Below are 72,089 nucleotides of genomic sequence, written 5' to 3' on the forward strand. Positions count from 1 at the left end.
ACCCAGCCACCCATCAAGCTGAGGGGGAACTCAAAGGGGGAGGCCAATGGCCTTCCAATGAGATGACAGATGCCGCAAGAGACTCCGTCTCAGGAGTGAGGCAATGAGGCACCTGCGCCATGTCCTTGCGGAATTGGAACCCTGTGGAGGAGGAGGACACCCGCTCCCGGTGGCCGTAAAGGTTATCACAGCCCTCATCATTTATGCCACCGGTTTATTCCAGGTCTCGAGCAGGAACCTGTGTAGCATTTCACAATTCACAACCCACAGGTGCATCCGGGAGGTCACAGATGCATTTGTATGATGGGCATCAGACTTTATCACCATCAACCTGGCCAGGCCCACCAAGATGCCCGAGCTGCAGGATTCCCGGCCTTTGTGAGGATGCCTCAGCTCCAGGGGGCAAGCGATGGCCAGCATGTCACCCTGCAAGCACCTGGTCATCAGGGAATGCCCTTCATTAATGGTGCAGGGGACTGCTGAACATGTGCTTCTGATGACTGGACCGCTCTGATGGTGCAATGCAGTACACCCCCTTAGAGAGTCTCCTGCTTTGTGGAGGTCTCCACTACCTGACACAGCACCGGGACAACATGCTGGAGGAGGAGGAGGGATATGCATCCTTGTCTGAGGTGGAGGAGGAGGAGGCAGACCTGAAGGGGGTGGAGGGCGAGTGCTGGGTGGAGCCAGAGGAGGGGCCGGAGGATGGAGGACAGGCAGATGGAGGACAGGGGGGCATGGAGCCGGAGAGCCCTGGCTGACCTACTGGCCTAACAGGCGTTTGCCCAGTGCCCTTGAGATGCACCAGTGTGAGGAGGGGGTGATTCAGAAGAACTGGAGACTGCTGTTTAATCATCCATGCTCTGCCATTATGTCTAGGTGTGTCCCCAGATGCACATTACAGATGGGGGAAACCTGTTGCTTCACATGCCCTGTGGCCTTTGATACCCTTGGCAGATGTCCTCTGGAGGGCCTGGAGCTGAGGGCCCCGGCCGACTTATCTGTTCACTGGTATTGCCGTGCCACGCTGTTCTGTCTGCTAATCTTGATACGTGCTGGTATTGGAATGGGGGTTTCAGGTGAGGTAGAGACCGCCATTGTCTACCTGATGGCAGGCACCAGGTTAGCCTCCAGCACTCCTTCCCCCCAGATGGTGCCTGTAAGGCCCTGGGAGTCTCCATGGGCTGGAGGGGCAGTTGGAGTGAGCACTAGAGTTCTCTGCGTTATCAGGCTCTGCTAGTCCTGGCACCTCCTTAGTGTCTGCACCATTGTGTTGATGACCTCAGCGACGTTCCTCAGTTACTGTGACATGCTCTGGAGTGCCTCGGCTATGTCCAGCTGCGTTATGCTCTGCAGTGCCTTGGCAATGACTACCTGTGCCGGAGACACATCTCTCAGTGTCTGGGACATGATGTTCAGGCCCTCAGCCATGGTTGTCACTCTCTGAGCCAGGCCTTGACGCTGATGTCATTCTGCAGGCTTTCCACCACCTTAGCAGTATTGGCTTCGGTGCCACACATTGCCAGCACCTTCTCCGGCACCGTCTCCTGTGCCGGTAGCCTCTGGGACTCCTCCAATCGGCTATGCACTCGCTGGAGTGTTGCTGACATAACCTTCCTGAATCTCACAGCCGTGTCCTTGCCCAGAGGCTCGCCATCTGGCTGGGACTCAGCTGAGTCTTGGGATCCAGCAGACCTCTGGCTGCTGACTCGCTGACATGCTCCTGTTTCCATCTGTTGTGCAGCAGCAACTTTGTTGTGCTCACGAGATTGTGCCCCAGAGCCCGTCCACTAGTGCTGCCCACTGAAGTGTGTGTGTCTGCGCTGGTGGAGGGTGAGGATGACAGCTGTGAGGCATCACAGCTGTCATCCTCGATGATGGTCTCCACAGAGCTGTCCTCTGAGGTGTTCTCTTGGGTGGCGTCAGGGCGGAGGGGAGGAGGGGCGGTGGGCCTCATCAGATGGAGATCCTGCAGGAGAAGAGGTAAGTGGTCAGTGGAAGGGAAGGATCAATTTATCTGACACGTTAGGCAACTCATCTGGGTGAAAGGATAGTGAGTGGATCCTCACATCTGTGGAGCAGGCCAAACTCGCTGTCGGTGACTGCTCTCTCTCCTCAGCCAACCCTGCGATCTCCAGGACCTATTCGTCACAGGGGGCGAGGACTCTGATATTTGGAACTCCGACGTCCGTCTGGTCCCTTTCACGCCAATTATGGGCTAACCTATTCTGTGGCGACTGAGAGGGGGCATTGTGAGCAGTGCGCTTGGCGTGTCGGCAGGAGGGGGGGGGCTATGGCAGGTGGAATGTGTGGGCACTGCACCTTGTCATGGAGGGGTTGTACTGGTGGGTGCCAGGGTGTGCTGGGGCACAAGCACAGTGATCGGACGTAGGGAGGTTGCGAGGTGCTAGCTGCTGATCTTTTGGGGAGGTTGCGGGAAGGTCAAGGTCAGGAAGCTGGCAGGCAGAACGGATGCCACGGGGCTGGTGTTAACTCACCCTTGCGGCCCAGAGGAGATTGGTCTCCTTTCTGCACTGTACTGCGGTCCTCCTGGTCACGCTACCCGAACTAACGGCCACTGCCACTGCCTCCCAGGCAGCATTGCCGGCCCTGCTGCTGGTGTCCCATCTCGCTTCCACAACATGGTTTTTGGGCGAGTTTGCACATTAAAATCTACATTTATACAGGACCTTTCATGATGTCTCAAATCACTTTACAGCCAATTAAATATTTGCGCATTGTAATCACTGCTCTGATGTAGACAATGTTATCAAATGGCAGAACAAGCTCATGGGGCTGAATGGCCTACTGCTGCTCTTAATACATATGTTCGTATTTCATTCTGGATGAAGGAGACCAGCTGGGCTGGTGCCATCCATAAGTATCTTAGACCATAAGACATAGGAGCAGAATTAGGCCACTCGGCCCATCGAGTCTGCTCCGCCATTCATTCATGGCTGATATTTTCTCATCCCCATTCTACTGCCTTCTCCCCATAACCCCTGATCCCCTTATTAATCATGAACCTATCTATCTCTGTCTTAAACACACTCAGTGAATTGGCCTCCACAACCTTCTGCGGCAAAGTGTTCCACAGATTCACCACCCTCTGGCTGAAGAGATTCCTCCTCATCTCTGTTTTAAAGGATCGTCCCTTTAGTCTGAGATGGTGTCCTCTGGTTCTAGTTTTCCTACAAGTGGAAACATCCGCTCCACGTCCACTCTATCCAGGCTTCGCAGTACCTTGTACATTTCAATAAGATCTCCTCTCATCCTTCTAAACTCCAACGAGTACAGACCCAGAGTCCTCAAACGTTCCTCATATCACAAGTTCTTCATTCCAGGGATCGTTCTTGTGGACCTCCTCTGGACCTTTCCAAAGACAGCATATCCTTCCTTAGATACGGGGCCCACAACTGCTCACAATACTCCAAATGGGGTCTGACCAGAGCCTTATACAGCCTCAGAAGCACATCCCTGGTCTTGAATTCTAGCCCTCTTGACATGAATGCTAACATTGCATTTACCTTCCTAACTGCCGACTGAACCTGAACATTAACCTGAAGAGAATCGTGAATAAGGACTCCCAAGTCCCTTTGTGCTTCTGATTTCCGAAGCATTTCCCCATTTAGAAAATAGTCTATGCCTAGATTCCTCCTTCCAAAGTGCATAACCTCACACTTTTCCACATTGTATTTCATTTGCCACTTCATTGCCCACTCTCCTAGCTTGTTCAAGTGCTTCTGCAGCCCCCTTGCTTCTTCAATACTACCTGTCCCTGTACAGATCTTTGTGTCATCTGCAAACTTAGCAACAGTGCCTTCAATACCTTCTTCCAGATCATTAATGTATATTGTGAAAAGTTGTGGTCCCAGCACAGACCCCTGAGGAATACTGAGTGAACAGTCGGTGGAATCGTGGCTGGTGTTCTGTTTATTTTGTTGCTAATGAAGGTTTACTGTAATCGGGCTTTGTGGGGTAAAATTGCAAAGACAAGGGTGCATAATGTGCTCATAGTGCATCAATAACCTGTTTTGCACAGCATATGATTCTCAAGTGTCTTTTCCCTTGACTTAAATCTTGTCCTTTTATAATAATCTTTACTAATGTCACAAGTAGACTTACATTAACACTACAATGAAGTTACTGTTGAAAGCTCCTAGTCGCCATATTCCGGCGCCTGTTCGGGTACATTGAGGGAGAATTCAGAATGTCCAATTCACCTAACAGCACGTCTTTCAGGACTTGTGGGAGGAAACCGGAGCACTCGGAGGAAACCCACGCAGACACGGGGAGAACGTGCAGACTCTACACAGATAGTGACTTAAGCCGGGAATCGAACCTGTGTCCCTGGCGCTGTGAAGCAACAGTGCTAACCACTGTGCTATTATCCCACTCTGTTGGATTGGATTGGATTGGATTTGTTTATTGTCACGTGTACCGAGGTACAGTGAAAAGTATTTTTCTGCGAGCAGCTCAACAGATCATTAAGTACATGAGAAGAAAAGGGAATAAAAGAAAATACATAATAGGGCAACACAACATATACAATGTAACTACAAAAGCACTGGCATCGGATGAAGCATACAGGGTGTAGTGTTAATGAAATCAGTCCACAAGAGGGTCATTTAGGAGTCTGGTGACAGTGGGGAAGAAGCTGCTTTTGAGTCTGTTCGTGCGTGTTCTCAGACTTCTGTATCTCCTGCCCGATGGAAGAAGTTGGAAGAGTGAGTAAGCCGGGTGGGAGGGATCTTTGATTATACTGCCCGCTTTCCCCAGGCAGCGGGAGGTGTAGATGGAGTCAATGGATGGGAGGCAGGTTCGTGTGATGGACTGGGCGGTGTTCACGACTCTCTGAAGTTTCTTGCGGTCCTGGGCCGAGCAGTTGCCATACCAGGCTGTGATGCAGCCTGATAGGATGCTTTCTATGGTGCACCTGTAAAAGTTGGTAAGAGTCAATGTGGACATGCCGAATTTCCTTCATTTCCTGAGGAAGTATAGGTGCTGTTGTGTTTTCTTGGAGGTAGCGTCGACGTGGGTGGACCAGGACAGATTTTTGGAGATGTGCACCCCTAGGAATTTGAAACTGCTAACCATCTCCACCTCGGCCCCGTTGATGCTGACAGGGGTGTGTACAGTACTTTGCTTCCTGAAGTCAATTACCAGCTCTTTAGTTTTGCTGGCATTGAGGGAGAGATTGTTGTCGCTACACCACTCCACTAGGTTCTCTATCTCTCTCCTGTATTCGGACTCATCGTTATTCGAGATCCGGCCCACTATGGTCGTATCGTCAGCAAACTTGTAGATGGAGTTGGAACCAAGTTTTGCCATGCAGTCGTGTGTGTACAGGGAGTAGAGTAGGGGGCTAGGTACGCAGCCTTGCGGGGCGCCGGTGCTGAGGATTATTGTGGAGGAGGTGTTGTTGTTCATTCTTACTGATTGTGGTCTGTTGGTCAGAAAATCGAGGATCCAGTCGCAGAGTGGGGAGCCAAGTCCTAGGTTTTGGAGCTTTGATATGAGCTTGGCTGGGATTATGGTGTTGAAGGCAGAGCTGTAGTCAATAAACAGGAGTCTAATGTAGGAGTCCTTGTTTTCGAGATGCTCTATGGATGAGTGTCTCCATCTATCAGAAATGGTGTCTGATGTGTACCGTTTGCAGCGGTATGCGAATTGCAGTGGATCAAGGCGTTCTGGGAGTATGGAGGTGATGCGCTTCATGATCAACCTCTCGAAGCACTTCATTACGACTGAAGTCAGGGCCACTGGTCGATAGTCATTTGGTGCTTGTTATGAGTTTTTTGAGATATTGATATGTCGTGCTAAAGTTGCATTACAGTGGATATTGCTAATATATTGTCGTGAGAAGCAGCAATCAGCAGAGTGTTCAGACTTGCTGACCACGACACAGGGCAGTTGTGAAACATTCAGTCTTTGCTCTTTGGCCTTTTAAAAGTTCTGCACAGACAAATCTGAGGAGCTAGAAGCAGGAGGAGCACCAGGGTCCATGATTTCTCTCCCTGGCCCTGGTTGCAGGAGGATGGGTTAGCTGCCAACAGCAACAACAATTAAATACATATGAGAAGAAATGTTGATATATTTTAATTTGACAACAGGCAGAGTGGCAGGGAGTGTTTGGGAACCTGACAGGAATGTTGCCATTCTGAGGAAGGATGACAGATTTATCTCCCGAGGAGACACAGCCACCTACCTAAGATGGCACCTCATAATCCTACTCATCATGCAGAACCGATGAAAGACTACTGTGAGGCCCAGGAAGCTGCTCTGAACGGTGCTATCCAGAACCACCATGGTAGCAGCCTGAGCTTCCATTGTCGGAATCAGACTTTTGATGGAAGCTGGTTGTGTTACAATCTAAGTTGTGGTGTTAACCATAAGATGCTGCATTATGGTGAGTTTCTCAGATGTGCTGACGGAGATAACCACTCCTTTCACATTGGAAAAGACGGGCACCAAGGTCTGGACAACTCTCTGTGCCAAGTATGTATTGGACTCTTCCAGGCTTTCCAGTGAACTCATTTGATTATGTGCACCTTGCAGTCTTCATCTATAGCCTGGCCCATCAAAGATTTGCGATGCTTGGAATGTCAGGGTCTCTCAAGACGTCGCAAACTGGATCTCGCCCTCACTGGGTGAGGTCCAGATAAATGGGCCATTAGGCTCATTTAAATATGTCAGCTCCTGATTCCCCCAACGCTCGTGCTTGGGAGACCTCATCATGGCGCCAATTAGCGCTGGTCCACACAAACATGGACCAGGCACAACGACATCTGGGTAGTTTCCCAGGACATTGGAGACCCCTGCGTGGTCAGGGACAACCCAGGGTGGCACCTGGTCCTCCCTCTGGCCTCCAGGCACCTTGGCATTTCCAGGTTGGCACTGTCACTCTGGCACTGCCAATGTGCCTGGGTAACACTTCTTTGCTGGCAAGGGCACTGCCAAGATGGCATTTCCAAGGTTCCTGGGTGCCAGGGTGGCACTGCCAAGGGCCAGGGCCTGAAGGGAACCATGCCTATTAAGGGAGGATGGGGGGGGGGGTATAAAGGGTTGGGGGCTATATGGTGGGTATGAAGGGGCTACATAAAGATTGGGGGGGTGAAGGGTGTGAATGCTGAATGGGGGGGCCAAAAGGGGGAAGTGAGCAGGACTGAAAAAGGGGCCATCAGCAGGATGTCCTCACGAGGGGGATGGGGTATGCGCATATGTGCGGGGGTGACATTGCCCGTGGGTGGAGGTGTGGGGGGAACCTCAAGCTCACTTAGAGATCGGGGCACCCTTTCAAAATGGCAGCCCGATTTCTGAGGAGCCGGTCTCACCAGTGAGTTTGGCTCCCCCAGTGATGAAAATATTTCGAAGTGTGGACTAGTGCAAGGAGAAACTCCCCAAAAGTGAGTAAGTACCGGCATGGATCTCAGCGAGAAAGCCGGAGAGAAACAAGCCACCAAACACGCCCAAAATGACACTTAGAAATGTTAAATTGCGCCCTAGATAATAATAATCTTTATTGTCACAAGTAGGCTTACATTGCAATTAAGTTACTGTGAAAAGCCCCTAGTTGCCATGTTCCGGCGCCTGTTCGGGAAGGAGAATTCAGAATGTCCAAATTACCTAACAGCACATCTTTCGGGACTTGTGGGAGGAAACCGGAGCACTGAAGCCTGGAATCGAACTTGGACCATGGAGCTGTGAAGCAACAGTGCTGCCCACTGTGCTACCATGCTGCCCTCGTGCTACCGTGCTTCCCACTGTATCAGACAACACAAAGGAAGAGCAGAAGTCATGTAGAAATGAAAGGGATTTGGGGCGGCACGGTGGCACAGTGGTTAACACTGCTGCCTACGGCGCCGAGGACCCGGGTTCGATCCCGGCCTCAGGTCACTGTCAGTGTGGCGTCTGCACATTCTCCCCATGTCTGCGTGGGTCTTACCCCTACAACCCAAGGATGTGCAAGGGTAGGTGGATTGGCCACACTAAACGTCCCCTTAATTGGGAAAAAAATAATTGGGTACTCTAAATTTATGTTTAACAATTCAGAAAAGTGTGAATAAAAATCAGGGTGGAGTAGCAAACCAGGAAAAATGAGAATCCAGCAGAAGAAAAGAAGACAAAGATATGTGTATGTTTGAGAAAAAGAGAAAAAGACTGGAGGTCAGAAAAACGAGTGGGAGAAAAGTGCTGGAGAATAAACAGAAGAAAAGGGCTGGTTGAGAAGCAGGTGAATGTATGTGCTTAGAATGCCATCCGCTGTAATGATTTGCATATAAAACAAGACCACTGCTTTCCACCCACATGTTGTGACCTAAATTCCTTGACATATGGGAGTACATATAGTACTTTCTGTTATGAAGAAACGATGGTGCAATTTCAACAGAAGATTGTGTTTACAGCCTCTAGGCTTTTCATATTATCTGTTCACTCAGGTTGGTGGTGGGGGTACGTGATGAATGTTCCTTATAATTATACACCATACAATATCATCAGTGAAGTACTTCTAAATATAAAGAAGGAAGGGACCTGTCCCAGCTTACCAAGCTATTCTCATTAGCATGACAAACAGCAGAAATGATTGCGAGCCTAGGAATGTTAAATAGGATTGTGCAGCAGGTGAGGGAAGGAAGGAATGATTGACATGATAAGAAAAACACTGGAAAGAATTTCAAGCAGGAAGAAAGTATTATGCTCCCAAAAGGAATGAATAATTTTAAAAGCACTCACATATCACAAAATCCTAATTATGTTATGAATTGACAGACAAAATGAGAAATGTTATCACCACAGACTAGAATTTGGCATTGTTTGCAATTATTCCTATCTATCCAGCATTTAAATGTCATGATTTGAATTCCTGTACAAAAAAAATCCAAACCTTGTTTGCAAATGTTTAATTTATGTGTACAATCCTACAATCTACAATGTTACAATAAAAAATGGGTCTGAAATTCTTGCTCTGTCAATGAAAACTGAAAAGACAGTCAATGGAAGTAAATTGAAAAACTTAATTGAAAAACTAGGATGACACTCTGGGGGGGAATTTTAATCCATCCACCAAGGCTGTGAGAGATATGTGGGGAGCATTAACTCAACAAACAGGGGAAACCCAAACTCATCCATTCACGATCACACCTATTTCCATTTTAACTGCAGCAAGTTAGGGGTGTTCAAATAGCCCACTGGGGAGGCAGGCCAATGTTTAATCTGAGCTGTCCAGGTATCCTGGGGTTTGGAGACCTGCAACTACAGGGCGGTGGAATAAACTAGATCCTGCAGGCTTTTAGAGCACTGTTTGTGGCCAGGAGGAACAGAAATGCTTCCCCTCGATCCTTCAAGCAAATATTGTGTCTCAATCCGCTAATTGCAGCTTCCAAACTCCTCACAACCACCAACAGTTCCATAATTTTTGTCAACCCACACCACATCCCCACCCTCTGCCTCCTCACCACCCTAATTGCCGGTCTAACTTCATCATCATTCCAGTCTGCAAACTTTTCCAGTTTCCAGGGACTGTCCCCCAACAGTCCCTAGCTGCAGACTTCTGCTGCTGGCATTTCTGTCCAACAAACCAACCAGCCAGCCAAGCTAACCAGCTGCCAAATGGAAAAGAGGTGAAAAACTTGCCATTATGTCTGGCAGGGATGCCATGTTCCTGGCATTTTGCAACTTCCCCCATGCCTGCCATCATTCATCTCACCAATCCCTCCACCACCTCACCACAAATACCAGGGGAGTTGGCTTGTTGTCCTGGCCAAAATCTATTCCTCTACCAGCATCAATCACACAGATTATCCGGTCATTATCACATTTGTGGAATCTTGCTGTGTGCAACTTGGCTGCCACATTCAATGCCATTACAGTGATGTCTGCAGTTCCGAAAAGTACACAATTGGTTGTAAAACACCGTGAATCATCCTGAGGTCATGAAATGTGCTATATTAATGCAAGTTCTTTCTTCCTTTATCTTTACTAGGATGAGGATACTTGTCATTTTGGAGAAATTGAAAGAGGATCACTGTTCAGTAAGGCTTTCTTGCATTTTGCTGGTGCCAACTCTTTGCCACCTGCTACTGTGCCATTTACTGTGCAATGCCAATTTATGGCATATTTCTTGGGACAGGTCAAAAATGTGTTTTCATTTAGGAATTCTCCTGTATCTATGACTTTTGGAAGATTCCCAAGCTGACTCGTCTGTACTAAAAGTGTATGGTATTTATGCACGCCCCAGTCCTGAAGATAAAGACAGAGTTACACATATGGGGATTTTCACAGTAACTTCATTGCAGTGTTAATGTAAGTGTACTTGTGACACTAATAAAGATTATTATATGTGCATTCACCAGACCAAGTTACTCAGATGCATTTGTTTTGCAAAATAAGCTTTATTGGGTTTTATGCACACACCTCCACCACCTCCACCATGGACAGTGCACTGCCAGTGGCTGTTACGCTCACAACCACCTGAAAATGTTACATTATGGATCACTCAAATTCTCTAATGGGGACGTCAGTATCATTTGTCAATCAGCTGTGCACAAATCAAGTGAGGAATTAATTGTTCATGAGAGTGAGTAAATTAATCTTTTTTGGATGAACAGCCTCATAACAGGGCACTGACGTTTTATGAAGTGTCAGGATTCCCAAGCTCCAAGGAATGAGAATGTTCCACATGATGCTCTGTGCTCCCTTGCTCAATATCATGAGTTACATCAACAGAAAGATACTGTCATGATATTCAAACACACACATCATGATGGACACACCAACAGGCAAATCAGAGCACACAACACCACAACCAATCACAGACAAGAACACCAACCACATAAAAAGCACGAGCACGACACCTGGTGGTCAGTAGGTCTGGGGACAAAGAAACAAGAAAGAGCTGTTAAAACATCACAAGCAGGGAACCCCCACGTGCAGAGTGCAAAGACAAAACTGTACATAGTAAGTTTAAATAAAATAGCGTTGTACCATATACAACCGTGTTGGCTCATCTGTGTGTCAGAACACCCAACACCACATGGTACAGGAGTGGATCGATACCTGCCTACTAACCTGCCATTCTGGACATGGACCACACCGACGGACCGCAGCCGATGCAAGTCGCGGGGAACCTAGGTACCAATTGGAAGCTCAACAGGCAGCGATTTGACCTGTACATCCGTGCCACCGAAAAACAGAGTGCCTCGGATGACACGAAGATTGCAATGCTCCTCTTCCACGCAGGTCAGCACGCCACCAACGTCTTCAACTCACTGGTGTTCGAAGAAGGCGAAAACCAATCCAAATATGACACGGTCATCCTCAAGCTGGACCAGCACTTTCAAGTTGAAGTAAATGAAAGTTTTGAAAGATACCTCTTTCAGCAACGCCTGCAAGGTAAGGAGGAGCTTTTTCAACCCTTCTTGACGCACCTCCGGATTCTAGCGCAGTCCTGCGGTTACGGCACCATCACAGAGTCCATGATCAGGGACCAGATTGTTTTTGGCGTTGCCTCTAGTGGCCTACGCCAGCAGCTTCTTAAAATAAAAAGCCTCACCTTAGCGTCTGCTGTGGAAGCCTGTGTCCTCCACGAAAATGCTACCTGCCGTTTTGCCCAATTTCAGGCGTCCGAGTTGGCACGGAGGGGGTCCCCAGCCGTCGAATCGGCAAGCCAGGCCGCCCACGACGTCGAACGCATCCAGGCTGTCGATTACTTCCCGACCCACGGCCCGGACGACAGCGGCCGCTTCCCGCGCTTTTCGCGGTCTCCCGCGCAGGTGCGCGCCAAAAATAACGGCCACAACGAGAGACGCACTGCGCAGGCGCGCCCACCGCAAGATCGCACTGCGCATGCGCAGTGGCGCAACGAACGCCGTGACGTCATGACGTGCGGCAATTGTGGAGCTCTACATTTAAAAGGGCAATGTCCTGCAAAAAACCGACAGTGCCTCAGATGTGGCAAGATGGGCCACTACGCAGCCCACTGTCGTTCGGCTCAACCCATGGATCCGGCGCATCCTCGACAATCTCGCAGACAAGTCAGGACCGTCCAGCCCACGCATCAAGACTTCCAGTTAAGTGATGCAGATGACCAGGATGCCTTCCGCGTTTCCGTCATCGATGTCAACAAGGTCAATGCCATCAATCCAGCCGATGAGTGGTGTGCCACCCTGACGGTCAACCGATCGCGCGTCGCCTTCCGTCTGGACACCGGCGCATCCGCCAACCTGATTGCATATTCTGCAGTCCAGGCCATGAAGGTCAAACCACCCATCACGCCATCCCGGCTCAAGTTGGTTGACTATAACGGGAACGTCATCCCGTCCATAGGATCTTGCCAGCTACAGGTGACCCACAAGATGTACACGGCCACACTCCCCTTCGAAGTTGTCGGCTCATCAAAGGACTCGTTACTGGGCGCACAGGCGTGTAAGGTCCTTCACCTGGTACAGCGCATTATGTCTCTCTCTCCAGATGAGATATCCGACTTCCCGGATGCTGAGTTCCACGCAAATCTCCATTCCCTCCTTGCTCACAACCAGGAGGTTTTTGAAGGCATGGGGACATTGCCATACACGTACAAGATTCGACTCAGACCGGACGCCATCCCTGTCGTTCACGCACCTCGCAGGGTTCCTGCGCCACTCAAAGACCGCCTCAAGGCACAACTGCAGATTCTTCAGGACCAAGGGGTCCTATCCAGGGTCACGGAGCCCACGCCATGGGTCAGCTCCATGGTCTGTGTAAAGAAGCCCTCTGGCGAGCTCCGTATATGTATAGATCCTAAAGATCTGAATAACAACATCATGCGGGAACACTATCCCATCCCGAAACGAGAGGACCTCACCAGCGAGATGGCGCGAGCCAAAATATTCACCAAATTGGATGCGTCCAAAGGATTCTGGCAGATCCAACTGGACCCGGCCAGCCGAAGACTATGCACATTCAACACCCCTTTTGGCAGATTCTGCTACAACCGGATGCCATTCGGCATCATTTCAGCATCTGAAGTTTTCCACCGCATTATGGAGCAGATGATGGAAGGCATCGAAGGGGTACGTGTATATGTGGACGATATCATCATTTGGTCCACCACTCCGCAGGAACACATGCATCGTCTACGACGTGTCTTCACCCGCATACGACAAAATGGCCTGCGTCTCAACCGTGCGAAGTGTGCCTTCGGCCAGACGGAGCTGAAATTCCTCGGGGACCACATCTCAAGGTCAGGGGTCCGTCCCGATGCAGACAAGGTTAGCGCCATCACAGCCATGCCACAGCCGGCTGACAAGAAGGCTGTCTTAAGATTCCTGGGCATGGTCAACTTCCTTGGGAAGTTCATTCCCAACCTGGCTTCTCATACAACAAATATGCGCCATCTCGTAAAAAAATCGACAGAATTCAACTGGCACCAATCGCATCAGCGGGAATGGGAGGAGCTCAAGCACAAACTGGTCACGGCACCAGTGCTGGCCTTCTTTGACACGACTCGCCCTACAAAGATCTCAACAGACGCCAGCCAATCTGGTATTGGAGCGGTACTCCTGCAAAAAGACAGCACGTCGTCATGGGCCCCGGTTGCATATGCCTCACGAGCCATGACCCCTACCGAACAGCGCTACGCGCAAATCGAAAAAGAATGCCTGGGCTTGTTAACTGGACTGGACAAGTTCCACGACTATGTGTATGGCCTGCCACGATTTACGGTCGAAACTGACCACCGCCCCCTGGTCAACATCATTAACAAAGACCTGAACGACATGACTCCTCGCCTCCAGCGCATCTTACTTAAACTCAGGAGGTACGATTTCGAACTGATCTACACTCCGGGGAAGGAGCTCATCGTGGCGGACACTCTTTCCCGAGCAGTGAGCACACCACCAGATGCGGAGGGGTTCGTGCGTCAAATTGAGGCACACGTAACTCTGACAGCAGCAAATCTGCCAGCTGATGATCCTAGTCTGGCCCACATACGCGCAGAGACGGCGACTGACCCCCTTCTGCAGCGAGTGATGCGCCACATGACGGAAGGGTGGCTCAAAGGGCAGTGCCCCCAGTTTTATAATGTGCGAGATGATCTTACCAACATAGACGAAGTCCTTATGAAATCACACAGGATCGTTATTCCGCACAGCGTGCGCCAGATGATTCTTCATCAACTACACGAAGGCCACTTGGGCGTCGAAAAATGCAGACGAAGGGCCCGGGAGGCGGTATATTGGCCGGGTATTAATGAAGACATAGCCAACATGGTGCTCAACTGCACAACCTGTCAGAGGTTTCAGCCGGCGCAACCTCCGGAAACACTTCTACCACACGAGATGGTAACGTCCCCCTGGGCGAAGGTGGGTGTTGACCTATTTCACGCGCTCGGCAGAGATTACATCGTTATTATAGACTACTTCTCAAACTACCCGGAAGTCATGCCTCTCCATGATCTGACGTCGTCCGCAGTCATTGGGGCCTGCAAGGAAACATTTGCTCGCTATGGCATTCCAAGGACTGTCATGTCAGACAATGGACCCTGTTTCGCCAGCCGTGAATGGTCGTCCTTTGCCGCAGCATATGGTTTCACTCATGTGACATCCAGCCCTCTGCATCCACAATCGAACGGGAAGGCTGAAAAGGGTGTCCACATCGCCAAGCGGCTCCTGTGCAAGGCGGCTGCTGCCGGATCGGACTTTAACCTTGCCTTGCTGGCCTATCGATCGGCCCCGCTATCCACGGGTCTCTCGCCAGCGCAGCTACTAATGGGTCGCTCCCTCAGGACGACGGTACCTTCCATCCTGGCACCAACAACAGACCATGAGGCGGTTCTTCGGAACATGCAACTGCAGCGTGATCGCCAGAAAAGTCGGTACGACACACGAGCGACGGACCTGCCCCCCCTGTCCTCCGGAGACAAAGTACGCGTCCATCAACCGTATGGTGGCTGGTCAGCACCGGCCGAAGTCCTCCGACAAGTGGCTCCCCGCTCGTTCCTGGTTCGCATGCCGGATGGTTCCGTGCGTCGCCGCAATCGGCGCGCCCTTCGCCGACTTCCACGCTCACAGCCACACAGTACGCACACGCCAGATCCTCAACAGGCTTCCGAGGATGACTTTGTGGAGCTGCCGCACATCACGCCCTTTCCATCGCCACCCATGACCATGCCTGCACAGCAGCCGGTGGTTCTTGATCCACCCTTGAGGCGATCAACCCGAACTCGTCGCAAGCCCATTAGACTGGACTTATAATACCGTTCATATGTTTAACAAGTTGCACAATTTTACATGATAACCTGTTGTTGTTTATCGTTCCAGATGTCGTCTGACTGGACAACTGTTCAAGTTTTTTTTTTTTTTTTCCTTCTTCTCTCGCTCGCATTTATGTTATGTTATGGTACAACTTGGTTCATGTGACGCACCCGACATCGCCCCATGTACATAGTTCCGTCATATGCACATGCTGCACACGACACACACACACTCTTAGATGCACTCACGACACGATCATATTTATTACCACGTAGGCACATATCTTTGTAAAAAGGGGGGATGTCATGATATTCAAACACACACATCATGATGGACGCACCAACAGGCAAATCAGAGCACACAACACCACAACCAATCACAGACAAGAACACCAACCACATAAAAAGCACGAGCACGACACCTGGTGGTCAGTAGGTCTGGGGACAAAGAAACAAGAAAGAGCTGTTAAAACATCACAAGCAGGGAACCCCCACGTGCAGAGTGCAAAGACAAAACTGTACATAGTAAGTTTAAATAAAATAGCGTTGTACCATATACAACCGTGTTGGCTCATCTGTGTGTCAGAACACCCAACACCACAGATACTACTCCTATAGCATTAGGGTGAGAATCCTGGCCCCTGTGACCGTGGCCCAGTTTACGAGGAGAAGGCTAACAAAATATTCAAAATAGACTCCTAGTGGGTTCTCCTCCAGCATACGTGAACCTATCTGTGACCCTAAGAAAACCCCAGGCAATGCAGCAATGGGGTCTATTGTTTGTGACTGCAGCCTTTTTCCTTGATGCCGAAGTACAATGTATTTTTTCATCCTAGCCTCATGTGTTTCCTGGAAGTTACATCAATCGTGAGTGTGTGAGGTCATTTGTTGCTGTGTTATAGGAGGATCCTGTGTCTCCGGTTGTCATCATTTCACAGAAGCAAGAGGGCTTGCTGCATTTGCTGCAGGGGTACCTAGATTTCATTGAGTCTTTTGCCGCATGTTTTATTCTCCCTTACCTAGGAAACTTGGCAAGAGGCATCATTTGTTTCATTTCCTGTGTTTTCTTTTACCCTCTGATTATTATTAAAGGACACATTGTGAAAAGCCATGAATGTGATTTATATGCCACAAGCAGATTGCGCTGATAATTCACAAGTGCTGAAGCCACATGAGGGGAATGATTAGCATAAGTGGATATAAAGTGGATATAAATCATGCTCCATGGATCTTTAAAGTGTGTTCCTTTTGTCTGACTGAGCAAAAAAAAGTTAAAGAATTATATAAAACTGAGTATATGAAGAAGTAATAAAGAGCTTTACTGCTCCACAATATTATTTCATGGTTTGGTTCCAGAGACGATGCTAATTAGTCTGCTGCTGAGAAATGGTGCTTTGGAAGGATTAAGAACAAACGATGCCACTGGCCAAGTTTCCTGGGTAAGGGAGAGTCACCCCTGCAGCAAGCCCTCTTGCTTCAGTGACATGATGACAACCATGTGGTGAACGTATTATGGCAACCATTCACCACTGTATTGCATTGCACTATGTTGTTGCCCTTGTGGGCTCCACCTATGGACCATTGTACTGTATTACACCGCTTGTATCATGTTGGTGCTCTTGTGGGCTCCGCCCCTGACTCCGCCCCCTTGAGAAGAGGTATAAAGAGCAGCTGCCCTGTAGGTGGCTCTCAATGCAAAGCAGTCGCAGGCAGGCACTGTTCCAGTTGATTCAAGCCACTGTTCACTTCAACTCTCTGTCTCGTGTGAATTGATGGTCGCATCAAACCAGAGACACAGGAACCTCCTATCGTTACACAGCAACAAATGACCTCCCACACTCATGATTGAGCATTCGTAATTCTTGGGCTGATCCTGTCGATTGTTGAGCATTTCTTTTCCGCCATTAGTGGTACATAGCTTTGGTTTGTAGTGTAAACCACTACGCTTCCCTCAGTTTTGACAGTCACTTCCCCACTCCCACTCTTCCTGCAAGTCCAGACTCTTGCTGGGTTCGGGCTCCATTGACATTCCTCCAGCACCTCACTCATGTGACATTTGTTCATGTTGATCTCACACAAGTGTCACATTGTTTGGCTGTTGAGGACTTTGTAGCTAAATCTAGTCAAACAGGAGTGGAGAAGCACCACCTAAAGCAGCGGACTGGCTGGCCGACCTTACGGGAAATCTCCAAATGGAGAAAATCAAATTCACCATCCGGAGCTCGGAAGAGGGCTTCCACAAGACGTGGAGGCCATTCACCAATCTGATCCAAGGCCTGTTTGTAGCCAGCAGCCAATAAGCCAGAGGAGGGGACACACACAGAGGGACCGAACAGAAAGAGAGAGAGGGGCGGTGGTGGGTAGGGGTGAGGGAACAAGGAGACACAGAACCCAAGCACACCCCACATGGGGGATGCCACCCCCTCCAGATTGAATGCTTGTAAATAGAAACAACCAAATAAGAACAAATTAGCACAAGGTAACACAAGTATCAGTATGCTACCCCAATAGGTTCAGGACTGATGAATCAACAAAGAAAACACACCAGAGAGCAAGAAAGGGGATGGGGACTTGGAAGAAATAGGGGGAGTTGGGGTTATGAGGCCAAGTCAGAAGCTGGGCACCTGTAAAATGTAAATTGTAACGGATGTATATAGTTCTTGCGTATGTTTACTTTCATCCTTGTGTGCATGAAAAGAAGAAACACGAATATAAACATTTTAAAAAACAAAAACAGGTGTGGAAATACTTTCGATTAATTTCCCCTTTTCAAAGCCAGAGTGGTCAGGTCAATGGCAGTTCCAGAACTAATACCACAGCTGAGATTGGCTCAGTCAACAAAAATCTGAAATTAGCTTGGGACCTTCCTGTCTATGCAGTTTAATTTTGGACTCAGTGACATTTGTACCCTTTCGGCAATACACCATTTTGTGGGAAGCTATCAGTAATCAACCTTGGTTTCTTCATTGTGCTGTAATATACTCTGTTGGCAAATAAAATTGACAATTATTTATTGTATGGAATAAGATCGCTATTGTTTACTTGGGTCATATTTTGAATTTAATTATTCTGTACTCTATTTTTGTTTATTGATATTTTCTCGACAGGGGTCCATTAACTCTGAAGTACTTCGTCTTTTGAGCAAGTGCTCTTTCTAACTGCAGTTTTTTTAAAGAGGCTGTCTCTTTGTGCTGAAGGACTTCCTGGAAAGACCGACTGCGGGGGAAGCATTCAAACAGAGCAGTCCCAGAAATGCCTTGCAAATCCGAGGGTGTACACAGCATGAATGCCTTTCCTATAGATGAGTGAGAGAAGGTGTCGCCGTGGCCTACACATGAACACGGATCTTGTGGCACACATATACCACATTCTCTAGGACTTGGCACCATGGGGACTGGGTAGACATCCACTGCCTGTAGCTCTGAAAAGTAACCGGCGCCCTGAACCTCTGTGCCAGTAGCTCTTTCCAATGTTCGACCAGGGGGACCTGTTGGGGATTTCTCAGACTTCCACACATCAGTGTATCCACGAGGTGACAGACACCGTTTTTGTCCAGGTCCACAATTATTGCACTTTGTGAGAGATCATGAAAGCCAGAACGCCAAAGCATGGGCTTCGTAGCAAGCTTCTGGTTCCCACAGGTGCAGGCTGTCATCGATGGTGTGTTGGCTGCTCTGGATCTGTGGAACACATACAGGCCACCAACACTTAAAATAGTGCAACACTATTTTATTAAGCTAGAAACTGTTGAACATACTTTCACTGTGGGTTAACCCGATGTTAGATTAAACTAAAGACCTATGCCTGTCCAAACCAGTCTATGCACTCAGCACGTGGTGAGGATCTGTGCTGTGAGCTGTAAGCTCTGTCCTTGTAGGAGGCTGCATCCTGAATGAGCGGGAACTCTGATGCCCTCTGTCTATATAGTGCGTGTGCTCGAACTGGTGATTGGCTGCGGTATTGTGTGTGTTGATTGGTCTTGCTGTGTGTCCATCAGTGTGTGTCTGCACCATGATATACTGGTGTATATTATGACAATCAACTGCATGCATGTGGCTATATGAACTCCTTGGCAGCAGGCAATGCAATACATCAACAGATAAGGCGTCCATTCACTGAATGTGAACTGGTGCGGAACCATAACAAACAAGTCCTGGAGGCTTGTGTGAGGTATCCCAGAAGTATCCATGATTCCTACATCTTAGGTAGATCGCAGATCCCGGACATTTTTGAGGGACAACGCACTCTCCGCAGTTAGCTCCTCAAAGGGTACAAAGGATATGGCTCATGACATCCACCCGGAGTCCGTAAACCATGGGCTGGGTTCTCGATCGCCCAACGTTGGTTTTGGATTTCCTGATCTGGCGGAGATTGGAGCATCGGCTGAAAAAAGGGGTTGACTCAAGGCGCCAAATACATTCCAATGGTCCAGTCCCTCGCCAGTAGCGGCAGCGAGCTATGCGTCTCTTGTAATGGGGGGGGACTGATGGTGGCCTCTGATTGGGGGGTCTCTGATGGGGGTCTCTGATAGGCGGCTGGAATCTCCACCCCACGACGCGTTTGGCAACAGGGGCGGAGAACCCGTTTTCGCGCATGAAATCGGGACTGGCGCTGGTTTCGCTACTCCCTGCCCCCCAAAAATCGGCGTACTCGGGGAGTATGCCGCTCCGAGTATCCACCGCCTCAGGCCATTGCATGAGGCCCGTCCCGCTATTTTCCGTCCCCGACTGGCTGAATTCCCGACGGCGTGGTTCTAACTAGATCCTGCCGTTCGGGGACCTCGCGTGACAGCTGCGGACTCAGTCCGGGGCCGCCACATTCAGGGGCGGGCCGATCGGAGGGCGGAGGGGGAGGGCTTCATTTGGGACTGGCGGCTATGTGTGCAGGCGGTCCTGGGCGGTCGAGTGGCTAATGTGGGGCACTATTTTTGTGGTCCAGGTCTGCGGGCTGAGTCCGCCATGGAGCACAGCGCGGCTCCTGGAGGCCGCTGCCATGCACATGCCCGACCACTGACCTGGAAGTGCGGGGGGCCGTATCGGCAGCTAGAGCTGCGAGCTCTACGACGGCTGCCTGCTGGGCCCCTGCAAGACGTTGAATCTGTGGCCTTTTGACACCAGGTTTCCTGGCATAAAAGACCACAGTTTTCACGACGTCGTGGGGACATAGTCCCAACAATGGAGAATCCAGCCCAGGGTGTCTGATGGGGGTGTATGATGGGGGTCTCTGTTGGGGTGACTGATGGAAGGATCTGATGAGGGAGTCTGATGGGCGTCTCCGATGTGGGGGTCTGATGGGAAGGCTGGGGTGGTAGATGTGGGGCAGGGGTCGAGTCACCTTCATGTGTGGAGTGCGGGGGGGACCCATTATTCCCACGGTGGGGGGGAGGATATCCCTACTTGTCAGCAGAGGGGGGCAGGATTTGCGTTGTGGGGTGGTGGAGGGGGGCACGCCACTGGACCTATTTATCGAGACGCCCACTGAGAATGGCGCCCCGATACCAGGATTACGACAAATCCGGTGTGCCCTCCTTCATGTACAAATTAGTATGATAAAGGAGAGACACTCATATCCAGGGGCCGTTCCTAGCGTCAGCAGAGATCTGAGGAGCGAGCCGCTGCTGGTGGGAACATTTCGTTTCCAGAACGGAGAATCCAATCCCATATCTCAGAGAAGGTACAATGGTCACAATTCTCCGGTTATGCTCTCGCTTGAACAAAACAAGGTCAGTTGAACAGCGGGAGATGCCAAAAACGAGAACTGCATCAGGTGCCAAACAGTTTGCGATGCAACCGGCCTGTCCCCCATGGGTGAAATTGGGAACTCGCCGTAGCGTGGTGAGAAACCAATTATCACCACATAGGCCTTATTTCCATACAATTAACAAGAGCCACCCCATGTCCAACGCCTTCCCGTGATTCAGTGGCCTCCCCAGCAAATGGTCACCCTGGCACCGATTAGTACTCCTTTTGAAAAACATGAACCTGGCGGAAGGATTTCTGTGGGGAGCCAAGGAGGTGAGTAGCCATCTTTTCTTACAGGCAACGTGCCCGGGGCACTGCGCTTGCTACCCCAGTGCTCAGCGGTGGTGGGGTTCCTCGGCTGAGGATAGGGTCCCTTTGCAGGGGTGGGCTGCCATGGGAAGGTGGGGGGAGGTGCTGTTGGGGGCAATCGGGGGGGCAACCGCTTGTGGGATTACAATGCCAACTCCCAGATCTTGTGTAACCATTCCTGGGGCAACCCTTGTCCCTGCACATCTGCCCCACCGACAACCCATAACCCCATCGACTGCCGAGGCCTCTGGCAATCATGGTTAGTGAGCACTTCACACAAACCAAGCGGATTACCGTGGGTGGGCGAGCCATGTATCATGTGGGAGGCATTGCCCAGCATCCTAATCACACCTTGATGTCTGGACCCTGTGCTTTAACACTGTGGGGGGCAACACCACACACACAGCAGCCAACATCCGAACACCCAGGGGATGGGACACAGCTCCAGGACTTGTCCCCGGCTGGAGGGTGGGCGAGTGCCACAGGGAGGAAGAGATGCCCGCAGAGATGGGCCAATGGTTCGGAGATCGGCCTGCATTGAGGAAAACGGTTACAGAGGTATCATACTGGTTGTGCACAAAGGTGTTTATTGTGCGTCACAATTCCCCATTCTCTTGATGGTGTGCCACCCCACCCCCCTCACCTCACCCTTACATGCACCCCCCCATTCCGATGCCTCCCCCCTCCCTGTCCCCCTCACCCGATGCCCTCAATGAATCTCAATGTGCTTGGCCCTCCTAGCTTTAGCACTATGTCTAGGTGTGTCCCCAGGATGCACATCAGAGGTGGAGGCAGCCAGCTGCTTACCTTGTGTCATGGCCTTTGATGCCTCTTGGGGCTCTGGGGGCTCTGGGACCGGAGGGCCCTGGCTCACTTGTACATGGAATTCCAGGATACATGATCCTTCTCTATCTCATAGAATCAGAGAATTTACAGTGCAGAAGGAGGCCATTTGGCCAATCGTGTCTGTACCGGCCCTTGGAAAGAGCACCCCACGGAAGCCCACATCTCCACCCTATCCCGACGCCTTCACCCTATCCCCGTAACTCAGTAACCCCACCTCCCCTTTTTTGCACACTAAGGGCAATTTAGCATAGTCAATCTACCTAACCTGCATATCTTTGGACTGTGGGAGGAAACCGGAGCGCCCGGAGGAAACCCACGCAGTCATGGGGAGAACGTGCAGACTCCGCACAGACGGTGACCCATGCCGGGAATCGAACCAGGGACCCTGGAGCTGAGAAGCAACTGTGCTAACCACTGTGCTACCGTGCTCTCCTTCAATATCTCTCCTCTACACTAGACTTTGAACTCTCAAAACAGATGAGCTTGGATTACATCTCAGTCTTAATTGTACATTGCCAAGAAATAGCACCACATGGCTTTGCAAAGCATGTTTATTTATATTCATTCATGGGATGTGGGCATTGCTGGCTGGACCAGCATTTGTTGCCCATCCCTAATTGCCCTTGACTTGCTGAGACATTTCAGAGGGCATTCAAGAGTCAATCACATTGCTGTGGGTCTAGAGTGGATAGCAAGTTTCCTTTCCGAACCAGATCGGTTTTTAAAATGATAAACAATGGTTTCATGGTCATTATTAGACTTTTAATTCCACATTTTTATTGAATTCAAATTTCACCCTCTGCCATGGTGGGATTTGAACCCAGAGCATTATCCTGGGTCTCTCGATTACTAACTCAGCGGCAATACTACTTCGTCGCCACCTTCCCTGTGAACCAGGTTCTTCCACAAGATCATCTTACATTGATGATGACGTATCAATGATGTTGGGAATGATCTGTGAATGTTGTGCAATAGAAGCAGACTGTATAGACGAGAGGCGCATGATAGCGATATCCGAAATAAGTGAGGAGAGGGACCTTGGTGGCACACCTATCTGTTAGCGACATGGCTTATGATAAGGAGGAGGAATTCACAAACGTAGATGTGAAATGTGTTGCATCTTATGTACATTGGTGAATATTGTAAGTATGCAGTTAACAGCCATTCCACCACAGTGCTCCAAATACTTTTGCCTTCCTAACCATACCGCCACATCTTGGTGCTTTCCCAACAGCTACAGTAAAGGTGGAGGCAACCTACTGACTACTAATCCAGAGGGCTGAGACCTGGAGGGCCCAGGCCTGCTCTCTCTATCAGGCTGTGGGGCAGCTGCACCTGTGAAGCTGTGGCTGATGGGGGTCACAGTAGGAGGGCATTGGGATCAAATGGACACTCCAGGAGCCACTTGGGTGCATGGTCCAGCTGCTGGTCCTCATCCCTGTGGGTGCCTGAGGGTCCCTGACTGACCCCTGGTGGAGAAGAGGCAGCTGGAGAGAGATTTAGCTGCCCTGTCCCCCTCTCATGTCGTCAGTGATGGATGCCATCAAGGGCTAAAGTGAGGGAGTGCTGCTCCTGCAGCAGTGTCTTGAAGCAAGGTCCCTATGGCAGGCTTGCGGGTCTCCTTGCGCATTTTCCAGTTATAGCCATGAACGAGAGTAGAGAAATTAAAGCATGGCAGTGTTTTTGTCTTTGGGATGAGATGGTGCAGGATCCTCACTTGGGTGTGTGCCACCCACTTCCTCATTACCATAGTCACGTTCAATATCTTCCTCAGTCAGCACATTGGCACACTCCCCAAAGGGAGTGTGAATCTACATGTGGCCACTCACCCCTTGGCTGGGACCTCTACCTGTTATTATGGGCAATCTTATCCTGCAGTAAGACAAATGAAGAGTGTGAGCATGCCAAGACAGATGGTAAGGATGCCTGGCATGTGTGTTTGTGGTGAGTGGAGCCATGGGTGGGATGGTGATGTGACCCGAAAGGATAGAGATGCAAAGATGTGTGTGAGAGTGAGCAGTGATGTCGCTTGAGGTGGCAGTGTGTGAGATGAATATGAATGTGTGATGGGCCGGTTAGTCTATGAGTTAAGATTAATGAACGGTGGACTTAAACTGGTGACCCAGATCAGAACATCGATCCTCTTCCTGCACTGAGTGGCGGGCCTCTTGTATGCCGAGATGGCACTGATGGCCAACATTGCCACCTCCTGCCAAGCTGGAGTGGCGAGGTTGGTGGACCTATGGCCGGAGCCAGGTAGAGGGCATTGGAGTGATCTTCAACTGCATCCAGCAAGCGGTCCAGGGAATTGTTGCTAAACTTCAGAGCAGCAATTGTCTTGGCTTTTGGGGTGATCTCGTGCTGTGCAGGAGTCCAGGGCTGCACAGAGAGTGATATAGAAAAAGTGGCACCCGGAGTGAGGCTGCAGCGAGGTCACGGTGTGGGGGGCGAATCCAAGGCCGCCTGCCCACATGTTTCCCGTGTGTACATGTTGAATTAGCTCGGAAGCGTACAATGTGGCGCAGAAACCCACCATTGCGGTCGGCGGGAATAAAACCGTTTTACATGACCCCCAGGGTACATTTTGCGCAGAACCTAAGATTCCCAAAGGAAGACACAATAGAAATATATTCATTCCTGCAGCCAGGGCTGGTATTCACTTCAAGCGAGGACAGCTCTAGCGGAGTAATAATCTTTATTTGTTCATGGAATGTGGGTGTCACTGGATAGTGCAAATCAGTGGTTATGAGGATTACAAATGACTTTATTTTTCACACAACCACAGGAGGTAGCTGTTACATCTTCCAGCCTTTGCGACATGCAGATCTCTGATGCATTGTTTTCCGAAACCTGTTTCCCTTTATAAAATAGCAAGCTGCAGGGAAGAACTCTGCTTCTATCATGTTACTTGATTCCCTAGAGTGCAGGGCACAATTGGCTGTATTCATGTGACACCTACCAAAATGCATACCGAATCCTGAACAAAAGAAAATCTATTACTGCATGAAAATTCTTCTGGCCTTTAACAAAAGGAAAAGAATTGTGCACCATTACCTCATTTTACAAATGGCAGCAATGGCAGCATAATTTGAAGGATTTTGAAAACTATTCTCCTTTACCTAACTGGACAGAAGAATGTATCTTAGAATGCTGGCAGTAAGATACCTCATGAAACATTGCTTCCCATGATGAGAGGTTGAAGTGCATTAGGTTGAGATGCTACAATGCTTGTGTGAAGGAGCAAATTTCTGAGTGAATAAGGACCTGTATGAATGTAAAAAACTGTAATATTTAATATTTTTTGCAGTAATGTTATTAAAACCTGAATTAAGACGTATGACTGCTAGAAAGCTGTTGTAAAAGTGAGATAATTATTGATTTTCAGGTTCTGTTAATAGACCTTAAGAACTATTTTGCTGTGACAAAGTAAAGCTTTGTCAGCTTTGACAGAGTCAAACAGACTCGAAACGTTAGCTCAGTTGTCTCTCCACAGATGCTGTCAGACCTGTAGAGATGGTCCAGTATATTCTGCTTTTGTTGAGAACAATTTACTTATTTACAGATAGCTAGCTAATGGAATGTTGTTTAGGTTTGAAAGACCTCTGTGCTGTTGATAATTTATGAGGGGTATTGTGTTTGGTCCTGCCTAAACAAGTCAAGGGACATCTTGTAAGAAGAGGAAAAATAATGGCTTATGGTTTGGGTACAGATTATGTACTAAATGGGAGGAGCCAGTTTTGTTTGAAAAGTCAGTCGGTCTTCGGACTCTAATTGTAACAGAGGTGTTTCAGTTTGGTCCTGAAAGGTTCTCTCCCCAAAGAATATGCACAGAGAAAGCACAAAAAAACTTGGTTGTTAACTTTACTTTTGAGTGGTATTTAATATATACTAGTTTGCTTAATTGGAATATAGTGGCAGATTTAAGAAGTAAATTAAGGTTTCTTCTTTTACTTAAGAACTGTTATAACTGTCAACTATAAAGCTATGTATTTGTTGTTAATGTGGTTAATTCTGTGATGAAATTAAAGTTTGTTTAAACTATTGGTCAGTGTTGTCACTCCTGTGGTACAGTCACATTTACTCACAGTTTTGCAAATTTAAAATATTTGAGTTCTCGTTCGGCATCCTAACAAAGCTCAGAAATGCAAAATAAAGGATATGAACTGCAAGCTTATTGAGGGAGGCCTCCAACCTCCCACTCCCATTAATATACATAGTCTTAATAACCGCCTACTAATGAAGTATCAATAGGTGAGCTCCTGTCTCTGAGCATCAGTACTGGGCCTTAGGCACACCAAATGTCACCTGAGAGCTGACGGTAAAAAGGACAAATATTTGGGCACTATTTTTATACTGAACCATAACTTACAGTTCTCCTTGAATCTTATTTCTTGTCAGTTGATCCTATCCCTGTTGTAGCCAATGCAGCTAAAATGGAGCTGAGGAAAAATGTTGCCAGGACAACATTTGATGCTACAACTAGCTTTCCATCTCAGAAAATTGTCAAGAGTTACTTCACTTTTCAAAATGTGAGAATATGGATTTTTCTCATGTGCCAGACTAATGTTATATTTTTGATCAGTCTTTGATAAGTACACCACTGTAGCAGATGTGGATTTCACGCTGTGCTCACGGCAAAGAAAGAGTAATTATATGTTGCCAGACAGCACCATCTATCAAAGTCTATTTACTAGCCAACAATTCCGACTTTAGAACGAGAAACATTTACCTGGAAATAAATAATTTCTGAAAGCAAAGAGTTGCAATGCACAGAAATATATCACAATCAAATATTTGCATAGATAATGAGAAATTAAAGACTATAAGTTGCATTTCATAGGCTGGATTCTCCCAAATTGGGACTATGGCCCCACCCCAGGGTAAAAATGCTGGTGTTTCACTCTGAAGATTCATGTGAAAAAGTGGAACCGATTCACTGACCTGCAGGGGGCTAGCAGGAACCCGGAGTAATTCATGCAGTTTTAGCTGTGGATAAGGGCCCCGCACTTCCGGTTTTGAGTCCGCGCATGCGCACAGCGGCGGCCTCCAGTGCCCGTGCCGAGTGCCATGGCAGATCGCAGAGGCAGATTAAAAATGTAGACCCCCCAATTGGCTGCGCGCGCGAAGATCCGACTGCGCTGATCTGTCCCCCGGCCGCCTATAATGCCCCCCCGGTGTCCGATCCCCCCGCCCTCCACCAGGGCGGTCGCAGACTGAGTCCGCAGCTGCCACGCGAGCTTCCCGGATGGCAATAGGTAGCTAGAACCAAGCTGTCAGAAACTCGGCTGGTCAGGAGCGGAGGATCGCTGGGCGGGCCTCTGGCAATGGGCCCCCAGCCGCGCACAGTACCCGCGAACACGCCAATTCTTGGGTCTTGGAAAATCGCCGGACCGGCGCCCGGCCTGATTTCGGCGTGAAATTGCATTTTCCGCCCCCACACCGAACACGATTTTGGCACGGGGCTGCAGAGAATCCAGCCCCATATCTCGAACCTATATATAGGTAATATAAAGAGAATGCATGAATATCCATAGATAATAAACAACAATCAAGCATTAACTGTGTTACTGAGTGCTGCTAAAATAACTGAGGGTCACTGAAGTCAGCAGGATTTAAGTTGGAAGGAAAGGGGCACTGTCATCAACTGAGGACATTTTCAGTAATTCTAAAACAAATACTTATCATGGTTTAACAAATGTCACCCTGAATGTTCACATTTTCTAAGTAGACCTCTGTGAGTGCAGAATACGTCAAGATCTCATGCTTGTATTAGCTGATGATTATACTTCAATGTCTCTCTTTGGGAATATATTCATGGGTCTTTTATGCAGATACCGGCTCAAGGAAATGCATGCCAAGTTTTTTTAAATTTTAAGATTGAGGTATGACCTAATTAAGGTGTTTAAAATGGTCAAATAATTGATAATCAAATAATCTTAAAATTAGAGCTAGGGCATTCCCAGGAAATGTCAGAAAACATTTCATCACTCAAAGGACAGCGTCAGTCTAATGGTTTCTCCCTCAAAAAACTCTTGAGGCTAAGTAAGTTGAAAGTTGCGATTGATGGATATTTGTGTTAGACAAGGTTATTAGAGATACAGAACCAAGGCAGGTAAATGGAATTATGATACAGTTCAACTATGATTTCAAGGAAGGGATATGCAGACTGAAAGGGCTGAATGGTCACTTTTACTTGTTCCCATGAAATCAAGAATAATCTTTTCCTATTAAGTGTATTGGAAATCTAGGACGCATGTGGTGCAGTGGTTAGCACTGGAACTGCGGCGCTGAGGACCCGAGTTCGAATCCCGGCCCTGGGTCACTGCCCATATGGAGTTTGCACATTCTCCCCGTGTCTGCGTGGGTTTCACCTCCACAACCCAAAAATGCGCAGATTAGGTGGATTGGCCACACTAAATTACCCCTTAATTGGAAAAAAAATAATTGGGTACTCTAAAAAAATTTTTAAATTTTAACAAGTGTAATGGAAATCTGGAATTCTTCCTCTTAAAGCACTTGGAGGCTGGGCTCATTGAAACTATTTATTAATAAAGGTATCACGGAATCTGGATCAATGGTGGGTAAAATAAATTGATGTACAGATTAGCCACTGAAAGGCATCACAGACTTGAGGGGTTGAATAACCTTACTCCTGTTTTACGTTAGATTTATCAAGGGGAATTTCTTAACAAAGCTTTGTTATACAAACAGTTTAATTATATTATAACATTTTCATGGCAATAAATACATGCACAGAGATTTCTCATAGCACTTTACCGGGTGGTGAATAGGAACATAGGACCTAGGAGCAGGAAGGAGTAGGCCATTCGGCCCTTTGAGCCTGCTCTGTCACTCGATAGGATTATGGCTGATCTGATTGTAGCCTTAACGTTACTTTCCTGTCTGCACCCCTTAACCAATGATTCCCTTATCTATCGACAATCTAACTCAGCCTTGAATAAAATTAATGGCCCAAGCTCCACTGTTTTCTGGGAAAGAGAATTCGACAGATTTATGATCATCTGAGAAAAAAAGTTCTCCTCATCTCAGTCTTAAACGTGGGATCCTTCCTTTGCTCCCTAGTTTAAGCGCGTGATTCTCCGCCGGCGTGATTCTCCGTTCACCCAGCGCCCAGGGGTTTCCCGACAGCGTGGGGCTGCCCCACAATGGGAAATCCCATTGACCGGCCGGCATAACGGAGAATCCTGCCGGCGGGTCGAGGCTGAAAAGTGGCGTGGCGGGGTGGAGAATCACGCCCCTAATCTCACCCATTATATGAAACATCCTTCCGGTATCCACAATGTCAAGTCCCCTCAGGATCTTATATGCTTCAATAAGATCATCTCTCATTCTTCTAAGCTCTGATGGGTAGAGGCCCAATCTGCTCAACCTTTTCATTTGAGAGAAGCCCTTCATCCCACGAATAGGTCACATTCTCTGAATTGCATTCAATGTAATTATATCCGTTTTCAAATAAGGAGAGCAAAACATGTACACAGTGGGAGCAATTCTCCATTTGGGAGACTACGGGCTGGATTTTCTGTTCCTGCGGCGAAGTGCCAGCTCGAACAGAGAATCCGCAGGAGGGTCATGTCAAAACAATCGGTGTGAACCCCTCACTGATTCCGGTACTGGTGAGGGTCTATCATTGGCGCCGACTGAAACTCCCACCTCCTGTGCCAAAAATGGTCGGAGAATGGCCGGGTCCCGGGCCACAATGCGCACGACTGACGACCTGCAGTGGTCGCGCCGTACAATGTGGTGCCGGCCGTGTGCGGACCCAACCCGCCATCCACGACCCCACCCTTTGGCCACCCCACAGCCCACCCTCTGGCCACCCCCCACCAGCCCTCGCAGAAGCCTCCCAGGCCAGCGGTATGGATCCCGGCTGAGTGTGGCGGCGCTGGACACAAGCCGGGTTCACAATTTGTGGGACCACACTTGTCCCGTGCCTTCGGGGATAGGGTGGAGGTGTGGGCTTAGGTAGGGTGCTCTTTCCAAGGGCAGGTGCAGACTCGATGTGCCAAATGGCTTCCTCCTGCATTGTAGGAATTCTGTGATTATTGTTAGCTAACCAATCCTTTATCCATGCGAACATATTCCCCCATACATCATGCACCTTATTAAATGCCTTTTGGTAATCCAAATACACAACATCTATTGATTCCCTTTAATCCATCTTGCTTTTACTTCCTCAAAGAACTCTAATAAATGAATTAAACATTATTCCACTTTCACACAACCAAGTTGACTCTGCCTAATCACATAATGATTTTCTAAGTACCCTATTATAAACTATTATAAATAGCTGTTGATGCTGGAATTTGAAACAAAAACTGAAAATACTGGACAATCTCAGCAGGTCTGACAGCATCTGTGGAGAGAGAAGGGAGCTAACGTTTCAAATCTGGACTCTTTGTCAAAGCTTTGACGCCAGGGAGGGGGGGGGCTGCGGGGGGAGAGTGCCCTTAAGATTCCTGGGGGAGTTCCCTATTACAGGGTTCACTGGGGGGGTCCCTCTATTTCAGGGGTCGCTGTGGGTGGTCCCCCATTACAGGGGTTCCTGTGGCGGGGTGGAGGGGGGGTTGGGCACCCCAGTACTTGGGGGTAGGTGGGCGCTCAGGCAATTCTGGGGTTGGGGGGCTGCTATGCAGTGGATGGGGTGGGTCAGGGCCAATTTGCGATGTGGGGGCTGGCACGGATCGCCAGCTGGGGGACCTCACCATTGGGCTGCCCGCTCAAGATGGTGGCCAGATAGCGGGATTCCCTGGGAATCCCTCAAATTCCATTCCATACATAAATTTGCATGTCATGGAATCTGAAACAAAAACAGAAAAATTGTATCCCACTTTACGACCACAAGGGGATTGTAAAACTGGTGCAATACAACTCCGGCGGGAAAATAGGGGGCGGGATTCTCTGTTGCCCGACAGCGTTATCGTAATTGGTCATTGGGCAGAGTATCCACGCCGACACCCAAATCGGGGCCGGCGCCTGTTGGACGCCGGTCAGACATGCTGGGTGGCCAGGGGGTGGCCTGTGTGGGAGCGGATGGCGGATCAGGTCCGCACATGGCCGGAGCCATGTTGTACTGCGCGACTGCTGCAGGTCGTTGGCGTGCATATGCGTGGCCATGGACCCTCCCATTCCAGGACATTTTCAGCGCAGGAGCTTCACCTGGAGCTGCTGCTAGCCCCTCACCCATCCCGGAATTGGTGAGGAGTCGATGCCGATTTTGGATCGTAAAACGCCTGCGAGTTCTCCGTTCGAGCCGGCACTTAGCCGTTGAAACGGAGAATCCAACCCGTAATCTCCCAAACGGAGAATCCAGCCCGTATCTTTTCAGCTAATGTCATTTCCCCCTCCTGTGCTAATGTCATCATTACTGAGGAGAGCCACCCCATCACCTAACTTCCTGTCTTTCTGAAATATCACATACCCTTGAATAAAAGGAAATTACTGCAGATGCTGGAATCTGGAATCAAAAGAGAAAATGCTGGAAAATCTCAGCAGGTCTGGCAGCATCTGTCGGGAGGGAATAGAGTGAACGTTTCAAGTCCAGATGATCCTTTGTCAGAGCTTTGATAAAGGGTCATCTGGACTCGAAACGTTAGCTCTTTTCTCTCCCTACAGATGCTGCCAGACCTGCTGAGATATTCCAGCATTTTCTCTTTTGGTTTCACATAGCCTTGAATGTTCAGTTCCCAGCCAGGGTCATCTTGCAACCATGTCTCTATAATGGCTAGCAGGTCATATTCATATGTATCTGTACAAACAGTTCATCCATTTTGTCAAAAATACTACATGGATTCAGATACAAATCTGTCTTTTTACCATTTTTTTCAAACGCTGGCCTTATCTGCTGGTGGAATTTGAATTTTATGTAATCTGCCCTTCCTTCCACACTGTGGTTATCATTACCCAAATTATTACCCTGCTCTATTGCCTTGTTGTTTCTCTTTAATTTACCATATCTCCCTTCACATGATCTCTTCTCTTGAACTATTTAGCTCAAAGCATTTTCTTCCATCAGTTTGAGATCCTCCCCAACCCCTGCTGGTGACATAATCAAGTACACACCCAGAAAGCACGGTAGCATTGTGGATAGCACAATTGCTTCACAGCTCCAGGGTCCCAGGTTCGATTCCCCGCTGGGTCACTGTCTGTGCGGAGTCTGCACATCCTCTGCGTGGGTTTCCTCCGGGTCCTCCGGTTTCCTCCCACAGTCCAAAGATGTGCAGGTTAGGTGGATTGGCCATGATAAATTGCCCTTAGTGTCCAAAATTGCCCTTAATGTTGGGTGGGGTTACTGGGTTATGGGGATAGGGTGGAGGTGTTGACCTTGGGTAGGGTGCTCTTTCCAACAGCCGGTGCAGACTCGATGGGCCGAATGGCCTCCTTCTGCACTGTAAATTCTATCTATGAAAGGGCACGATTCTGGTATACATGTTTTATCATAAATTACAATGTCATTGAAGAGCTTGATGCTCTAGCACGTGCCCACAAAGCTCCCCCCCCCCCCCCCCCCCACCCCCCCCCCCCCCCGCCTCTGGCAACATGACATCACACAGGTGCAAATCATAATCATGACTGTTTTTTAAAAGCCAAAACCAGTCATGATGATCAAGGTGCCTGTGGACATGCGTGGAAAATGGTACTGCCAGGGGGCACTTCCAGGAGGGGCATTGTGGGGGTGTTCCCCTTATCTTCCAGGGGCCCCAATGTCCATGAGGGGTTCCCAATGTCCATTGAAGCGGGGATCCTGATGCCCATTGAAGGGGATCCCGATGTCCATGGAGGGGTCCAATGTCCCTGTGGGGGGGGGGGGGGGAGGCCTTGATGTCTGTTGCATGGGCTTACGATGTCTTTATGGGGGGAGAGAAATGTATCCATGGGTGGGGGTCCTGATGTCCATTGGGGGATCCTGATGCCTGTTGGGGCGTGTGAGCCTGATGTCTGTAGAGGGGGGCCCGATGTGTCCATGGGAGGGGAGCCCAATGTGTCCATTGCGGTGGGGGGGGGGGGGGGGGGGGGGGATGTCTGTGTGGTATGGGAACCTGAGATGTAACCTTGAGATGGTGCCCTTTAAAAAAGATGTCCTGATCTCAGATATCTGGCATTGCCTATGTGTTTAGGCCCCGCTCCCCCAGCTGGCTGTGGGATCCTTGCCAGCACTTTGAAATTTCACTGAGCGCATTTAGATCAGGCAAGAAAAGACAACTGTGAAACCAGCAAGTTTCAAACGGCTTTTCTTGCCGAATCCAACATCTGTTCAAGTACCCACATGGACCACAACAACTGAATAGCAAGAGAACAGTATCAGGAGAAGGGAATGTCATAAGGAGGAGCCAAAATCAAAATCAAAAAGATGGTTTTCACAGGGGTTATTGGAGGAATTGTGAAAATTGAAGTTAGAAGTGTAGATAGTATATTAAAATATGGAACCTAACTCACCAAATCTGATCAGTGATCAACTTTAACTCTTTCAGGTTTGAACAAGACTTCTGCCCACAGGGTAATACAAGACTGTTCAGACAGCAAACTCATAGAAATTTATTGAACAAGAAACATAAATTGATACAGGGTTATAATATAGAGAGTTAAGTCCAAATATATAAAAATCATGCATTCATATCAATTTTATTATACAGAGCATTTGTTTGTAATTAAAATCATTCATTATCCTCTCCGTACTAGACTAATTTCTGAGCAAATAACACAAAATACCAAGTATACTTACCAATCCAAAAGACTTTGCGATTTCCAGTGAGTGATCAGGCCCTTCTTTGCTTGAACAGGCATTGTTCGATTAGAACACAGCTAGCAAAGAGGATTTCCCAGACAGCTGTTTTATCCTCTTCAGTGGTCATCATGTCATGTCAGACCGCACAACTTTATCTCACTGATTGGTCTTAGCTATCATTAAAGTAATTTAATTGATTTCAAAGGCATAACTTAAACCTTGGGTCAACAGGACAGTTTTATGCATGACAGTGGTTTAGATTATGAACAAAAAGCTTACCCTTGAGCTATTAATTGGCAGTTCTATTACTTAATCAATGGAATTAGAAAAATGATTTCAGCTGAAACAATTCACGCTGGCACGCATTCTTTTACAGTTGTCTTAGGCTTGTTAATGTTACTCTTAAAGTAGAGATTCCAATCAATGTATATATTAATAATTATATTCATTCATCTTATAATTTAATCATCCATTTATTTTATCTGAGACTTGTGCTATTTGATGGCAGTCTTTGTTCAATGTATATCCTTTTGTTTCGAATGACTCTCAAAGCCACAGAAATCTAATTGTTTGTTATTCTAATGTGCTGTGCAATGTTCTATTACAGAATCAGTCTCATTGGAGAATTTACAGTGTCACATATTTTGCAATGAGCGTTAAGCATATTTTCCTTTAAGAGCATAACCAAGACTTTAAAACAATAATATCCAATCATAATGAATTGAAGCTTATACTTTTTAAAATCCCCTGTTGCTGCCTGGCCTTGCCAATATAACAAAGTATGAGATGACTGCTGTTAGGAAGCCACATGCTGCATTTAAGATGGCTTCCTTTGACCTCGCTGACTTCATTTCAATAAGTTTAGTATGTAAATGATCAAGTTTTACTGAAAACCAGGGTCCAAATCCTGTCCATACCTATTGAAGAGTTAGTCAGTGTTGGTGGAACAGAGGGACAGAGCAGGGAAAAGAAGTAGGCTGCTGTTAGAGGAATGGAGAATGAACACAGGGCATAGGGCTGAACAGAATTGTGAGCTGTGGAGGGGAAAAGCAATTGAAAGATATGAAAAAATAATTGGAAAAATTATGTTATGATCCTTGGCCAGAACCAAAGACGTGGAAGGAGATCTGGGTTTGGGACTAATAACATTTTGTTTAAAGTAGATAAAGGTTGAGATTAAAATCACCTGTTTTGGGAATAAAGCCACAGGCTACCATATGTTTTTAACAAACAAAGAAACAAATTTTACAATACAAGATCAGAAAGATAAAACAATGTACATCATTTATCTTATATGCTAAACTTCAGCTTAAATGTGAGGTATATGGGAACTAGCAGATGACCTGTGGTTGCAAATACCCACACTACAGAAAAAATGACAGGTATAACCAAAAGAGATTCTATTGATTTCTCAACAAATTATCCAGACATTAGTCCCATCTGAGTCAACCAATTTGACTGAACGTTCGTCTATTCACGAGGGTTTCCAATCTCCACCTGTGAAGATCTTGCTTTCGAATCCTCTCCAAATCATAGAATTTACAGTGCAGAAGGAGGCCATTTGGCCCATCGAGTCTGCACCGAAAATGAAAAGAGCACCCCACTTAAGCCCACCCACCTAACCTTTAGTGGACACTAAGGCCAATCCACCTAACCTGCACATCTTTGGACTGTGGGAGGAAACTAGAGCACCTGGAGGAAACCCACACACACACGGGGAGAATGTGCAGACTCCGCAAAGGCAGTGACCCAAGTCGGGAATCGAACCTGGGACCCTGGAACTGTGGAGCCACTGTGCTAACCACTGTGCTACCGTGCTGCCCGAATATCACCCCTGCTCAGATGACTTTAACAATGGCCGACCTCACAGGGCTTCAATCTCATGTTCCGAGAATCCTTCTCCCTACATTCCCGAGTACACTTTTCAAAAAATAAATTTAATGTACCCAATTCATTTTTTCCAATTAAGGGGCTATTTTAGTGTGGCCAATCCGCCTACCCTGAACATCTTTTGGGTTGTGGGGGCGAAACCCACGCAAACACCGGGAGAATGTGCAAACTCCACACGGACAGTGACCCAGAGCCGGGATCGAACCTGGGACCTCGGCACCGTGAGGCAGCAGTGCGACTCATTGTGCCACCGTGCTGCCCAATTCCCAAGTACGCTTAACACTAGCTTATAAGCACACTTTCGGATCTATGGCCATGCCAAGCAGAACACCACTGCTCCAAAGGGTTACCCTGGCTCCAACCACCCTCTTTACTTGAACTTTTCTCCCAGTAGTGCTTTCTGTAACTTTTTAACTCCACTAAACTGAGACCTCTGCCTGTTTCTGTCCTTGTGGAACTTGTTGGCTGACTGCCTCAAGAAGTCACTGATCCGTGAACTTCTCTGATGACCTATCAAAACACTCCCAGAGAGTCCTACCCTTGATATTAGGTAGGTACCAATACCTTATACCTTAAATGTTACAATCTCCACATACTGCTAATTTAGCACCCAGGGTCACAACGATCAATGGATTTCATGACCCAATCCAATTATTAAATTTGTATCTTTGGGACAGGGAAGGGTCTGTAGGTTTCCAGCATGCGGCATGATGAGACAAAGGCATTAGGATGTTGAGAACACAGACATTTTAAATAACTTGTAATTTATGCATGTGACCAAGAGAGGATTCATGAAGGCAACAAAAGAAAAGATTAGAGGGCCCAAACGTTAGCACTGCTGCCTCATGGCGCCGAGGACCCAGGTTCGACCCCGGACCCAAGTCACTGTCTGTGTGGAGTTTGCACATTATCCCAGTGTCTGCATGGGTCTTGCCTCCACAACCCAAAGATGTGCAATGTAGGTGGGTTGCCCTCTTTTTGGAAAAAAATGAATTGGGTACTCTAAATGTTTATTAAAAAAGAACAAATTAGGATTTAAAATTTTTTTTAAAAAAAAATTTAGAGTCTCCAATTCTTTTTTTTTCCAATTTAAGGGGCAATTTAGCATGGCCAATCCACCTACCCTGCACATCTTTGGGTTGTGGGGGTGAGACCAAGGCAGACACAGGGAGAACGTGCAAACTCCACACGGACAGTGACCCGGGGCCGGAACTGAACCTGGGTCCTCGGCGCCGTGCGGCAGCCAACGACATGTAAATTATAACATATAAATTATAAAGAGCTAGCAGCATGTGACAGGACCCTGGAGTACATCAGTGCTATCCACTGCGCCACTGTGCCGCCCAACAAATTAGGATTTTGATGATGATGGAGCGATGTAGGGTGGAGGGGCAATTTTTCAGAGATGAACAAAAACAATTTTAGTGAGTGTCTGCAGTGCTGTGTAAACACTGAGATGACAGCTCAGGGTAAATGAAGTCGCCCCCTTGCTATATAAATATTTACCAAAATCAAAAAGTTTTGATTTTATCAACATTAAACTGGAGGGACGTTTTGCTCAATGAGATCTTAATGCCAGGCAGTTTGAGAGTGTAAACAGCTCTATAGTTGAAGGAGAAAGAACAATGGACAGGCTGTGTTGCAATGCTTATCTGTGATATAATTTGCCCAATATTCAGTTATGTTACTTCACTAATACTGAATATTAGGTTTGTCATATAATGGTCAGCAAAGGTTATTACACCTGTTTGCATTCCATCCATGACCAATGCCACCCTCACAGAGGTCAATTGAGCATGTGATTCTGGATAATGTCACCAAGGGATAACATGTAAATTATAAAGAGGTAGCAGCACATGATAGGACCCTGGGGTACCTCAGGGCTGACTTTGTAGCTACAGGAAGAGAAGGCATTGGAGTTGCAATTAAGAGTGGAGCATATGCAGTGCAATCTCACAGAGGTGCACTGTGGAGGCGAGGCATTCAAGGTGGATGATCAATGGTGTTCCAGGTAGCAGCGAGCTAGAGGAGCATTAAAAAGAATCTCCCCTGACACCATTCCTATATTCTACATGCTACAATCTTGAGCTCTTCCCAAACTCTACTCCCCAAACTAATCCATATCTAGTTCCATTCATCACTTACCCCTGTGCTCATTGACCTACTTTAGTGTCTGGTCCATCAAAATCTCAATTTTAAAATGATCATACTCATATTAAATTCCATCCATGGCCTCACCCCTCCATAACCTCGGGAAAGTCATCCAACTATACAGTTTTATCATAGAATCATAAAATATACAGTACAGAAGGAGGCCTATCGAGTTTGCACTGGCCCTTGGAAAGAGTACCCAGGTTTCCACCCTACCCCCATAAACCAGTAACCCCACCTAACCTTTTTGGACACCAAGGGCAATTTATCATGGCCAATCCACCTAACATGCATATCTTTGGACTGTGGGAGGAAACCGGAGCACCCGGAGGAAACCCACGCATGCACAGGGAAAACATGCAGACTCCGCAGAGGCACTGACCCAAGCCGGGAATTCAACCTGGGATCCTGGAGCTGTGAAGCAACTGTGCTAACCACTGTGCTACCGTGCCGCCCTTACATTCCCCCATTTCTGGCATCAGGTCTTTCGCTGCTTCCTTCACCCTGCCATTAGTAGCCATTCCTTCAGCTGCCTAAGCCATTAGCTATTCTCATTTTAAACCTCTCCATATCTCTCTCCTCCTTTAAGAAAAAGTCCTTAGAACCCACCGCTTGGACCAAGTCTTTAATCATCCATCCTAATTAAATTAAATATTGGGAAAACTGAAGCCATTGTTTTCAGTCCCCACTCCAAAATTCATTCCCGAGCTATTGACACCATACTGCTTCCTGGCAGCAGTCTGAGATTAAATCAATCTGCTCACAACCTTGGTGTCACATTTGACGTCAAAATTAATTTATGAAATTATATTTATACCACCAGTAAGATCACCTATTTCCATCTCTGTAATATTGTGCGACATCACCCCTGTCTCTGCTCATCTGTTGCTGAAACCCTCAATCATGCCTTTGTTAGCTCTAGAATCTACTATTCCAACACTCTCCAAGCTGGCCTAATGCATTCTACCCTACATAAACTTGAGATGATCCAAATATCTGCTACCTGTGTCTTAATTTGTGTCAAATCCTGTTTGCCTTTCTTCCCTGTGCTCAGACATCTTTATTGACTTCAAGTCAACCCACATCTCAATTTTAAAATTCTCATCCTTGTTTTCAAATTCTCCCCTCTTTATTGCTGTAATCTCTTCCAGCCCCATAACCTTCTGAGATATCTGCATTCCTCCAGATCTGGCTATTGTGCACCTTTGAATGAAATCAAATTAGGTGAATTGGACATTCTGAATTCTCCCTCAGTTTACCTGAATAGGGGCCGGAGTATGGCGACTAGGGGATTTTCACAGTAACGTCATTGCAGTGTTAATGTAAGCCTACTTGTGACAATAAAGATTATTATTATTATTACCTCTTTGACCAAGGTTTTGGTCATCTGGCCTATAATCCCCTTATGTGGCCCAGTGCCATATTTTTGCTCTATAATGCAACTGTGAAGCTTATTGAGGCATTTTATTATGTTAAGGGCACTACATAAATCAATGTTGATATTTGTTGTTGTAATATACCCTCCTATGTTTTGATGTCAATTTTTATCTGATTATACACCTGCCGAGCACTTTGGGATGTTTACTACATTAAAGATGTCCATATAATCCAATTGTTGATAGCAATACGCAGAATGTTCTTGCTGATTTTTACCAGTTTAGGCTCAGTGCTGTGAACAGGATGAAAGCTTGATTGGAGTGCTTTGAACAGGGGGATATGCGAGTGTAGTTGCTTGGCAACAAGGTGTTTCAGGGCTTCAAAAGAAAGCAAAGGTGAAGGGAATGGAAAGATAATGATTTTTTGAGAAGGCTTGACAATAGTACTTTTAAAAATGTTGGGAATGAGCCGAAGAATAGGGATAAATTAATATCGGTAATTGTGGACCTCAGAAGGGGATGTTGGGTGGTCTGTAGCTGGGTTGGGGCAGTGTCACAGAAATAGGCAGTGGGTTTCAAATAAGGTAAGTTTAGTGTTGGTTTGAGGAGATGATGAAAGGGAAATATTGGAAGGGGAGGGAATGGATATTCCAGAGTGAGAGCGAGCAGAGATCAGAGATGGCAGAGTGAATGTACTTCATTCTGGTCTTGAAAACCTTTGTGGATTGACCAGATTTGATTTCAAAGCTGAGGATCGATGGTGTGTGAACGGTGGCAGCAGGATTTCTTTTTGAGTAAATGTTCTTGCTTTGAACGATGAACTGAAAGGAGTAGGAGAGGCTGGCTGTGGAACAGGGTTACCAGTGAAACCGAAAGAGTCAAAATTTATTTGGCAATGAGTAATCAGGAATACTTGAGTGCACAGCCATTGATTATTTGAGACCACACAGGTGGTTATTGTATTAGAGTAGGGAAGATGTGAGATTGATCTTGTCAGGACAGAGACATCAAAGGACGGGTGAAGACCATTGTTGAGGACATACAAAAGATATATCAATGTCTGTTCAATGGTTAGTCAGTCTTGGGGAAAAAAAAGTTGAAACTTACCTCATCATAATTTCTGTTTCTCAGGTGTGAGGGAGTATCTCCAATTTCCCGATAGATATGAGGCAATATATATGCGTGTGAGACAGTACCTTTAATCCATTTTTCTAAATTTACTGACTACATATCTTTCTTGACAAACAAATATCCAGTCAACTTTAGATGTTTTCAGTATCATAGTCCCAAAATAATGATATGAATTCAGTGCCAAGCACAAAGTGCGGGTGTAGCTCTTAATATTTCCACAAACACTGCCTTTGAGAAAGAAGAATGGGGGAAAGACAAATAACGGCAGAGTGAGGAACATCTTATTTTATTGTCAGCACTGCAAAGAAGTGTTCAGTAAAACTGTCAAGAAAGATGGATTGTAATATTTTAAGGATAGTTAGCATATGTATTTGTTGACCTAATGCACACAAAACAAAAGTTACAGTTTCATGTAGACACGCAGTTCTAAACTTTGTATCATTGTTAAATATGTGCAAAGCAATGAAACTGCCTTTGATGTAATTTTCTGATTTCAGGAATGTATCAATTTACTGCAAAATTTATCAAGTCTTTTGAAATTTAGCTAGGTTCGGTAGACTTTCTCAGATTGATCTCAAGTGCTAGCTTTCTTTAATAAAGTAACAATTAATTCTTCATTGGTGTTTTACAAGGACACGTAAATAATGAAAACACTCAATTCCTATCACGTATTTGGAGTTTTCAGTAGTTCTATATCTTACTTGTCTTGTGTGCCAACACTGAAATTAGTTTGAAATTTAGGTTTCGTTTTCCATAAATCTCACCTGCCAAGTCTGCTGTCTATCAATTTTTCACTTTCTCTTGACTGCTTTATCTCCAGATTGCTCGTAAACGTCATCAGCTGGATTCTCCATTTGTGAGACAAAGTGCTGATATCAGGGCAGGATTCATGGAGTTCCACGACAGCAAATCTGGTGCTGCACCTCAACCGATTCAGCAACCATTGAGGGACTAGCACCAACGCTGTGAGGAACACAATCGATTCCAATGAGAAAAAGGTGCAGGATTCGTCGGATTAGCGATTGACACTCAGGAGGCTGACTAGCTGCAGCCACATATACACACCACTCCCCACACACACCATCCCAGCCAACAAGATGGCAGCGAGGAAAGCGGCACCACGCTTCGCGGATGCCGAGCTGGAGACTGGACGCGTGGAGAAGAGACAGGCCACCCTGTGCCCCAGCCCGGGAAGGAGGCTGCCAGCTGCTGCCGTTCGTCGTGCCTGGGAGGAGGTGGCAGAGGTGGTCAGTGTCACCAGCAACACGGTCCGGACCGGCCATCAGTGTAGGCAAAAACTGCACACCCTCCTCAGGGCAGTCAGGGTGAGTAGGCACCTGTAACTCTACTCCACCCTCGCCCCCAGCCGGAGGGAAGCCAAACTCCCACCCTGCACCACATGCCGGCACCCATACCGGCTGCCATGGCGTGGGTGCCCTGGCCACTGAGGCCAGCAGCTGCATGCGTCTGACCCACGGAGGGGGTTGCAGTCAGGGGTTGGCCGGGGGAGGGGGGAGGGGGGGTTTGGGGTGGGATGCGATGTCCGTGCCCCTCCCACCCCCAGGTGATGAACCTAGAGGTGATCAGAGCGTCCCGTGCCCGTTGGCCATGGTGCACAAGTCGTGCGGCCTCCTGTGCCTGCCTGGGCCCCATGTCTTGCCCACCCTCACGCTCTACTGCATCCTCCTCGTTGGACGAGGACTGGTGTTCATCCTCCTCCTCCAGCATGTCACCCCTCAGCTGCGCAATGTTGTGGAGGATGCAGCGGGCCACCATGATGCGGGCAACCCTCTCAGCATCATACTGGAGGGCCCTCCGGAGTGGTCCAGGCACCTGAACCGCATCTTCAGGATGCTGAAGCACCACTTGGTCATGCCCCTGGTCGGTGCATAGGCATTGTTGTAACAGCTCTCCGCCTCAGTCTGCAGCCCTAGGTTAGGCGTCATCAGCCACAACCGCCGTGGATAACCCCTGTCACCCAGGAGTCAACCCCTCAGCAGGGGGCGCATCTTGAAGAGGCCAGGAATTGTCAAGTATGCCAGGATGAAGGCATCCTGCACACCGCCTGGATATCGGGCGCAGACGTGTATGATGAGCAGCAATCTGTGTGGAGCGGCCTGTCATCTGCAGGTGCTCGTAAGAGGACATGCATCCCGTCGATCGCCTCTGGAACCGGGGAATCGGCGATGGCGACGAACCCCGTTGCCTGGGCATCCTGGTTGGCTCGGTCCACATTGAAATGGATGTATTGTGTCGACTGGGCATAGAGGGACTCTGTAACAGCGGAGATGCACCTGTACATCGAGGTCTGTGAGATACTGGACAGATCCCCCCCCTCGCCGCCTGGAAGGGCCCCATGGCGTAAATGTTCAGGGCGACAGTCACTTTGACGGCCATCGGGAGTGGATGACCTCCCCAATTCCCCTGCAGTGCCAGGTGTACCATGATCTGGCAGATATATTGCACTGTCTCCCTGCTCAGCCGGAGTCTTCAACAGCATGCCCGGTCCAGCAGGTCCTCGAAAGCCGCTGCCAATACAAGCGAGTCCTCATATGAGGACTCCTTTGCTCCTCCTCCTCCTCAACCTGTTGGGTGGTTGGCTCTCCATCCTCAGCGGCTGACTCCTGTTCAACTGCTGCACGCTCCGCTGTGACAGCTTCCTCCTCCTCGAGCAGCGCCGGCTCGTACAGCCACAGGGCATACCCCAGGGCTGCAACAAACATTGATGGCTGAATTTCAGTATCTATTGTCTGCAGGGCTAAATGCCAATATGTTAGCATGGGTGCATAACCCCATGCCCAACCGGGTCCAATGGGCTACATGATGCCCAGGTTGGCACTGTGGACTCTGCCCCCGCATGTCCTCCCCCATCCCCGCAACCCTGGCCCTGTCGGTACCCGGCATGATGAGGGCCTCTAACCTGGCGCTCATCCCTGCTGCCAAGCTAGAGTCGAATGGCGCTGCCCTTACCAGAGGTATTCTCCACGGCGCCCATCTGGGCTACAGTGGGAGTTGTCCTAGGGTGGACCGCCTGATGGCCCACTGGCAGGTGGTGGCCGGATGGGGGTGGTGGGGGGGGGGGGGGGGGTGGCAGAGGATGGGGTGTGGGGGTGGAGGGTGGGGCACCCAAAAGGCCACTGTCACTCTGCAGGACCAATGCCAAGGTGGGTAGTCAGTTGGGTGGGTAGTCAGTTGGGTGCGTAGCAAGATGGCTGCCTTGCAGGCCGTGGCAACAACGGTCCGTGCCTGGACACTGCCCCAGTTTCATGGGGGGTCGCCCCGGCCACAGGGCCCATTCCCCAAACACCTCACCCCCCACCCCACCCCCCCCCCACCCCCCCAGCCATGGTAGGCCGCCCCCCTCTTCCCCAACCCCTTCCCCCCACCCCAGCCAGCCCGACCAGTGTCAGGACCGACAGCCCACAATCACGCCTATCTGTGTCTTACCTCCTCTCTCTCCCTCATCAGCCCTGACGGCAGCTTCACGACTTTTCAAAGCATAAGTGAACTGCGCCGTCGGGAACTCAGCCCGTCGGAGTAAAATGTAACAAACTTTTCAAATAGGCAGGTATTTTCCCTCGCAAGGTTTGATAAATTAACAAAAGCCAGTGGGGCTGTTGCCTTGTGTGCAATGAGGGCCAGTTAATCAGGGAGTACAGGTCACTATTACAAAGTGGAAAAGGGCATCTAATTTACCGAGAGATTTTGGAGGCCATTTTATAAATGAGGTCACTGTAATCAAAAATGGGCAGATTAGACAGCTGAACAGTGGCGTATCTGGTAGAGTGAATAAAACAGGACTTATTGTGATACATAAAACCAAGTCTAAACTTAAACTTAGATTGTAACATGTCAGTGTGGGAATTAAAAGTCAAAGGCGGCCTGCTGCCTTCCACACTCTGTTGCCCGGGATGACCCAGGGTGTGGGGGCTTAGACGTCGAGTGGCCGGGCCAACTTTTGTGCTGCATGAATGTTACAGTGCTGCCCTTCTCAGTGTGCAGGGCTCACAGGGATGGGGGTGGGTCATATGGGTTGAACACCCCCAGGGTTTTCCGGGTGGAAGGCGCCAGGCTGCGTTCCTGCCTATTCTCCTCCCTTCAAATGCCCGGGGATCTCAGTGAGAAGGCGTTGGGACTCCTCCAGCTGGCCTTGCACTGCGAGGAGAGATTTGTCATCCCTTCTTGATGTCCGTGACTCTGCCTTTGCAGTTCCAGCAGCTCTGGGACAATCGGAACCAGGGGCTCGTCATTGGCATGGGACTCAGCTGAGTCCTGGGCCCTGGCATCCCTCCGAGAGCCGGATCAATGGGACGTTCCTTCCTCCGCCTTCTGTGGATCTTTAGCTGTGAGATGCCCAAGAGTCAGTGACCTAGAAGCCTGCCGACTAGTTATCCCACCTAGATGTGATTATCTGCACTGGTGGAAGGTGGGGGTGACTGATGTGATGCCTCCTCGATGCTCCTTTCCAAGATGTCTCTTTTGGAGTTCCTTGATTACTGGTGTCCAGAGGTGCCGGTTAGGTGGATCAGCCATGCTAAATTGTCCTTAGTGTCCAGCAGTGCACAGGTTAGGTTATGGGTATCAGGCAGGGTGGATGGGAGAGTGGACCTGGGTAAAATGCTCTTCCACAGGGTGGGTGTAGACTCAATGGGCAGAATGGCCTTTTTCTGCACTGTACAGATTGTATGATTCATCAAGCAGCCAAAGTACTTAACCTGTTCCAATTTCAAAGTTTACCTGAAAACTGCAAGAGACTGTGCAACTTACTAAGAACCCAGGGCGGGATTTTGTGATCCTGAGGCTAAGTGTTGACACCGTCGGAAACACCGTCGCGTTTCTCGACGGCGTCAACATGGCCTCAGAATCAGCAATTCTGGCACCTACAGGGGGCCAGCATGGCACTGGAGCGGTTCACGCCCCTCCAGCTGCTGATACTGGCGTGAACTGGGCGCCGTGGAATCCGCACATGCGCAGTGCACCGGCGCCAACGCTCACATGTGCAGTGCACCGGCGCCAACGCGTGCATGTGCAGTGGCTTCCTTCAACGCGCTGGCCCTGATGCAACATGGTGCAGGACTATAGGGGCCGGCGCGGAAGAAACGTGGCCTCCAGCCAGAGAGGCCGGCCCACCGACCGGTGGGCCCCGATCGCGGACCAGGCCACATCGGAGGCCCCCCCCGGGGTCGGACCCCCCCCCACAGGCCGCCCCCGATCCTTCCACGGCGAGTTCCCGCCGGCTGAGAGCAGGCGTGGACGGCGCCGGCGCGACTCGGCGTTTTTACAATGGCTGCTCGGCCCATCCCAGGCCGAGAATCAGCGGGCCGGCCGCGTGGAGCGGCCCCCGACGGGCGCCGTGCCAACCATGCCGGCGCCAATGGTGCCGGGGCTCTGCGGAGAATCGCGTGCCAGCATGGAGTGATTTGTGCCGGTCGCAAGGATTCTCCAGCCCGGTCCCGGGCTGAGAGAATCCCGCCCCCTTTGCTTTCCAATACACTTACTTTAAATCAGCAAAACCATTTAATAAACTGTGGGAGATTGGAAGTTGTAAATCAGAGACTGAATTAACTGTAATTTGTAAAAATGCACACTCTTTTTATGTATCCAGTCTCTTGTGAGTGTGCGTTTGCATGCGTGAGACTGAATGTGTGACTTTGCGTCAATTCGGGTAGATGTGTGAGAATAAATTATCTTTCTTATTTAAACCATGATAGCTTGCTGCTGAACGATTTAATTAGAATAAACATTCCTCTTTCCACACATGCTGACTACGGGCAGCATTCTGTCCATGACAATATATATATATATATATATACACATACATATAATTATTATTTTTATATATATATATAGATATGTTAATATGACAAAGCACTTTTCAGAATTTGTAACGCATCTTCACTAAAGCCTTAATCTCTACTTCTTGCATTGACAGTAAAAACATAATTAAATGTTGAAGAGCCTGTTATTAACTGAAACAAGCACTTATTCACCTACTCAAAGAGCTTTGCGCAATAACACAATATTATTTCTGAAGCTGTAATTCCTTAATAACTCCTTTTTCCCCACCTACATAAATCACAGAGAAGTCTTGGGTGCCTGTCCTGTGCTGAATGTTCACATCATAGCTGTGATCTCCAAACTGCACCATAATGACCTCTTGGTGTGAGCAATAAAAGTCTAATCTGTGTGCAGGTCAAAAATCAGAAAAGTAGGCATGTTAAATCAGTTCAAGAGAATCAGCATCTGATTGATCTGTCCGTGCCTTGCCTCCCCATAATTGATTTGAAGTCATTCACTACCGCACATCATATTTGCCATTCAGCTCAGTGTGACTTCTGCTCCCTACCGCAATAATCAGGAGTATAAATAACTTTGCTACTAACCGTTTGTCTGTCGTAGAAGCATAGAATCATACAGTACAGAAGAGGCCCTTCAACCCATCAAGCCGGCACCGACAAAAAACTACTCTAATTCTACTTCCCATCACTTGGCTCAATAGCGTTGAATTTTATGATATTTCACGTGCTCATCCAAATACTTCTAAAAGATTGTGAGGTTTCCTGCCTCAGCTACCCTCCCAGGCAGTGCATTCCACATTCCCATCACCTTCTGGATGAAAATCTTGTTCCTCAAATCTCTTCTCAACCTCTTGCCTTTCACCTTAAAATTATGCCCCCTTGTTATTAACCCTTCAACTAAGGGGAAGTGCTTATTTCTATCCACCCTGTCCATGCCCCTCATAATCTCATACATCTCAATCAGGTCCCCTCTTAACCTTCTCTGCTCCAAAGAAAACGACCCAAGCTTACCCAGCCTCTCTCCAAAGCTAAAATGCTCCATCCCAGGCAACATCGTGATGAATCGTCTCTGCACCCTCTCTAGTGCATCACACCCTTGCACTGGTGCGGTGATCAGAACTGAACACAGTTCTCCAGCTGTGGCCTAACCAAAGTCCTGTTCAGCTCCAACATAACCTCTCTGCTGTTATAATCTATGCCACGATTGCTAAAGGCAAGTGTTCCGTATGCCTTCTTAACTATCCTATTTGCCTGTCCTGCCGCCTTCAGGGATATGTGGACAAGCACCTCTGTTCCTCTGAGCTTCCTAGTGTCCTGTCATTTATTGAGTACTCCCTTGTCATGTTACTTCTTGCAAATTCATCACCTCATACTTTTCAGTGTCAACTGTACTGCCCTCATCTATACACCTGGTCACCCCCTCAAAATTTCAATCAAATTTGTTGGACAAGACCTCTTTCTGACAAAGCCATGCTGACTGCCCCTGATCAAACCTTGCCTCTCCAAGTGGAGATTACATCTGTCCTTTAGAATTGTTTCCAATAGTTTTCCTACCACTGGTCTGTAATTCCCTGCTTTATCTCTACCACCCTTCTTGAAAAGTGGAACCACATTAGCTGTTCTCCAATTTGCTGGTGCCTCCTCTGTGGCCAGAGAGGAATAAGAAAATTGTGTCAGAGCCCCTGTAATTTCTTCCTTCATTTCCCACAGCAGCCTGGGATACAACTCATCCTGACCTGGAGATTTGTCTACTTTTAAGTCTGTCAAAACCTCCAGTACCTCCTCACTCAATATGTGAAACTGCTCAAGAATCTCACAGTCCTCTTGTCGGAATTCTGCACCCACTTCCTCCTTCTCCAAAGTGAAGACATATGTGAAGTACTCATTTAACACCCTATAGATATCAGCTGGCTCGACACACAGATTACCACCTTGGTCCCTAATGGCTCCTAATCTTGGCCTGGTTATCCTCTTGATATACTTATGAAATATCTTAGGATTTTCCCTACTCTTATCCATCAGTGCTTTCTCATGCCCCCTCTTTGCTCTCCGAATTGCTTTTGAGCTCCTCGCTACACTTTCCATACTCCACAAGGGCCTTGGTAGATTTGCCCCTTTGTACCTGTTAAAAGCCTTCCTTAGTTTCCTATCCAACCCAGAATATTCCTAAACATCCAGGTTTCTCTGGACTTGTTGCTCCTACATTTCTCCCTGAAGGGAACATGTTGGACCTGTACTCTTACCAATTCCATTTTGAAAGCCCTCAACTGTTCTGCTGTAAATTTAACCAGGAGTAGCTGTTCCCAGTCTACTTTGGCCAAATCCTGCCTTATTTTAATCAAATCAGTCTTCCCCTAATCCAAAACCCTTTCTTTGCAGACTACCTTTTTCTTTTTCTATGAAAAATTTAAAACGTACGATGTTGTGGACACTTTCCCCACTGCTACCTCGGACACCTGTTAGCTTAGATCCCCAGAACTAGGTCCAGCACTGCACCATCCCTCGTTGGACCTTTGACATATTGATATAAAAAGCTCTCTTGAATACATTTCAAGAAATCTGCTCCCTCTAAGCCTGTTACAATGCGATTATCCCAATGAATGTTGGGGAAGTTGAAATCCCCTAATATAATTACTCTATTATTGTTTTTACACACCTCAATGAATTGTCTCTATATCTGCTCCTTTATTACCTGCTGACTATTTGTCAGTCCACAATGCACTTCCAACAGTGTGACTGCCCCCTTTTTGTTCCCAAACTCTACCCACAAAGCCTCATTAGAAGATCCTTCCAAGATACCATCCCTCCTTACTGCAGTAACCGACTCCTTAATTAATAATGCAACACCACCTCCTCTTTTACGCCCTCCCATGTCCTGCCTGAAGACCCTATACCCTGGAATGTTGAGCTGCCAGTCCTGTCCCTCCCTCAACTATGTCTATGTGTTGGCAATAACATCACAACTCCACGTGTTAATAGATGCCATTAACTCATCTGTATTACACCTAGCATTAAAGTAGAGGCCATCCAGCCTGGCCTTGCTCCCCTGAAACTCAACATGCTGTATCCCTATTGCATTAACATTCTGTGACCGCCACCCCTGCCAAACTAGTTTAAATCCCTCATAAACCCACCCGCAAGGATGTTGGCCCCATTTTAGTTCAGGTGCAGTCTGTCCCGCTTGTACGTGTCCAACCTTCCCCAGAAATGATCCCAGTGATCCCGGAATCTAAACCCCTCCCTGGGGCAATGCATTCATCTGCCTTATCCTCCTATTTCTGTACTCACTAGCACGTGCCTCCAGGAGTAATCCAGAGAGAGGTACCAATGTATACCACAACCTCTGTCTTATCATCCTCCCTCTTCAGGATGCTCTGCAGCCACTCAATGACACCCCTGACCCTGTCACCAGGGAAGCAACACACCATCCTGGAGTCACATCTGCAGCCAAAGAAATGCCAGTCTGTCCACCTAGCTACTGAATCCCCAATCACTATCCTTCCTGCTTTCCTCTTCCTCCCCTCCTGTACAGTCAAGCTGCTTGTTGTGCCAGGAACTTGGCTCTGACTGCACTCCCTGGAGGAACCAGCACTGTCATCAGCTTCCAAAATGGAAATCCGATTTGTGAGCGGGACTCCAGAGGACTCCTGCACCACCTGCCTCAGCCTTTGTGGCGTGCATCACATCCAAAGGTTTTTGCACAGGATTAAAATTGCTAAAAGACTAGAATACTAACACACTTAATCACATTTCTGATCAAAAGCCTTATGTACAGGTAAAAGCTCAGGAGCTGCTGGACAAAGGTTTTCTTTTGGTGCAGTTCAGCGTCGCTTTAGCCAAGGTTAGAAAGTCTGGGAAACCAACAAAGAAGCCTGATCTAAATCAGTTTCTCCAGTGATGTGGGTTGTAAACCGAAAACGTGAAAAACATCACAGATAATCTCACCTCAGCGAAAACTTTGGATGAGGTGAGCTGCACAAAGCCTGAGGGAAATATTCATGTCAATGTTACAGAGGTATGAGGATGGATCTCATTTATGGGTTGAGAACATGTCCACGGAACCATTCTTGGTCTTGACCCCACCTTGTGTCAGTGGTGCTAACGTGATGTAATTTCCAAATGTAGACATGCTAATTGGTCTGGGGCAGATTCCGCTGTAATCGGAGGTGCAGGGGTTAGATATGGAGGGCCTGTTGAAAAGGCAAGTGGCTCCAATGACTGGGTTTGTGAGTCTAAGTTGAAATGGCCGGCTCTGGAAAAGACAGACGGACACCATGACAGTTGTCACTAGGCTCTGGCCAAGAGGCAGGACATTTTGTTTCAGGCAAAATAAAACCCTGCGAAGAGCATAAAAGATATTGGGTGGATGTGGCAGAAGATGTGAGCAGGGGGACGTAGCTGCAGAAGGATGTGAGTGCAAGTGGACATGTGTATGGGGGCTGTGGGTAGGGGATGTGAATGTAGGAGGTTCGGGTGTAGGGGCTGTAGATGCAGGGAGATTTGGGTGCAGGAGAATCTGGGTGCAGGAGGGCATTGATGCAGGGGTTTGTGGGTGCAGGGGGATATGCGTACAGGGGACATGTTGCAGGGGGATGTGTGTTCAGGGTAAGGTGGGTGCAGCAGGATGTTGGTGCAAAGGGATATGCGTGCAGAAGAACGTGAGTGCAGTGGATATAAATGCAGGAGGTGTGGGTTTAGTGGGTGTGGGTGCAGGGGGTGTGAGTGTATCGGGATGTGGGTGCAAGGGGATGTGGGTGCAAGGGGATGTGGGTGCAAGGGGATGTGGGTGTTGGTTGTGTGGGGCGAGTGCATGGGGACATGGGTGCAGGGAAATGTGCATGATGGGGATGTGGGTTCAAGGGGTGTGGGCAGGACCATGTGGGTGCAGGGGGATGTGCGTTGGGTGAAGGGGACATGGGTGCAGGGGATGTGGGTGCAGGGGGATGTGCGTTGGGTGCAGGAGACATGTGTGCAGGGGATGTGGGTGCAAGTGAATTGGGTGCAGAGGATGTGGGTAGAGGGAATGTGGGTGCAGGAGAATGTGGGTGCAGAGGGTTTGCGTGCAGCGGGATACAGATGCAGAGAGATGCGGATCCCCAGCCAAAGGCAGCATACAATCAATCTCAGTTCCACGGGCACAGTCTTCACCAAAATGGCACACATCTGCAGAACCCCCTCAACTCTGCTTACACTGGCATAGATCCACTAAAGTTATCTGAAAGTGAGAGAAGCAGCTGCAGCAACTGTACAATTGCCTATTCCCAGCTCCTGGAACCAGCCTCCATCTTTTCAACTTGCCTGCACTGCACCACTGGGGTCATTATCCGAGCTCAGATGCAATCGTGTCCTTTTATCTAGTTTCAACACGTTTCAATTTCAGTTTCAGCCTTAGTTTCCTCAGAAACAAGAAGGTTCAGTTTCTTTTTATAGTTTCCTTTTTCAGTTACGGTCCATCCCAAATATTATACGCTTTAAAACCATGGATCCACCAAGCCACCTATTTAGTGAAGTGCAGTTCTGGGGGAAGGTGCAGGTAGGGGAAGTGTTCTCTGAAACTCTAGGTGGGTGAGGCCTCCTGCTGAGATTTTCCCTCCTCCCCTCTCTGTGAGAAGTTTGTTTTCTCTGCCGCCTACATTCCATTTCCCTCGGATGCTGCCGCCCAAGTGGAATTGCTACTATAGTCCCCTTGACTAGATGTATGTGGTGTACGCAGAGGCTATTCAAAAGCGCACAACTCCAAAATTCCAGCATTACACCTTTCTTCAACTCCTCCAAAACCCAATACTTCCACTAACTTTGCAACAGCAAGTTGAAACTAGCTCACCAAGTGGTGCGTCTGAGTGGGGTTCCCTCATGCAGCTGAATGTATGTTCAGCAGTGCATGTTGAAGTGAGGGTTTTAAAAGGAGTAGAGAGTTCCAAAATGGTCTGTCAACGTTACAACGTTATAATCTTCACATATCGCATACTTCTGGGACTTTTTCTGGATCCACCACACTATAGCTTTCCACAACATGATAATTGGCAAGAGCGTGCCTGAAGTGGTCGGCAATGAAACCCTTCCTTTTATTTTCCTTAACAAATTGCTGTAATGCTAGATTTGCCATTGCTGTGGAGCCCAATTTTGTGGCCTACAGTTTATTAGCATTCGAATAGCAAATATGTTTAATTTTTAGATTTAAAAAATAAAGATATCAGTGAGTATGACTGAAGTAAAGTATCCATTCTTATGAAAGTACAGTTTTTTAAAAAACTTGGTGGAAGAAATTCAGAATTAATATTACACAGATGTGTTGTGCATTAGGGGAAACCATTGATGTGGGAGATAATCTATATTGATAAACAATTTAAAATATTTATTTATTTAAAAATATATATATTTATTCAAATTTTCAAAGATTTTCAACAAAACACTCAACCAGAAATACAAAACAAGAATAAAACACAAAACAAGCAAAAATTATACATGAGATTTCCAACAAACTACAATAACCCCCATTTAACAAATAAACACGCCTGTAAGGAAAAACACCCCACTCTAACCTAAACAAAACAGAAAAACCAAACGCCGCCCCCCCCCGGGTTGCTGCTGCTGTTGACCTCCACCTAACGTTCTGTGAGAAAGTCTAGGAATGGTTGCCACCGCCTGGAGAACCCCTGCACAGACCCTCGCAAGGCAAACTTTATCCTTTCCAGCTTGATGAACCCTGCCATATCGTTAATCCAAGCTTCCACGCTTGGGGGCTTCGCATCTCTCCACATTAGTAGGATCCTCCGCCGGGCTACCAGAAACGCAAAGGCCAGAATACCAGCCTCTTTCGGTTCCTGCACTCCCGGCTCGTCCGATACCCCAAATAATGCTGTCCCCCAGCTCGGCTTGACCCGGGTGTTCACCACTTTGGACATAGTCATCGCAAAGCCCCTCCAGAACCCCTCCAGCGCCGGGCATGTCCAGAACATGCGGGCATGATTTTCTGGGCTCCCCGAGCTCCTCACACACCTGCCCTCCACCCCAAAAAACCTACTCATCCTTGCCCTTATCATATGCGCCCTATGGACAACTTTGAACTGTATTAGGCTGAGTCTGGCGCAGGAGGAGGAAGAATTAACCCTACTCAGGGCGTCAGCCCACAGGTCTTCATCCAACTCCTCCCCCAGCTCCTCCTCCCACTTACCCTTTGATTCCTCCACCGAGACCTCCTCCGCTTCTGCAGCTCCTGATAGATCACCGAGATCTTGCCTTCTCCAACCCATACACCCGAAATCACCCTGTCCTGAATCCTTCGTGCTGGGAGCAGTGGAAACTCCCTCACATGCCGTCTCACAAACGCCCTCACTGGCATGTACCTAAAAGCATTCCTGGGAGGTAACCCAAATTTCTCCTCTAGAGCCCCTAGGCTCGCAAAAGTCCCATCGATGAATAGGTCCCCCATTCTTTTAATCCCAGCCCGATGCCAGCTCAGAAACTCCCCATCCATCCTACCCAGAACAAACCTGTGGTTCTCTCATATCGGGGACCAGACCGAGGCCCCCACCTTGCCCCTATGTCGCCTCCACTGCCCCCAGATCTTCAGAGTCGCCGCCAGCACCGGACACGTGGCGTACCTTGTCGGCAGAAGCGGCAACGGTGCCATCACCAGCACCCCCAGACTCGTACCCACACAAGACGCCACCTCTAGCCTCTTCCACGCCGCCCCCTCTCCTTCCATTACCCACTTAAGGATCATCGCCACATTAGCTGATCAATAATAGCCACATAGATTCGGCAGCGCCAGCACCCCCCCCCTGTCCCTGCTACCCTCCAAAAACACCCTCTACACCCTCGGGGTTTTATTCGCCCATACGAATCCCATAATACTCCTGCTCACCCGTTTAAAAAAAGCCTTGGGGATTAGGATGGGCAGGCACTGGAACACAAACAGGAACCTCGGGAGGACCGTAATCTTGACCGACTGCACCCTACCCGCCAAGGAGAGTGGCAGCATATCCCATCTCTTGAAGTCCTCCTCCATCTACTACACCAACCATGTCAAATTGAGCTTGTGCAGGGCCCCCCAGATCCTAGCTACCTGGACCCCCAGGTATCGGAAGCGCCTCTCAGCCCTCTTCAGCGGTAGCTCATGTATCCCCCTTCGCTGGTCCCCCACCTGCATCACAAAGAGCTCACTCTTCCCCACGTTGAGCATATAGCCTGAGAAGTCACCAAACCCCCTGAGGATCCGCATGACCTCCGCCATCCTCTCCACTGGGTCGGCAACATATAACAACAGGTCATCGGCATACAGCGACACCCGGTGTTCCTCCCCCCCGCCGGACCAATCCCCTCCAGTTCCTAGACTCCCTCAGTGCCATGGCCAGTGGCTCAATTGCCAGCGCAAACAACAAGGGGGATAAGGGACACCCCTGCTTCGTCCCACGGTACAACCTAAAGTACTCCGACCTCCGCCAGTTCGTAGCCACACTCGCCACTGGGGCCCTATATAACAGTCTGACCCATCTTATGAACCATTGCCCGATCCCAAACCTCCCAAGTACTTCCCAGAGATACTCCCACTCCACCCAAACAAAGGCCTTCTCTGCGTCGATAGCCGCCACTACCTCCACTTCCCTATCCACCGAGGGTATCATAATCACATTGAGGAGCCTCCGCACATTCGTGTTTAACTGCCTGCCCTTCACAAACCCCGCCTGGTCCTCATAGATCACCCCCGGGACACAGTCCTCAATCCTCGTAGCCAGCACCTTCGCCAACAACTTAGCATCTACATTGAAGAGCGAAATCGGCCTATACGAGCCACATTACAATGGATCCTTATCCCGCTTCAAAATCAACGAGATCAACGCTCGGGACATTGTCAGGGACAGGGTCCCCTCCTCCCTCGCCTCATTGAAAGTACTCACCAGCAACGGGCCCAGCAGGTCCACATACTTTCTGTAAAATTCAACCGGGACCCTGTCCAGTCTCGTGGCCTTCCCCGCCTGCATGCTCCCCAATCCTTTAACCAGCTCCTCCAGCCCAATCGGCACCCCCAAACCAGCCACCTGCTTCTCCTCCACCCTTGGGAACCTCAGTTGATCCAAAAATCGCCGCATCCCCTCCTCTCCCCCCCCCCCCCCCCCCCCCCCGCCTCTCTGGGGGCTCAGACCTATACAGATCCCCCAAAAAGTCCCTAAATACCTTGTTTATTCTCACCGCACTCCGCACCGTATTCCCCCCTCTATCTCTAATTCCACCAATCTCCCTCGCTGCCTCCCTCTTATGAAGCTGATGTGCCAGCATCTGGCTCGCCTTCGCCCCATACTCATATACGGCCCCCTGCATTTTCTTTCACTGCGTCTCTGCTTTTCCCGTGGTCAATAGATCAAATTCCATTTGGAGGTTTTGTCGCTCTCTAAGCAGCCCCTCCTCGGGGGCCTCTGCGTAGCTCCTGTCCACCCTTAATTTCTCCCCCACCAATCTCTCATTCCTCTCTCTCTTCTCCCTATGGGCCCTAATGGAAATTAGCGCTTCCCTAACCACCGCCTTCAGAACCTCCCAGACTACCCCCACCTGCACCTCCCCATTGTCGTTGGCCTCCGTGTATCTTTGAATACACCCCCAGATCCGCCCACACACCCCTCATCCGCCAACAGTCCCACGTTGGGGCGCCACATCAGGCGCTGGTCCCTCTCCTCCCCCAACTCCAGCTCCAGCCAATGCGGGGCATGATCCGAGATGGCTATAGCCGAATATTCCGTTCCCTCCACTTTCGGGATTAGTGCCCTACTCAGTATAAAGAAATCTATCCGGGAATAGGCTTTATGGACGTAGGAGACAAAAGAAAATTCTCTGGTCAGCGGCCTGGCAAACCTCCAGAGATCCATCCCCCCATCTGGTCCATAAACCCCCTGAGCACCTTGGCTGCAGCCAGCCTCTTACCCGTCCTGGACCTGGAACGGTCCCGTGCTGGGTCCAGCACCGTGTTGAAGTCCCCCCCCCATTATTAAGCTCCCTGCCTCCAGATCCGGGATCCGACCCAACATAGGTTTCATAAATCCGGCATCATCGCAATTTGGGGCATATACGTTCACCAGTACCACCCGCGTCCCCTGCAACCTACCACTCACCATCACGTATCGACCTCCATTCTCCGCCACAATATTGATTGCCTCAAACGACACCCGCTTCCCCATCAGTATTGCAACCCCTCTATTCTTCACATCCAGCCCCAAGTGAAAGACCTGCCCTACCCATCCCTTTCTCAGCCTGACCTGATCTGCCACCTTCAAGTGTGTCTCCTGGAGCATGACCACGTCTGCCTTCAGTCCCTTTAAGTGCGTGAACACCCAGGCCCTCTTGACCGATCCATTCAGGCCCCTCACATTCCATGTTATCAGCCGGATAAGGGGGCTACTCGCCCCCCCCCCCCCCCCCCCCCCCCAGCCGACTCGCCATCCCCTCTTTCAGGCAAGCCAAGTGCCCGCGCCTCCCGCACCCTCCAGCTCCCCTTTGGCCAATACAGCAACAACCCAGTTCCCCCCCACCAGCCAGATCACCGTCCAGCCATTTTGCTCCCCCCATTACACTCCCATAAGTCAGCTGACTCCTGCTGTCCCCAGCCACTCCCGCCATTCCAACGACCCCCAGTGTGGGAATCCCCCCACCTCCCCGTCAATCAATTTGCGCTCTCCTCCAGCACCACCCTTCCCCCCAGGCCCCACCCCTCCCTTTCTTAGCACGGGAAAAAGCCCACACTTTCCACCTGAGCCGGCCCCGCCTCCTATGGTGCAGCTCCTTTTTCTGCGACCTCGCCCCAGATCCCCATCCCCAGGCTTCCAACCACCCCTTCATCAGTGGGGACCTGCCCCTACAGTACCGGCGCCCACACTCTCACACAGCTCCCACATCATATCCATTCACCCCTTCCCATTTCCCCTCTTCCCAACCTGAAACCAGAAGAACAACACCCCCAAAAAACAGTAAAACCCCCCCCCCACAACAAACCCTCAGTTTGAGTCCAGCTTTTCCGACTGAATAAAGGTCCACGCCTCATCTGGCGTCTCAAAATAGTGGTGACGGTCCTGAAACGGGACCCACAATCGTGCTGGCTGCAGCATTCCAAACTTCACCCCCTTCCGATGGAGAACCGCCTTGGCCCGATTAAAACCAGCCCTCTTCTTGGCCAGCTCCGCACTCCAGTCCTGGTAGACACGGATCTCCGTATTCTCCTACATGCTGCTCCGTTCTTTCTTCACCCATCTCAGGACACACTCTCTGTCCATAAAGCGGTGGAACCTCACCACTACAGCCCTTGGCTTTAGGCCTCTTTGCCAGGACTCGATGAGCCCCATCTAGCTCCAGGGGCCTTGGGAAAGCTCCCGCGCCCATCAGCGTGTTGAGCATTGTAGCTACATATGCCCCAGCGTCGGACCCCTCCACTCCTTCAGGGAGACCCAGAATCCGAAGATTCTTCCTCCTCGACCTGTTCTCCAGGTCCTCAAACTTCTCCTGCCACTTCTTATGTAGCGCCTCGTGCGCCTCCACCTTCACCGCCAGGCCCAAAATCTCGTCCTCGTTCTCTGAGGCCTTCTGCCGCACCTCTCGAATCGCCGCCCCTTGGGCCTTCTGGGTCTCCACCAGCCTTTCGATCGACGCCTTAATTGGCACCAGCTCCGCAAACCAGTTTTTAAGGAACTCTTGCTGCTCCCGCGACCACTGCGCCCACGCTGCTTGATCTTCACCCGCCGCCATCTTGCTTTTTCTCCCCCGCTCTCTTCACTGCTCCAAAACCACTTTTTTGATCGCTCCACGCCTGGTCCACTCCATACAGTGCTGGGGGAATCTTACTATCACCTTCCCACACTGGGAACCGTCGCACAAGTGCCGCTAGGGCTCCTCAAAAGGGACCAAAAGTCCGTTCTTGGCGGGAGCTGCCGAACGTGCGACCTACCTAGGCATAGCCGCAACCGGAAGCCATTTAAAATATTTATTATGTTCTGTTGCAAATATAAGTTAGTATATTCCATTTGCTATATTTTAGTCATTTTAATATCATTGATATCATTTTGTGACAAATGTGATTATTAATAAGTTGGTGTAGGCAGATGTATTTGTTCCCTGTTCACTCCCATTGTGCCAGAACCGTTTAAAGAGTTGTTTTTTCAACTCGAGACATTGAAAATTGCTATTGTGAAGCTGGTATAATGTTAATACCTTCATTTCTCTTTCCCAAATATCAAAACATTAGAAGCAATAAAGAATATCAGACAAATACAAACACAGAACTAACAGGCATTTGTTGATAAGAAATCTTACCAGTGAAAAGATACCAATTTGCAAGGATACTTTTAAAATGATGCAACTTAAACTGATTTTGATTTTGCTACATAGTTTTCTGACATTTGAACATTGAACTATTGTATACACTTTTATGATCATAACAACTTAAGATTGAGAAGATTGTGTTATGGGCCAGGGTTTAGAGAACCCCAATGTGTATCATGGAGTTCACCTGACCTACAACTTTTAATAGATTGTGGTATGGGGAGCACACGGCCCACTCTGCAGGTGTGGTACAGCAGAAATGGAAAAGTATTTTTTAAAGCAAAACAATGTTTATTCTATGAACTCAAGTTAACCTTTTTAAAACATACATTGAACATCTTAGCAACCATTAATTCAAATACAAACCCCAAAGATTACAACACTAAGTAACCCTTTAAGCTTTCCTTTTAACATCCATAAGACTGAAAAACAAAACCTTTAACAGAAGCACCTCAGGTTTAACTTCACTACTGAGAACAATTACCACAATAAAATCAGCAAATGGACATTCATAAGCTTGCAGAGATGCACACACATCCTGCTGTGATTGCAGCTTCTCCAAAACTAAAATGAAATCAAACCCACCCTGCAGCAAAAAGCCTAAAGCGAAAGTAAAAAGCTGACAGACAGCTCAGCTCCTCCCACTCTCTGATATCACTGCAGTAATAAACACCCATTTCTTAAAGGTACTCTCACTACAGATATTTATATACATACCCATTTACAAACACCCATTTCTTAAAGGTACTCTCACTATAGATATTTATATACATACCCATTTACAAACACCCATTTCTTAAAGGTACTCTCACTATAGATATTTATATACATACCCATTTACAAACACCCATTTCTTAAAGGTGCTCTCACATGACAAATGACCTTTAGAAAAATTGCAATTGACCTTTGCGCATCTTACCACAGAGTTTTTGTGCTGCACTCTGTTTTCTGATCACTGGTAAATATGTTAGCTTCTTCACGCCATTTAAATTCCTGGGATTAGGGGTATTTTCAGAAATCAGATGGGTGCTTGCTCCATTTGTGGCACAGATGTTGCACCCACTAAATGTGAGGGAGGAAACAGTCTGTAACTTTGGAGTACCAATTGAATATTTCGCAAAATGTGAAAAACCATGTGCTCCGGTTTCCTCCCACAGTCCAAAGATGTGCAGGTTAGGTGGGTTGGCTATGCTGATTGCCCCTCGGGGTTACAGGAATAGGGTAGGAGATTGGACCTCAGTAGGGTGCTCTTTCAGAGGGTCGATGCAGACCTGATGGGCCAAATGACCTCCAATTTCACTGCAAGGATTCTATGATTCTATGATTCCATGGGAGCCTTACAGAATTCCTGACATTGGAGGTAATAAAGGTAAAACTCGTAAGAGCTTTTGAGAAAGACATTCCAACAATGCCACCTCTTTCTATAATGTCTGCATGGAAGAGTATGACATTTTAAACACTCTTGCTCTTCTATTGAAAATGATGGTGGCCCCTATATACCTAAATATAGCCCACATGGTCACAGAATTTTAGGCACTTCCTATTCAGCTTAAGTCCGGCAAGCATCTGCTTGTTCATTTTTCAAATTCTTTATTACTTTACCACATCTCCTCCAATTATCTTTAACCTTTCAAAACTCAGGTTGGTGTCATCTAATTCAAACAATGTGGATATTGAATGGGAGATAAAGGGTTAACAATTTCATATAAATACTTCTTACCACCAGATGGTGATCAAGAGCAGTCACATATATATCACGTGATGACCCTTGCTTCCAGGACAAGGTGTTTAGGCATGAGAGAGTTGTGTATTTGAGAGTTCTGTAGTTAGAGAAATAACACAGTTTAATTTAGCAACTTTGTACTTAGTAATACGTTTGAATCTAATTTAAGTAGTGTTAATCAATCAGCTTTGTTAATTTACTTAGCTTGATGTTCTTTGTTAAACACTATGCATTCAAGCCATTCGGACAAAGAATACCGAGAACATCACACTAATCATTATTGATATATTTTGTTGTCTTCTCTGTTACTCTTTCCAATGTTGATGCTGTCCTGCATTTTCACATAGTTTCCTTTCACATGGCTTAACTCACTACAATTTTGCACACCTATTTGGTCCTGCTCTTGTCTTGTTTCCATCAGTAACAGAACGTGCCTGTCCGTATCTATCCGTGTAGTAGCTAGTCAAGAAGTAATTATACTTGAACTTCTCTCAGCTAATTCTAGATACTTGGGTAAACTAATATATCTCCAGTGGTAGTGATCATGATGAGGTGGAAATTATTCCATTACAAGGGGGTTGTTGGGGAAGGAGAGAGAAGTGCACATCACCGCTGAAATAATTTGGAAAGAGGATTTGGGGAGCCTGATCAACTCTCATCACATTGCTCAGAGTGGGATTTAAAAAAAAATAATATTCAATAAATATTCATGCATCAGAATTTCTGTGAAGACCAAAACAGAATTTGATTGCTCTTCCATTCAAGTACTGGAAAATTAGGCAGAACGTAGATTCCACTGAAATTCTATTTAGTAAGGTTGCCAGATGTTCAGCAGTGTTTTCTACATTTATCCCTCTTAAAGTCTGGCACCAGCATTAGTTTGGCTGTAGCTTTGGATAAACCTAATTACATTATGACCAGAATCCCACATAGATGTTTGATGCAGCATTAGAGTCACCGCTAAAAAACAAAATCTAGAAATTGTTTATTGCTAGTTGCCTCACTTATATGCTCTAAAGGTTAACAGTCACTAAATGTGTTGACAAAAGTCTCAGCCAATTTGTCCACCACACTAGATGATTCATCATCAGACCATTTAATAATACAAGCAAAGTTGAAATCTTCAATTATATAAACCAGGCCTATTCATGAATAAAGTTCCTCATCAGTTAGAATGCCTGTCCTGGAGGTCTATATAGGTGCCAGTCATAAATTGAAGGTACTGCTGCACCCTGGGCGAGTGCGCAGTCAATTCCAGCCCCACAGGCCGCTGTGTCCCACTCAACCAATAATTCATATAACGTTTCTGAGAACTTTGGCCCTGACTGCTCCAATACCTTACAAGCACCAGATTTGGAAGTGAAACACACCTGTTTATTTCTAACAAAATATAGAACAAAGAACAAAGAAATTTTACAGCACAGGAACAGGTCCTTCGGCCCTCCAAGCCTGCGCCGATCCAGATCCTCTATCTAAAACTGACGCCTATTTTCTAAGGATCTGTATCCCTTTGCTCCCTGCCCGTTCATGTATCTGTTCAGATACATCTTAAATGACGCTATCGTGCCCGCCTCTACCACCTTCGCCGGCAATGCGTTCCAGGCACGCACCACCCTCTGCGTAAAGAACTTTCCATGCATATCTCCCTGAAACTTTTCCCGTCTCACCTTGAACTCGTGACTCTAGTAATTGAGTCCCCCACTCTGGGAAAAAGCTTCTAGCTATCCACCCTGTCTATACCTCTCACGATTTTGTAGACCTCAATGAGGTCCCCCCCCCTCAACCTCTGTCTTTCTAATGAAAATAATCCTAATCTACTCAACCTCTCTTCATAGCTGGCACCCTCCATACCAGGCAGCATCCTGGTGAACCTCCTCTGCACCTTCTCCAAAGCATCCACATCCTTTTGGTAATGTGGCGACCAGAACTGTACGCAGAATGCCAAATATGGCTGAACCAAAGTCTTATACAACTGTAACATGACCTGCCAACTCTTGGACTCAAAATCCTTCCGGTGAAGGAAAGCATGCCGTATGCCTTCTTGACGACTCTATCGACCTGCACAGCCACCTTCAGGGTACAATAGACCTGAACATCCAGATCTCTCTGTACATCAATTTTCCCCAGGGCTTTTTCATTTACTGTATTGTTCGCTCTTGAATTGGATCTTCCAAAATGCATCACCTCGCATTTGCCCGTATTGAACTCCATCTGCCATTTCTCCGCCCAACTCTCCAATCTATTAATATTCTGCTGTATTCTATAACAGTCCCCTTCACTATCTGCTACTCCACCAATCTTAGTTTCATCTGCAAACTTGCTAATCAGACCACCTATACCTTCCTCCAGATCATTTATGTATATCACAAACAACAGTAGTCCCAGCACGGATCCCTGTGGAACGCCACTGGTCACAGTTCTCCATTTTGAGAAACTCCCTTCCACTACTACTCTGTCTCAGCCAGTTCTTTATCCATCTAGCTAGTACACCCTGGACCCCATGAGACTTCACTTTCTCCATCAGCCTACCGTGGGGAACCTTATCAAACGCCTTACTGAAGTCCATGTATATGACATCTACAGCCCTTCCCTCATCAATCAACTTTGTCACTTCCTCAAAGAATTCTATTAAGTTGGTAAGACATGACCTTCCCTGCACAAAACCATGTTGCCTATCACTGACAAGCCCATTTTCTTCCAAATGGGAATAGATCCTATCCCTCAGTATCTTCTCCAGCAACTTCCCTACCACTGATGTCGGGCTCACCGGTCTATAATTACCTGGATTATCCCTGCTACCGTTCTTAAACAAGGGGACAACATTACCAATTCTCCAGTCCTCCGGTACCTCACCCTTGTTCAAGGATGCTGCAAAGATATCTGTTAAGGCCCCAGCTATTTCCTCTCTCACTTCCCTCAGTAACCTGGGATAGATCCCATCCGGACTTGGAGACTTGACCTAAAGTAATCAAACATCTATCCTAACCTCAACATCCGTCATGTCCCTCGCCTCGGTGAATACCGATGCAAAGTACTCGTTAAGAATCTCACCCATTTTCTCTGACTCCACGCATAACTTTCCTCCTTTGTCCTTGAGTGGGCCAACCCTTTCTCTAGTTACCCTCTTGCTCCTTATATATGAATAAAAGGCTTTGGGATTTCCCTTAATCCTGTTTGCTAAAGATATTTCATGACCCCTTTTAGCCCTCTTGATTCCTCTTTTCAGATTGGTCCTACATTCCCGATACTCTTCCAAAGCTTTGTCTGTCTTCAGTCGCCTAGACCTTATGTATGCTTCCTTTTTCCTCTTCGCTATTCTCACAATTTCACCTGTCATCTATGGTTCCCTAATCTTGCCATTTCTATCCCTCATTTTCACTCGGACATGTCTGTCCTGCATTCTAATCAACCTCTCTTTAAAAGCCTCCCACATATCAAATGTGGATTTACCTTCAAACAGCTGCTCCCAATCCATATTCCGCAGCTCCTGTCGAATTTTGGTATATTTGGCCTTCCCCCAATTTAGCACTCTTCCTTTAGGACCACTCTCGTCTTTGTCCATGAGTATTCTAAAACTTACGGAATTGTGATCACTATTCCCAAACTAATCCCCTACTGAAACTTCAACCACCTGGCAGGGCTCATTCTCCAACACCAGGTCCAGTATGGCCCCTTCCCGAGTTGGACTATTTACATACTGCTCTAGAAAACCCTCCTGGATGCTCCTTGCAAACTTTGCTCCATCTAGACCTCTAACACTAAGTGTATCGCAGTCAATGTTAGGAAAATTAAAATCTCCTATCACCACCACCCTGTTGCTCCTACATCTTTCCATAATCTGTATACATATTTGTAACTCTATCTCATGCTCGCCGTTGGGAGGTCTGTAGTACAGCCCCAACATTGTTACCCCACCCTTCCTATTTCGGAGTTCTGCCCATATCGCCTCACTGCTCGAGTCCTCCATAGTGCCCTCCTTCAGCACAGCTGTGATATCCTCTCCAACCAGTAATGCAACTCCTCCACCCCTTTTACCTCCCTCTCTATCCCACCTGAAGCATCGATATCCTGGGATATTTAGTTGCCAATCATGCTCTTCCGTCAACCAAGTCTCAGTAATAGCAATAACATCATACTCCCAGGTACTAATCCAAACCCTAAGTTCATCTGCCTTACCTACTACACTTCTTGCATTAAAAGAAATGCACCTCAGACCACCAGTCCCTTTGCGTTCATCATCTGCTCCCTGCCTACTCTTCCCCTTAGTCATGCTGACTTCATGATCTAGTTCCTTACAGGCTTTAGTTACTACCTCCTTACTGTCCACTAACCTCCTCATTTGGTTCCCATCCCCTTGCCACATTAGTTTAAACCCTCCCCAACAACGTTAGCAAAACCACCCCCAAGGACACTGGTTCCAGTCCAGCCCAGGTGTAGACCGTCCAATTTGTAGTAGTCCCACCTTCCCCAGAACCAGTCCCAATGTCCCAAAGATCTGATCCCCTCCATCCTGCACTATCTCTCAAGCCACGCATTCATCCTGCCTATTCTTTCATTTCTACTCTGACTACCACATGGCACTGGTAGCAATCCTGAGGTTACTACCTCCGAGGTCCGACCTTTTAAACTTGGCTCCTAACTCCCTAAATTCTGCTTGTAGGACCTCATCCCGTTTTTTACCTCTATCATTGGTGCCTATATGCACCACAACAACTGGCTGTTCACCCTCCCCCTTTAGAATGTTCTGCAGCCTATCTGAGACATTCCTGACCCGTGCACCTGGGAGGCAACAGACCACAGAACCGCCTATCTACTCCCCTTACAATTGAATCCCCTATTACTGTAGCCCTTCCACTCTTTTTCCCGCCCTTCTGTACAGCAGAGCCAGCCAAGGTGCCATGAACCTGGCTGAGCCATCTCCCCCAACAGTATCCAAAACGATATACCTGTTTTGGAGGGAGATGACCGCAGGGGACACCTGCACTGCCTTCCTGCTTTTTCTCTGCCTTATGGTCACCCATTCCCTTTCTCCCTCAGCAATCCTAATCTGCGGTGTGACCAATTCGCTAAACGTGCTATCCACCACCTCCTCAGCATCGCGGATGCTCCAAAGTGAGTCCATCCGCAGCTCCAGAGCCGTCATGCGGTCTAACAAGAGCTGCAGCTGGACACACTTCCCGCACGCGAAGGAGTCAGGGTCATCAGCCACGTCCCTGAACTCCCACATTGAGCAAGAGGAACATAACACGGATCTGAGATCTCCTGCCATTTTTAATCTTAAGCTTAACTTAGTCCAACTATAATATCAAATAATAGATAAATGAAAAAGGAAAATAAAAAAAGAAAAATTGTTAACAATCACACGATAAAAAGGAAATAGAAATAGAAAAACCTTACCTTATCAACACACTTATCCTTGGGTTAGAGGAGGAGGGCGGGTGGGAGGCACTGCACGTGTAGTGTCTCGGCTTCAGCCGCTGCCCAAATATATCAGTTCACTCACCTTCCCAAAGCGCAATTCGACCGCTCCCACTCAGCTCCTCCCTCTCACCGCTCCTGTAAGGTAAGTTTTAGAAAAGGGAAACATACCTTCCCGACAGCCCCCTGGTTACTGCTCTCACTGCTACCGCTGAAAAACTGAAGGCCGCTTCACCTGTAAGGTATGTTTTTAAAATGGGAAACTTACCTTCCTGACAGCCGCCTGGTTACTGCTCTTGCTGCTACCGTTGAACAACTGAAGATATAAAGATAAGACATGCAGTAATTATACTAGAGTAACGGCTAGATAATCTATTTCTCCCCCTTTTACCGTTCTACCCTCTACCTTAACACACACAAGACATTCACATACAGAGGGAGGAGGGAAGGGAAAAATAAAAGAGGATCAATTTGAGATGGAAGATGAGTGCCCTTGCTTCAGATGTTGAAGTTGTTTTCCCAGCTGACTGTCCTTCCATGACATGGAGTGATTGAGAACAACCGGTTAGATGGTTAATGAGGATCTTCAGGCTGGAATATTGAGTCCGAATCTCCAGACCATGGAATTTCTTCTGGGGAGTCACTTTAACTTTTATTAACCTAGGCCTTCACTCAAAGGCTTCACATCAGGTCTGTTTAATTCTGACTTGTTTCCAGCTCCACCAGAACGACCAACAGCCTTTCTGAGGAAAAATAGAGTTCTCCACATGAGGTTGCAAAAAGGGTTAACAACTGACCCTGCTTTCAGCTAGTGGCGGGATTGGATCCATAAGTTGCCTAGTCTCTTCTCAAACCCAACTCTTAGTTTGGATCTTATTCTTAATTGGTGCCCAGTCTCACTAGAATGTCTACCGGCTTGGCTGACGAGAAAACAGAGCCTCTAACTGGGTTGTCTGAGAGATATTTATCCTTCTTGGGGAGAGAGAGAAATTCAAAAGTGCCCCCCTTCAGCTTTGAGTCCAAAGCAAAATTAAAAGCAAAATCCCATTCTCACAGAGTAAGGAACCCCTCTATGTCGGGTTCTGGTCATAATGTAATTAGGTTTATCCAAAGCTACAGCCAAACTAATGCTGGTGCCAGACTTTAAGAGTGATAAATGTAGGAAACACTGCTGAACATCTGGCAACCTTACTAAATAGAATTTCAGTGGAACCTAGGTTCTGCCCAATTTTACAGTACTTGAATGGAAGAGCAATCGAATTCTTACTCTGATAACAACCTGATAAATCAGTACAATCTATTGATAAAGCCCGGCATTCTGAAACAGTCTATTGGCCGACAACCAAGTCCATCAAGATGTGTCATCATTGATATCAGAGCAACAATAAAGCCTGCTGGAGGCTTTATTTTAAATTAAAGATGAAGTCCATCTTAAAGACATAGGCAAAATTTTGTCCAGGTACAAAAATTATAAAAGCTGAAACAAAATAAAATAAAGGGAATAAACAAGGGACAAGCGAGGATTAACAGGAGGATCCTTACAAAGGACATTGACTTGAATGATTTGAATTAATGACAGACACTTGATATGAGAAGGATCAGAGGAAAGCCTACAATGTTAGTAAATGCAAATTTGCCACATATTCCTCCATCAACTATTGTAACTCATTTAAAGAAGCTATCAAATGGATATCATACCAATATATATGAATTCATTAATCCTAAAATAAACTTCAAATATTGATGATGCCCTTTTATGGTTTATTGTCAAACATCTCCTAATAGACCGTTTGTGGCAAAAATGAGAATTGTTTTCAAACTTTGTATATTCTCTTTTACTGCTGCCTGTGCATATTATGATCACTGTTAGTTTTAGATGTTTCAATGGAATGAATCAAAAATATAATCCAGGAAGAATTGGTGTGCGGATTTGCATGGGAAAAAACATTTTAAACATTGAAACATATGGTTGTCTCAGTAATCATTCCTCTACATATGTAGTTTGTGTGCTCTAGATTGAAAATCTTAACAGTCCCAAAACTGGAAAAAATTAATTAAACTAATTAACATTCCACTCCATGCTTTGCACTCAATTACTACACCTTTGTTCAACCCCTTTATCAAATATTTGCACATGTTTCTGAGTCAGGCGATAATAAATCAAATAATTTATCATTCAATTTATCATATTTATATTTTATCAATTAGACACAGGTCAACTTGATTTTGTAGAAATATGCATAGCAAATTATATGTTAACTGCAGAATGAGTATTCATTGTAACTTCATCAAACAGATATCTTGAACATAATAGCATAGAACAATATAGCCATGGCACACTTATACTATCTTCATGAAAACTCAAAATATAGCAAAATGAATAAAGCTTTGTCTTTTAGAGGATAGTAGTGTTCAGGCTTTCTTCCAACATTTGCCTCATGCGCTTGGCATGAAGTAGTTTCCATAAACAGGCTGATCCTGCTATTAACTGAAACCTATATTGTGATATGAGCTAAGTGAGGTAATGGGCTTTAAAACTAACATCTGTTGTTTAATTACTGTACAACACACTGTTATATTCAGAACAATATTGTTTAATCTATGGAAGAAACAGAAAAGGCTGGAAACACTCAACAGGTCTGGTAGCATTTGTGAAGAGAGAAACAGAGTCAGGTGCAAAACCTGCTTCTAATAAGGCTTGGCTGAGAGCCCAACCATCCATTAGTCTGTTGAAACAACTACTCCCTGGAACACATTACTTGATTGACTGATCCTGCCCTGTAATCTATTCAGTCAATTGTACAATATTCATTCACACATGATAAAGATGCATCACGTGCTTGCAGTTTCTACTATTGACACTATAGAATCTGGATGATTGAAACATTTATAGGGCTATGAAGAACAGTTTATTAAAGTTGTTCATGAATGTCTTAGACAAATTCTTACACATTTTTGTTGTATGTCTCATTGATTCTGTGCAGAGTGTATAGCAGATAAGTGGGCATGGAAGATGTTACAATGCCCAAAGAGGTCGCAGGGTGTGAATCATCTCGTTCTTCACTGATATTGGGGCGGGGCTGCCCCTTCAATGAGGGGAGCCTTCATAGTTTTTTTTAAAAAAAACCCTGACCTGGTGCAGGTTGTAGAGGGAGACACTTTGGAGAGTGGACAGGTATTCTGTCCAACAAATAAACCAGTATTGTTGCAACCAGCCTATTGTTCCATATGTATTCACTGTCTGCAGCTTCTACACTGGCGAAGAGGGTTAAATAGAGCTGTTGTCAGCTCCGAATCCTGTGTACTGGACCACTTCCAACCCACCGGCAGACGTACCTCACATAGGGAAATTGGAGCCATACGATGCAGGTACTGATGATTTGGGGCAGTATTTATTTCAGACTAATACAATCACTGGGGACAAAGGGCAAATGATAATGTTACTTTCAGTTTGTGGTGGACTAACCTACAGTGTAATAAATTATTTGACCCTCCCAGATGCACCGGGTTTGCAGTCTTTTGCCGCCTCAGTAACCCTTACAGGGGGCCATTTTAGCCCCAAGCCCCCGATGATCATTCACCGGTTCCGGTTTCAAAAAGCCATCCATGCCAGGGTGAATTGATTACGACCTCTTGGCCCTTTTGCACAAACTGGCAGAAACCTGTGAGTTTGGCGCCACGTTAGTGACTGGTTGGTCTGTGGAATCTACGACATGGCAACACAACGAAAAGTTTTAGCGGAAGACCACCTGGATCTGCAGCAGGCGTTCGCGATAGCCATCTCCCATGAGAGCCGTGGGCAGTGCGTCCAGCTACTCCAAGGCATTGCAGTCCTCAATCTAAACCAACTGACTGACCGTTGTTCAGATTTGCCACGATCCGAAGAAACGGGGCCACAACAATGAGGCCATTACCGAAGGGAAGCAGGCTGCCACTACAGAAGCCCGGAGAACCGCCTCCCCGGCAAAGTCGACCCGGATGTGGGGTACAGGCTGGCAGCAGCAGGTCACCGAGACTGAGATGATAGCCGGCCCCATGAAGGCCCCCACCCCTCCGTTCGCCCAAGCGTGACTGCCCCCCAAGTGACCGGCTTACTATGTAGATGCCGAAAATGTATTCTACCAGCAGCTATACTGCGTAGCGGCACCCTGGGCTGCTCCGGTCCTAGTTTCCCTGCTGCTGAATGGGCACTTCATTCAGATGGAGTTCAATGCCGGAGCGGTGGTCTCTGTGGGTCAGCGACCGCACGTTCGATAAAATCCAGTCTGGCCTCCAAGAGGTGGCTCTGTGGGACACCGGCATCCAGCTTGCCACATATACCAGGGAGCCATTGGCAATTGTGGGCACATCTGTGGTCCCAGTAATGTATGGGCAGCAGTCAGCAAGTCTACCACTGGCAGTGGTGCATCGTAGCAGGCCGGGATTGCTGGGCCACGACTGGCTGCGGCACCTCCAACTGGATTTCCAGCAGGTCTGCCACATGTACCTGCATGGACTGGAAGGGGTCTGAGTGAGAATGCCCGATGTTTTCCAGACGGGAAATCATGCAGGGAGCAGTGGCCCGGATTAGTGTTGACCCATTGGCACATCCACACTATTTCTGTCCCCGGCTGGTCCTATATACTCTAAGGCCCAAGGTGGATGCCAAATTCGATCAATTGGAACATTTGGGCATTATACATTCCATTCAGTTCTCTAACTGGGCAGCCCTGATCATACCCAAGATGAAGCCTGATGCGGCAACTGTGCGGCAATTATGAGATGACAGTGAACCGTGTCTTGTGTGTGGATTGTTACCTAGTCCCCCACATCGAAGAATTATATGCAAACCCAGTGGTGGTTGCACTTTTACAAAGCTGGACATGGGCTATGGAGACCTCCAGCTGGTCTTGGACCCCGGCCGTGACGTTTCATGATGACAAATACGCACCGAGGGTCATACGAATATACCCGGTTTCCTTTCAGGGTCTGCTTGCCATATGTGATCTTCCAGAGACTAATGGAGAACATCCTGCAGGGCTTGCCCCATGTGGATGATGTCCTGATTGCAGGCTCCTCAGACGAGGAGCACTTACAGAACCTGAAGTCCTGCAGCGTTTCAAGGGAGCCGGCTTCTACCTCCGATGGGAGAAATGCATCTTCAACGCGGCTGAGGACACGTATCTGGATTACCGCGTGGACCGCCATGGCTAACATCCCATTGAGGACAAGCTGTGGGCCATTCGAAAGGCCCCCGTGCCAAGAAGACCGACGGAACTCCATTCCTTCCTGAGCCTCATGAACTATTACGGGAAGTTCATCCCAAACCTGGCTACCCTGTTAGCCCCCTTCCACCAATTATTGAAAAAGCACCAACCATGAGAATGGCACTGACCACAGTGAGTGCCTCTCTCTGAAATGAAACAGCAACTTTCATCCTCCAAGTTGTTGACCCATTTTGACCCAGCCAAACTGTTCATTCTGACGCGTGACAGATCTCCTTACACCGAAGGGACAATGGGTCATAGAGGGAGAGTGGACAGTTATTCTGTATAAGGAATAAACCAGTATTATTGTATCCAGCCTACTGTTACATGCGTGGATTCTACAGAAGTGCCATAGCTTGGCAGGGACGATAGGTTGGGCTAAGGTGGGTGGGTGGAGGGGAATAGCTTGGCATGGAGTGTATGAGGGCCAATGGTGAGTCGGGGCCATAACTTGGGACTGAGGGTATGAGGGATTAGAAGGATGGGTGGGATGGGTAACAAACGTTGCCATGAATGGGGCATAGGGACTGTGTGGCGGATGAGGGTGTGCGAGGGGTGAGAGTAAGATAGCTGTTCTTCATTTTGCTGTCATTATTACAATTGGATGAAGCCACAGAGTACCAAGGCAGGCATTTTAAACGGCCCACCCTGGCGCACCCACCAACCACATCGCTGTCTCTGAATTATTTACATGGGCGGGGGGCCCGACTCCTGTTAGCATTCATCATGTTGTTTTTAAAAAAATTTTAAATAAATTTAGAATACCCAATTCGTTTTTCCAATTAAGGGGCAATTTAGTGTGGTCAATCCACCTACCCTGCACATCTTTGGGTTGTGGGGGTGAGACCCACGCAAACACGGGGAAAATGTGCAAACTCCACACGGACAGTGACCCAGAGGCGGGATCGAACCTGGGACCTCAGCGCCGTGAGGCCGCAGTGCTAACCCACTGCGTCACCGTGCTGCCCTATCATGTTGTTTTTAATTGTTTAATCAATCGTTGCTTGATTATGTTAGGCTGCTGACTGATTTCTGCCCATTGTGTTTGATTGATTAAGCCTGGGTATAACCTTGGAGAGCTGAAGTAAACAGAAACTTCAAGAGAAAGACTCTGAATGTGTGTGGTGACATCTTGTAATTGAAGCGATATTTTAAAGCACAGTAAATAAACCCATTGTAGACATG

This window comes from Scyliorhinus torazame, chromosome 15 (assembly GCF_047496885.1).
Source record: "Scyliorhinus torazame isolate Kashiwa2021f chromosome 15, sScyTor2.1, whole genome shotgun sequence".
In the NCBI taxonomy this organism is placed as follows: domain Eukaryota; kingdom Metazoa; phylum Chordata; class Chondrichthyes; order Carcharhiniformes; family Scyliorhinidae; genus Scyliorhinus; species Scyliorhinus torazame.